General features: G+C 41.8%; 3 protein-coding genes and 1 long non-coding RNA gene across 9 annotated transcripts in view; 1 reads left to right on the forward strand and 3 right to left on the reverse strand.

The window, feature by feature from the left end:
• Positions 1-16,237: 16,237 nt before the first annotated feature.
• On the reverse strand, positions 16,238-45,183 carry LOC306924845 (uncharacterized protein). 6 transcript variants are annotated; one of them, XM_079503512.1, is made up of 7 exons: positions 44,941-45,183; positions 42,786-42,977; positions 26,309-26,500; positions 19,568-21,634; positions 18,633-18,702; positions 18,177-18,472; positions 16,238-17,384 (listed from the first exon to the last, which is right to left on the reverse strand). In XM_079503512.1, exons 1-7 carry the CDS (start codon positions 45,131-45,133, stop codon positions 17,314-17,316), a joined length of 3,081 nt encoding a protein of 1,026 aa, XP_079359638.1. In that variant the 5' UTR covers positions 45,134-45,183; the 3' UTR covers positions 16,238-17,313. The 6 variants fall into 6 exon arrangements, 5 of the variants coding, with proteins under 5 accessions (XP_079359638.1, XP_079359639.1, XP_079359640.1 ...); XR_013790217.1 differs by lacking the exons at positions 16,238-17,384; positions 18,177-18,472; positions 18,633-18,702; positions 19,568-21,634 and adding exons at positions 32,844-33,027; positions 33,849-34,102; positions 34,263-34,332; positions 35,616-37,451 and having other exon boundaries at positions 26,410-26,500; XM_079503513.1 differs by lacking the exons at positions 42,786-42,977; positions 44,941-45,183 and adding an exon at positions 28,480-28,719.
• On the forward strand, positions 32,007-50,104 carry LOC306924847. Its single transcript, XR_013790218.1, has 3 exons — positions 32,007-32,258; positions 48,296-49,206; positions 50,028-50,104. It is a non-coding gene; the product is annotated as an uncharacterized lncRNA (long non-coding RNA).
• Positions 49,055-57,162, reverse strand: LOC306924846 (uncharacterized protein). The gene is made up of 6 exons (XM_079503517.1): positions 56,923-57,162; positions 53,962-54,153; positions 51,591-53,552; positions 50,465-50,534; positions 50,007-50,302; positions 49,055-49,186 (listed from the first exon to the last, which is right to left on the reverse strand). The coding sequence occupies exons 1-6, from the start codon at positions 57,113-57,115 to the stop codon at positions 49,116-49,118; spliced, it is 2,784 nt and encodes a 927-aa protein (XP_079359643.1). The 5' UTR covers positions 57,116-57,162; the 3' UTR covers positions 49,055-49,115.
• An 8,004-nt stretch (positions 57,163-65,166) lies between these two features.
• Positions 65,167-72,089, reverse strand: part of tsnare1 (T-SNARE Domain Containing 1) — a 169,776-nt gene continuing 162,853 nt past the window's right edge. Inside the window, exon 12 of the mRNA XM_079504227.1 lies at positions 65,167-66,405. The gene's annotated coding sequence lies outside the window, so the exon portion shown is untranslated. The remainder of the gene's footprint in view (positions 66,406-72,089) is intronic.

Genomic DNA, 72,089 nt, shown 5'->3' on the forward strand with positions numbered 1-72,089 from the left:
CCCCTCCGAATTACTTACGCATGATCGCAGGGGTGATGTGACATTGTAATTGGCTGGCAATATTAGTGGGAGGGGCATATGTAAGCCACTGATTTGCACAAATTGATGTTTGACTCACTGTTTTGTTCCGAGCCCCTTGTTAGCACACAGCACTTTGATCATTTTTCAAAGGGATGGACCAACGGAGAAAAAATGGTGGAGGCACTCACAGTTTAAGGGCAATGACAGTAACTACCTACATGTGTGCTCCAACAATGCTGTAATCATAAGACAACAAAAGAAAAAGCCTATTCTCCAAGGAGGGGAGACTGTCAGAACCCCAACCTTTTGTGTAAACTCAACTTTTTGGAAGGAACTGTTAATACATCCACCAGATGATGAAACTTGTATTCAGTCAATTACGTCATCTACAGATCTGGATTATAGAAACATAAACATGCCATTGACCAGATAGTTGGCGTACATTTTCCAAAACAATATTTTCACTGTCGTATAACAAAGTAGGTAGGCCTACTACTTACTCCATGGAGATGAATACAAGGCTTCTGCCTGACAGCAGCACGTACGTAATAATGCACAGTATGGGTTTGAAGCACTGCATTTACAGCCAAAAAGTCAGACATTGATTTCTGTCTTCAGCAGCCAGACGCTTTCTTGTACCATGAAATATTGTTGTTATGATTTTCGTTTCCAGGAATCCAAACTGGCAGGCGAGAGAGGTAGTTGTTTGAGGGAGTATGTTCATAAATGTACAATAATAATGTCAGCAGTCAGGTACGGTGGAACCACGCCATCCTGATAAAATTATGTTGTGCCATGTCGGAAGAGCAATGCTGCATGCCACAAATCCAGAGAAACGTCACAATAGGTGGGGAGCCAGTCACCCAATATTTGAGAGGACCTAGTGATGTCATGACATACTTTTTATTTGTGTTTTATCTATTCATTTGGTCAATAAGGTCCACAGAAAAACACTCCTTGGCCTACAAATGTGATGAGGTGGCTATGGCCGAATTTAGGCCAAGGTGTGTTTTTTGTGCAAAACTAATGCTTGGAATGGATTCAGAATCATGAAAACCCACTAGTTTGACATGTCAGCTGCTACTTAAAGCATGATGAAATTTGGAAATATTTGCCTATTACCATATATTGGTTGTCTATGCCTATGGTGTGGTTTACAAAAATGGCCATAACATTTTTCCGCGATGTTTCCGGCAGAGCAGACCTCTCATTCTGTGTACCTTAATGATCAAGTCAATAGATAAAACACAAATAAAAAGTATGTCATGACATCACAGGTTAATGTCTATTCCTTGAGCTTTTGGGCCTGTGGCTCCCCGGCTACAACAAGGAACGGAAGTGCAGCATTCACTCACCCAAGAACTAAAAACTTTGGATTAACGAGGAACATAATTCATGAAGCTTAAAAGAACAAAGTTCTCGGTGTTTACACATACACATACCGTCGCTGTTGGGTGGAAATGTCCTAAACGGTTTACTTTCAGGATTCAAATTCAAAAGTATAGCAAAAGTAGCAGATCTACATCCTCAAAATGCATCACAATGATCTTATAATGAATATAAACATAAGTGTGGATCAATCATTATATGAAGATATGTTGAAAATGTGTGAAGTGATCCTTCAAGCACCATTTTATAGCTACTTCAATCATTGTGTATAGATCGGCTATTTCAGCTGTTTTTGCAGTGTTTAAAAAAATGTTGAAGTAAATAGTTGAAAGTAAGGGTTGTATAGTTTTAGTTTTCACAGAAAGAACATCCGTGGCAGACACTTTCCAACACACTTCCACTCGCTGGCATTTCAGAGACAGACTGCTAATGGACCATTAAGCCCTACAACAATAGAGGTAACGATGAAAATCCTGATTGTTTCACTTTAAGCCATTCAGGCCTGACGTCGACAATTTTCTGAAAGATTTGAGGCACATTTTAACGATTTTTCAAAAATAGCAGACCTACAAGTTCATAGCGCGCCACTCGGTGGCGCACTATGAGCTTGTAGATCTGCTATTTTTCAATAGCTAAAGTATAACATAATGCTTGAAACACCAAATGGGGTTCCCACCCAGAATGGGCTAAGAGTAGTGCCAATGAAAATAAACACCTAATCTCTTTTCCATCACAGAATACAATGCTTTCTCTAATAATGACTATCGACTGCAGCGCTCAGAACATGATCTCAAGGGGCTCATTTCCTCACCCTGCACAGCACGTCCACTCCCTGATGACCTGCTGTATAACTTCAACCCCTGATATTCATGAAGCGCCCTGTGCACCGCTCCCATAGTCACATCCCTGGGCCTGACAGCCCATCACATGACAATAGGCGGCGGTATTATGCCGGAAATAACCTTGACTTCTCTTTTGGAATGGTGATTAGACTTTGGAGTGGAACTTTAGCTGGTGTTTCTCGAGAAGAACGGTCAAAATGCTCATGGCAAAAAAAAAAATAATCCCGGCTCTTTTTATGTGCGGGTAAGAAAGGCTCAATCTCTCTCTCTCAATCCGCAATCACACCTCCGCACTCTGCGGGGGCAAAGAGCAAGGAGGAGGGGGCAGCGGAGGTATAGGCGCTAGCCCCCCAAAAAAGGGATTTACAGTTCAGAAAAGACAGGCGGCTCAAAAGCAGAGCGGAGCCATTGTCAGAGAGTAATTCCATTTCATGAATAAGCGCTTGACTGCTTACAGTGACAGCCTGGTCCTTGTGCTGCTGTCTCCTCGGCTGGCACCGCGCCCTGACACCAGCCAATGACAGAATGTCATTTCCACCGGCCAGGAGGACAGAGCGTATGTGCACACGGTGAAAAGCAGCGAGTTTTAATTTAACCCAGAGAGTGGTAGGAATTGGAACCCCAGAGTTAAATGAAAACGGAGGATTTCTACTGTGCAACAAGCAGAATCTGTGCCGACCCTGACGGGCATCCAAAAGGGAATGTAATGGGATTGGATCGCGTGAGGTCAAATTCTCCATTGTGGCGGGGACTGGGAGCCATTTTGGGACACGCTCAGGGTGGGAGACAAATGTTGAGGTTAGATTTCTAGGGCAAACCGATGGGTAGAATTTGTGATTCCCACGGCCGTCGCTATCAGAGAGTATCAGCGGCTATTCTTTGCAGCAGCTATAGCTCAGGGCCCACACAAAATAAGAATAAAGCAATAACACAGTCTAGTGGTTCTCAGCCAAGTTCCAAGTTCATAATGTCAAGTTTATGTTTACCAACATTTTCATTTTCCTCCAAATGGCTGACAAGTAAAGTGTTGAATGGACTGAGGTGTTAACACACTGGTGCAACTATCTGCTCTGTGTCCCGACTTTCTCAGCTGGCATAGAGCGCACTCGCGCACGCGCGCACACACACACACACACACACACACACACACACACACACACACACACACACACACACACACACACACACACACACACACACACACACACACACACACACACACACACACTGTACATTAATTCACACATATAATTTACACACAAACACACAACAATCAGTGACAAACAAATACTGTATTTATTGCATATACTGTAGCTAAAGCTATAATTGTCATGGTCGGGCAGAAACCTTATAAATCCAAAAAAGATTAACCACCATCCTGTGCTGGAAATCTTTTCAATAAATAAAATCAGTGTTCCAATGGATCCAATGAACCGATTATTTAGTCACAAGCTTTTGTTATATTTTATAATTACCGTACTCACTCACAAATGCTGCGGTATAAAGACAGACTGAAAATATATACCGGTAGCCTAAGTAGGAAATACAATCTCACATGCGGTAGCCCCTCCCCAAACTGCTTTGGTCCAATCACAGATAAGCATAACATGGGTTAAACAAACCTCTCCACCAATAGTATTCCTATATGATGAAACATTGTTTTAAAAAATAAATGCCACGCACATATTTTTCTAGTACAATTACAATTTACAATTTAGGCATTTAGCAGACGCTCTTAATCCAGAGCGACTTACAATAAGCAAGAACAAAAGCATGGGAATACATCACATATGTAAAAAGCATTTATCGCGAAACATGCGTAAGCTAAGAACGTGACTAGAACATATCTATATAATGACACTATACATATAAACTATAACTAGAACATATCTATATAATGACACTATACATATAAACTACACATATATGCTATACTATGCTGTACATATATACTATGAAGTGCTATGACTACTATACACTATATACTATGAAGTGCTATGACTACATACAATGCACTTATTGTGCTGTCTACATGACATGCTATAAGTCTGTTTCAAATGCTATATAAGTCTAAGAAGTGCTGTCTAAGGGGGGTAGGGTAAGTGCTATGGGCCATGATGGAGTCTGAAAAGGTGGGTTTTCAGACTACGGCGGAAGATCGGGAGTGATGCTGCAGTTCTGATTGCAACGGGAAGTGCATTCCACAGTTTTGGGGCCAGAAGGGAGAAGAGTTTGGGACGTGTGGAGCGTTGTCCCGGCGTTTTTAGTGAGGGTACTTCCAGCTTCCCTGCGTTGGCTGATCTGAGTGCGCGGGAGGGTTTGTAGGGTTCAATCATGCTGGCAAGATATGGGGGAGCCATACCTTTGGTTGCTTTAAATGCCAACATCAGAGTTTTGTATTCTGTGCGGGCAGCGACCGGGAGCCAGTGCAGGGAGCGGAGCAGGGGGGAGACATGTGAGAATTTTGGCTGGTTGAAGACCAAGCGAGCTGCGGCATTTTGGATCAGTTGGAGAGGCTTCAGTGCACATGCCGGTAGGCCAGTAAGGAGAGAGTTACAATAGTCAAGTTTTGACAGGACTGTTGTCTGGATTAGGAGCTGGGATGATTCCTGGGTGAGGAACGGTCTAATTCGTCGTATGTTATAGAGTGTGAACCTACAGGATCGAGTGACAGCTGTGATGTGAGTTTTGAACGAGAGCTGACTGTCCAGGACAACACCAAGGTTCCTGGCTGTTGGGACAGACGTTACCAGGGCGTTGTCTACGGAAATAGTTAGCTCCCGCATCGGGCAGGACTTAGCTGGGAAGAAGAGAAGCTCAGTCTTGTCTGGGTTCAGCTTGAGGTGGTTGGAGGACATCCACTGTGAGATGTCAGCCAGGCAAGCAGTGATGCGCTCTTCCACCTGGGTGGCAGAGGGGGGGAAGGATAGAAACAGTTGTGTGTCATCGGCATAACAGTGATAGGATATATTGTGAGCAGAGATGATAGTGCCAAGGGATTTTGTGTACAGTGAGAAAAGGAGGGGACCAAGTACAGATCCCTGTGGGACCCCAGTTTGGAGGGTTCGGGGGGATGATAACAGACCTTTCCAGGAGACCTGGTAGGTCCGGTCGGTGAGGTAAGAGGAGAACCACTTTAGTGCCGTCCCGCCGATGCCTAGATCCGCTAGGGTGTCTAGGAGCAGCTGGTGGTTCACTGTGTCAAATGCTGCTGATAGGTCTAGGAGAATCAGGACTGCGGAGTGGGAAGCAGCCTGGGCAGCATGTAGTGCTTCTGTGACTGCCAGCAGGGCAGTTTCTGTGGAGTGGGCCTTTTTGAATCCGGACTGGTTGGGATCCAGCAGGTTGTTATGTGAGAGATGGAGAGAGAGCTGGTTGGAGACAACACGTTCAATGCTTTTTGATAGAAATGAAAGGAGTGATACCGGTCTGTAGTTCTTGACATCTGAGGGGTCAAGGGTTGGTTTCTTGAGGAGTGGTGTTACTCTGGCTGACTTGAGGGCAGATGGGACGCAGCCTGAGGTTACTGAGGTGTTGATGATGGAGGTGATGAAGGGGAGCAGATCAGGTGCGATGGTCTGGAAGATTGGAGACGGGACAGGGTCGAGAGGACAGGTGGTAGGTCTAGTGGAAGTCACTAGTTGTAGGACCTCGTCTGGGGAAAGAGGAGAGAAGGAGGACATACATGGTGTGTTGGGGTTAGTGTTGGTTGAGTCAGATGCCACTTTATGGGGGAGAGGGGGGAAGGAGCTGCTGATATCGTCAACCTTCTTCTCGAAGTAGTTGACAAAAACATCAGCAGTGAGGGATGAAGGTTGGGTGGGGGGAGGGGGCTTAAGGAGGGAGGAGAAAGTGGAGAAGAGCTTCCTTGGGTTAGAAGTACAGGATTGGATTTTGGTGTGGTAGAAAGAGGTTTTAGCAGTGGTACATATGGCAGGCCTTGCTGACGGATTTGGAAGAGATTTTGAAGGTCTGTTTCCAGAGGAAAAATAAAGGGAAGCTCCGCACACTCAGATCTGCGCACAATCAATATATTTATTTAGCAAGCTTTCGGTCTACTGACCTTCTTCAGGCCTGGAAGGTCTGTTTCCAAAAAATGAACCAGTATTTAATGTGTAAAATCCATGATATTTACATTGGAATGAATGAGCCTGTCTGGAAAGTGTCCAAGTGGGAGAGGGCGGGGCTTAGCTAAAGTTTCATTTCACCAAAATGCTACGTCGTATGCTAGCTATGTGTGTTTGTTTTCACATCCTGAGCGGGTTGCATCGGTTGCATTTTACATAATCATTTCAGGTTACCAATGGTACACAGACAATAGGCATGCTTGAAACATGGATGTATATGATTTAACAGAAGCTCATTGCTCAACACACTTACTTTCTGTACTGGTCTGATCCTCCTAAAAGAGTCACACATGACTCCAGGTCTCCTTTTATAGGGAGGGGAAAAAGGTAGCTCAAGAATTAATAATGTTAATTCAAGCATGCTTGAATTAGGCATGCAAGTCTATTGTTTACCTTTTCCGTGAATTACCTTTTTTAATCTATTTACTCTATTTTTCCAAATGCATATTAATTATATTAAAATGATAACATTATAATCTGCAATTATAATGTGATACCATTTTTGTCTACTCTTTCTGCGTCTCAGAAGAGGGCTGTGGGCAGTTCAGAAACTCGCCTACTAGCTTCTACCTATTTTATTATTATGCAAGAACAATGGCGTCTATTTATAGCATGCTAACCTTTCAGGAACAGAAAGCCTGCAGTTTCTATTATCTTGGATTCCCCATTGATGATGTCACTGGTGGGCGGATTTCTGAATTGAAGTCTGAACTGGGTGAAGTCATGGGTGCAGTCGGGCTTTAATACTTTTCATTGGTTAAATATTTATTTTAAAAAACACACACACATTTGACCACTTTCAATTTAAAAAATAGCCAATCAATAAGTTCAATCAATGCGTCACATCATTGCTACTTTTGTGCGACACCCAACAAGTAAGGCCATTGATTTATGGAAAAAAGCAGAAATATAGAAATATGGAGATACAAGGCTGAACGGCGTGCCGCTGAAGATGCAAGCCAGGGGCCCGTGATGAGAATGGACGCCTTAATGTTTTGGAGCCGGCCGAGGCGAGGGGCCGAGTGAGCGGGAACGGAATGCAGGCGGGACGCGGCAGGCGGACGCGGGCCTAACCGGGAGAGACAGCTCCCTCTTTTTAAAAGAGACGGTAAGACTTCATGCATTAAGCATGAGCTGCCTGCCTGTGTTCCACCAGTCACGGTGCTGCGCTGCGCTGGCGCGACAACACCTTCACACACCGGGTGCATGTGTTTGGTCAGACGTACTAACAGTTCTACAGTCAGGATTCCGACACTCTACCCAAAACCCAACCCTAAACCTAACCTCACTGGAAGCCACGGGTTAGTTTTAACCTGCCACGGGTTAGCTGTAACCTGCCACACATGTCGGGAGCCACGGGTTAGTTTTAACCTTCCACGGGTTAGCTGTAACCTGCCACACATGTCGGGAGCCACGGGTTCGTTTTAACCTGCCACGGGTTAGCTGTAACCTGCCACACATGTCGGGAGCCACGGGTTAGTTTTAACCTTCCACGGGTTAGCTGTAACCTGCCACACATGTCGGGAGCCACGGGTTCGTTTTAACCTGCCACGGGTTAGCTGTAACCTGCCACACATGTCGGGAGCCACGGGTTAATTTTAACCCACCATGGGTTAGTTTTAACCTGCCACACATGTCGGGAGCCACGGGTTAGTTTTAACCCACCATGGGTTAGTTTTAACCTGCCGCACGTGTCGGGAGCCACGGTGAGTTTTAACCCGACCACGGATTAGTTGTAACCGGCCAATAATGCCTGTCGGAACGTTAGGCCTATGTCGAACATATGCACCCCCACACACTGGTGGAAGAAGTCGGCCTACTCAGATGTGTTACTTAAAGCAGCACTATGTAACTTTCCTCTTCTACTCCACTCCTATAGTGCTGACATTTTTTACCACTAAGCTAATAGAGCCAATACTGTACCTATAGCTTGTTCATAGGATAACTTGAATCGTGAGACATGACCTTTGACATGAAAATGCCCCAATAGAAGAGCAAGGAGACTAAATACAACCACCCCGATTGTATAAGTTATATTGTATTAATGCCCTACTTGATCATATTACAACAGGGGTGGGCAACTGGCGGCCCGGGGGCCACATGCGGCCCCCACCTTCACTTAATGTGGCCCTCAGGTTAATGTCAGAATACTGATATAGTGTTGGTCTCAGCTGTTACAATTCCACAACATGCAAACATGACCCACTGTAATTACTTACAGTCTAAATTTGTAGCTCAATGCTCAACACAAGTATAATTAAAGGCATTTGAAATTACATCAAAAATGTAAATTTTCAGGATTCCAATTCAAAAATAGCAAAAAATAATTCAAGATTTCAATTCGAATAATAGCAAAAATAGCCGATCTACAAGCTCAAAACGCATCGCGTTTTGGGCTTGTAGATCGGCTATTTTTTTTGCTACGACAGTAATATATGGCCCTAGGGAGTGAGTGTGGAAATATAGTGGCCCTCTCCATCGTCAAAGTTGCCCACCCCTGTATTACAATGTCACACAAAAGCATCAAAAGTATAGCAGATCCACAAGCCGGAAATGCAGCGCGAAGCCACTGCCCTGAGCTCATCATTGGCGGGAGAAGCACGGCCGGTGTGGAGCGGGTGACAACATGACATAGTGTGTGCGCTCCACAACGTGTCCTAGTGCCTGTTGGATAATGGGTTATTTTAAGGCACAGAGATGAATCTTTCACATCATTAAGTTGTGGGAGGGGGGGGGGGTGTCTTTCCAAGTGGCTAGCGGGCAAGGGGGAGGGCCCGCCCCCTCCCACATGCACAAATGAGGAACGTGACGGGTATAGCCCGAGAGGCGACATTTCAGTAACAGAGAGAGAGAGAGAGAGAGAGAGAGAGAGAGAGAGAGGGAGATTGAATGTGACCGCTGACTAATTGTAATGTAGGCTACTACATTACATACCATGCACTGTACATACCATGCAAAAAAAGAAAAAAAAGGTCTGGCTTTTTATAGGTACAGCTGGCTGACTGCACCACTGTGGGATGTTCTGGAGGCTTAAATATTACAACGTGCACGCAGTGGTATTATAATTATGTCGACTGTGTGTTTTGTGTCCTTGAGAAAGATGGGTGTATTAGATGGAGATGACTCCCCGTGGCTTTAATTAGAGTGTCATTGATTTCATTATGCATCTGTGAAGTGGCCCTGTGCCTTTTGGATCAGAGATTCATTCACATATATACTGTACTGTAGTATAGGCTATGTAGCCCATTCTGTTTTTCCCTGGAGACCCCCTTACATCTGACACAAGCTGATGACGGCCCCCTGGACCTTTTGTCAGGGTTCGGTGTGTGAGTGATTACCGCCTAACCAGTTTCCAACGCAGTGCTGGTTTGGAGGGTGGAGCCAGTGACAATCAGAGAAAGGGGAGACACCTGGTCATTGTCTCCTGAATCACTATAGACCATATTTACACGGCAGCCATCTTGCCATTATAGGAGAATTCCATGCTAGAAGGCTTTCTTACCTTTCTTTGTAATTGTTACGTTCCCACCAAAGAGGTCCAGGTGTTATTTTGTGCAAAAGCGCATTATTGGCTACCATAAGCCCTCAATGAATTGAATTGAATTGCATTGAATTGAATGGGGCATTGGGGTGTTGTGCTAATACGTTTTTTCCATCGCTCAAAAATCAATTTTTTTTGTATATATATATATCCTCTCTTCATAATGTAAATAGTATCCCAAGCGGCACACTTTACTTATTTCGATGGAAATAAGCGAATTAGCACAAAAACCCAACCCCATTGAGGGCTTATATTAGGGGAAATAGCCAATAATGCACTTTTGCACAAAATAACACCTGGACCTCTTTGGTGGGGACGTAACAACTACAAATAAAGGTAAGAAAGCCTTCTAACATGGAATTCTCCTTTAAGTTGAAAATGCCACCCTGCTTTTTCAATGCAAAATGCCAACATGGCTGCCATGTGAATAATGGACTATTGACGAATCCATGCCCTGTAGGCCAGGTGTATAGACAATCAATGCTGAGGTGTCAAGCTGTGATCAATGTGACACCTCAGCTATGGCTGCACCCAGGGCATCCCTCCTATAGACGAATCCACAGAGGCGTGCCGTGCCCTGGGCGCTGCCATTACTGAGGTGTAATCAACACTTTATAGCTACACCTGGTCAACAGGGCACATACTGCTCCATGGATGCAGGATCCTGTTGGTGCTGTGGTGTCACATTGAGAGCAGCTTGACACCACAGCACTGATTGCACTAGTGGCCACACAGGAGAGTACGTACTTCTGTTTGTTGAAACCCTCAGCAGCACATTTCCCTGCCAATATGAGTTGGAAACAATTTGCTTTGCTTTGGTTTATTGATTAAATAAAAAAAACACTTTTTGCATAACCTCTGTGTGGTTTCCCCTTTTTTGTCGTGGCAGCGGTGGCCGAACGGATTGCGGAGCGGTCTTGATACCGGAAGGTCGCCAGTTCGAATCCGCGGTCCGACACGTTAAAATTACCACCGCTGAAGTGCCCTTGAGCAAGGCATTGAACCACTACCATGAAATGTTCTATGAGCAGGGCCTGGCTGGAAACAAGTTCTTGAGCTTAGCCCAGATACCCTGGGTAAATATAGTAGCTTTGCTTTGGAGCCCGGCCATAACACCCGCACGCACGCACGTAGTTTGAAGATGTACGCAAGCGTAGTTTGAAGATTCACGCGATCGACGTTGAGCGTCACAGCTTGAAAGTAACGGGAAAGACCGACCTGGATGGCCAGGTCCATTGTGTTGACCTGCTAAGTAGCCTACTATACCGTATAGGTGTCATGTTCTGTCTGAGGTAGCATAGTCTAAAGAGTTGGATAACAGTGGCTGATGGATTCACGAAATAATTGAATTGCAGAGGTGACATGCATAATTATATGCCAACACTAAAGTTTGCCCATTATGCAAGTAAATAGAATACAATTTGATATAGGAGCAAAGCAAAGCAAAGTTACTATATTTACCCAGGGTAACTGGACTAAGCCTCAGATACTTGTTTACAGCCAGGCCCTACTCATAGAACATTTCATGGTAGTGGTTCAATGCCTTGCTCAAGGGCACTTCAGCGGTGGTAATTTTAACGTGCCGGTCCGGGGATACGAACTGGCGACCTTCCGGTATCAAGACCGCTCCGCAAACCGCTCGGCCACCGCTGCCACAAGTATATTGTGGGTTAATAAATAGGTCTACATTTAAGAGTTTATTTCAATCGGTGTTCGCACGTGCGTGCGACATAGCCCACTATAGTTACAAAATCCACAGCACATCGCTGCGTACCGCCCGAACCGCTGCACCACCCTGAGACGAGTCACTTCCATTCAGTGGGTCTATACATCAGTGTTTGTGGATTTGTATTATGTGACATTTTGATGATCTTTAAGAGGCGGGCGAGAGGGCTAAGAGGAATGAGCGCCGGGGAGGCGGGACGCGCCCCCGAGAGGAGCTTTGAATGCCCCGCGGAGCCATTCGTATTCCATATGTCAGTGATAAGAGGCGTCCTGTCACAGCACTTCATCCGCCACGTATAGTATTCACAACATCCCCGCTGACAGCGCTGGCTTCTTCACATGGGGTGATCAGTGCCGCGCTGCCAGAGCGTGCGGGCGATGATAACGGGAAGGAAGGCCCTTCTCATTCGGACTGTAGATTGTGTGTGTGTGTGTGTGTGTGTGTGTGTGTGTGTGTGCGTGTGTGTATTTTGAGTAAATATAATCAGACAGAGACAGACATTCAGATCACAGAAGACAGGTGTGTGAGGGGGAGTAAGAATGCCTGGTGTGGGTCATAAACATGGCCACGTGTCGATGTTTATAATGTCAGTGATTGAGATTGACAGTCCTATCATCGCGGTCGTTGTATGTCCGAAGCTGTACATTTTCATTAAATCAAACAAAGAAGAAAAACATCCCATGGCTCTAATTGAGTTTAATTATTTGTATTGGCTAACCATTTTCAATCTGACATCTCTATTTTGGAAATGTTTAAATGGAAAATGTAAAAAAAAATAGCAAGCATTTTAAATGTATAAGTTCACACAGTGTCACAACCCAACACGTTGTGACCTTGTGATTTTTGTTGTTTTTGAAAGGAAAACAGTATGGAATATCGAAACCTTGCTTGACAGCCAACTCACAGGACCATTTTGTAGGCTACTTAATTTGGCTACAAACAGTGACATTTGTAGCATTTGTGGTGTCCCCTATCAGGCCCTATGGGTGGAATCTTTTGGCTGTGCATCGTATAGAGGCGTCTCGATGCGTGATTCAAATTTGGGGCAGATCGGATGCTGCGTTCAGAACCTTTCACCATTGTTTGGTGCGGAAAGTAAAGTAGCTCTGTCAAATTTGTACGTGACTTAAAGTAATACGGTACTTGCTTTATAAGATACTTAAGTACTTAAGTAGTCAAAAGTACATGCTTAACAGACTTAAACAGAATTTTCAAAAAGATCAATGCTAGTGAACATAACAGATCTACAAGCTAACACCGCCTTGCATCGTGACGTGGTGTGATGTTTTAGATCTGCTATTTTCACTATAGGAAATACGGCTTAAGTTGATCGTGTACATTTTTCCTTCCTAGAAATGTACAGGAGTCAAAAGTACGATATATGCCGTTGAAATGTAATTCAGTGATAGTATCCAAAAATACAAATATTCAAGTATACAGACTCAAAAGATGAACCACATTACTCATGTAAATAAATGTCCGCCACTGTTCCTTTCTAATCAGGTGCAGTGGAATGCACGGTACTTTATATTGTCCAAATAAGTTGCAAAGATGCAGTATTTCTTCTCGATCCATCTTGATACCAGTATTAAAACATTGTAAGCTAAGTGGCAGCAACAGTACATCATTAGCTACTCTCTCTCTCTTCAGAGCCCGAGGAGAGGCAGATAAATCAACATGTTATAGCTCCCGGGGGGCTCATGGATCACACCGGGTTCTGCACTGAGAAATTGAAGGCTTTCTAATGGGCCACCCAGCAGAAACATATCGCTGGATCTGGTGGGAAGGTGTGTCCTAGTTTGGATTATATCTCTTGTCAGATGGCAGCTGATGGAACATGTACAGACTCACAAACGCAAGAGTACTACTGTGTACCAGCGGTTCTCAAACATTTTCATGTCAAGGACCCCCAAATTGGAACCCCATCTGCAAAGATTGTGTGCCACCTCCACAAAAGAAGATTTTGATTTTCAAGATTTTTCGAAAATGCTCACAAAACGCTCAGTTTATACACAAGCTTGTGTATAAACTGAGCATGACATAATATATTAACTCATTTTGCTGCATGGTTACCCCTGGGAACCCCCTCCAAGGACCACCATGGGGGCCCCCAGACCCCACTTTGAGAAACACTGACCTAAACCAACAAATACTCGACAAAATGACGACATTCAGATTTAAGAATACTAAATAAAAAGTGTTTGTTTGTGTGTGTGCGCATATGTGCTTGTCAGAATGTGACAGGGTTAAAAGCTATAGCAGGAATTCTGCACTTAGAGAGCCCCGATTTATCATTAGACACCCGTGGAGCATTTGTCAGCAACATGCTACATGCACTGGAAGAACAGGTGACGCTCTGTCACTTGAATTTTAACGAGGTACCCTCGCCACTTCTCTTTACTCTGAGCACTGTGTCCTTGATGTCAATGCTGTGCTTTGCATGGGGGAGAGAGAGGAAAAAAGGAAAACGCCTTTCGATTTACCATACCTGCATGTAACCTTTTAAACGGACATGTCCACATGTGTGACTGTGATGGATAGCCACATGGTTCTGTCACGCTGGGAGTGCACCTGTACCGATAGGACCTCCTGTTCATCAATCTGCTTTACAAATCGGGAGATGCATATCGGCGCTCTGAAGGGCGATGAGCCCCCATGGACAGGACTCTAAAGATCCCTGTGACACGTTGTTCAGCGCTAATGGGCTGTCCGGTTCTTTTCAACCAGCCAGGCACCCCCTGCCTATACCTCTCCTGCTATATCACGAGCTCTGTACGGCTTGGCTGCATGATTACTGTGCGGCTGCAACTCCTGAGTGCTGGGTGCTGAGTGCTGAGTGCCCCTAACAAAGACATCGCCATTTCTTGTGGTAACATCAAAGTCAAAGCCTTCCGGATCCACCAAGCACTTAAGGGAATGTGCTTTATCCTTGGCCAGAAAGAAAAAAAAATAGAATGAAGAGAAATTATTGCCATCTAGATGACGTTCAAACTTTAAATTGTGCCTCTGCCTTGTTGGTCGGATATGTCTTTCATCTATAATTCTTTTCATCTCGGGTATGGTCACGGTGCCCTTATTTCAGCCTTGGTGAGTCAATCTATAAATCCACCAGCCAAGAGGTCACCTACGGACGTACATTAAGTTATGCTCCAGCCTCAGTGTTTTGTATGAACGACTTCAATGGAGAGACGCAGCCAGAGGTCAACCTGTATTCACACTATGCACCCTTTCAGGTGTTTGCTATTACTCACAGTCCCGTCACACACCGTTGTAAATTTGTACGCTCAAATGAACTTGTACAGCATGTGCATGCTGTATGTGTATTGATTGTACCTACATGAATGACTTTCTGATGTTGTACATGTACTGTATAGTGTCTGTGATTGTGTGTGCTTGTGTGTACTGCGCGTGTACTGTACATCTACCTGATCTGCCGTCATTAGCTGCTGTGTAATCTGAGTTCCCAGGTGCTGTGTGCATGGGACCTGCCTAAGTGTGTCTGTATGTGTGTGCGTGCATACGTGCGTCAAGTGATCTAAAAAACACACACTGTATATCCATATCATCAAGACTATGAAAACTATGTTCTCACCACTGCGTCTGTCTGTTAAATTAATCTCAGGCACCGCTGGACCTATCGGTGCGTGCATATCTTTGGTCCGACGTACTAACAGTCCGACACACAATAGTCCTACACCCTACCCTAAACCCTATACCCCAAACCCTAACCGCACGCGGAAGCCACGGGTGAGTCTTAACCGGCCACGCATATGTCTTAACTGGCCACGCATGTCGGACTGTTAGTACGTCGGACCAATGTACCCCTTTTCCGTGTGAAACTTTACATGCACTCCCAGGAGGCCATGGAAGAATCCGCCCCAACTGTTTAAAATTGGCCTCAAGGTGCCATTATAGCAGCCTTATATGACCAGGTAGGAGCTGTAATCACTTTCTGGCATGAGAAAAACTGTTTTTTGTGGCAGTAATGGCAATTTACTGGTGTGATTTGGCTATGTTTGAAATATAACCGTCAATAATTAAATCATGTAATTTCTAGGCAGAAACAAGCTTTGAGTTACCAAATTAGTGACGTCTCTATTGGGGCCAGATTTCAACCAACATAAATTCTGCCCACTAAGACGTCCCTCGATGAATCAGAGAGTCAAATCGAGGCCAGATCAACTTAAGTGATATCATAACTAGTCAGATCTAGCCCAGAATAAGCTATATTATTTCAACTGGTGTAGATGTCCTGGAAATGACGTACAGATCATCCCCATATGGGCTGTGATCTGCCCTAGTCCTGAACATCACCGGGGGGACGTCATCATCATTTGGCTTGCTGCAGAGGAAAAAAGCTTTTTGGCATATATGGTATTTTACAGGAATAACCACTGGTACTCTAACAACCTAACCGCAGATCGTCAAATAAGGTCAACATACCAATGGTGTCCATCAAATCGGTCTCAAGATATTATTTCATCCTTTTCTATAAAGAGGGATTTTAGTCACATCTATAGAAGCCCATTTGATAGGCAATTGTGGGGAAGAACACGCACACACACACACACACAAATATGTCTTGGATTTTAATTAGCTCAACATTGGGAAATGCAGAAGTTTCAAACTACTTCAACTGAACATGACACAAAACTGATGAGTGGCATCCTACACATTAAATATTTGGCGGAGAACTATACGAACATCCTGGCTCTGGTGTAAAATGTCAAACTACAACTGTGCATTGTTAAGAGAAAACTGAGAACACGTTGATGTTCTAAAAGCAAACTTAAACAGGTACAGAAGGTGTGATTGATAGTGTTGCCAATATATATATGAAATCAAACAAACGACTAATTGGAGATACAAGGTTTTTGCCCAACAGCGACGATATACTGAACAAATATAGCATAGAACTGACATGCTTTCCATCTCTGACGGTATCTCTGTCCTGAATAAAACCTTCCCAAAATTTTCTGGATCAGGGCCCACTTGTAAATCCCTAAATTGTGCATGTGCATTTTCAGAGCACGGTTGTGTTTCGGCTTTGATCAATGAAACTAACATAGTATACTTTAACTTCCTATTATCTGTATCACAATGAACTCTCATTTTTATCTTCAAAACTCAAGGTTTTCAAGATAAAATACCATGACATCAATTTATTCTTTAGATTAATGTTATATTATCAATAACATATAGATTTATTTTTTGCCAATTTTTGCAATATCCTCACAGCCCAGAATCGGTGACATAGAATACAACTGTAGGCCTACTTCTACTTCCACAAACATTCACAGACACAAACAAACAAAAACAACCTCCCCAGTACAAAGGTTCTCAAGGCGGCGTGAGGGACAATTTCCATCAGTGTTCAAAATGTTCTGAATGAAATGTTAATGTTTTGCAAATCAATTAGAGGGCCCACTTGCAGTATCCTCACGGACCATGCCACCAGTTGAGAACCACTGTTCTACATCAACACTACTACACAATTTGAAACCCAACATGGTTGTCATGTCAGGTCCAAATCCAAAACACCCCCATTCTTCACCTTCCAATGAGAGCTGCAGGGAGGAGAGAACAAACTGGTCCTTAATTTGATTGTCTGTTTCAAGGAAGCTGGTTGGAGGAATTCTGTCATGGCCCTCCAATCCAAAGTTGCAGTCATGGCTGTGTGCAGTGTGTGGTGAGGACAGGTTTCATGACTCCAGCCAATGGCAGCAGGAGACACTCCGCTAAGGAAGTCAGAGGAGGGATGAGAGGTCAAAGTCAGGCATGGAAGGTGTCACCTGGCTCCCAATCCCATATGCTTCTGTTTATAAGAGTTAGGGGTGTGCAAAACAAAGTGAGAGAAAGATTTATGTAAGAGTTCTTTGAGACTAAAAGTGAACAATGACAATACTCAAATTGAGATGTGGCAACTAAGATAGCATTGGCTACAGCAAGATTACTTCAGATGTGATGATTCCTTTATTGGATCAGTCTGAATACTGTAGGAATTAATTATTCAAGATGCTTTATTGTAACAATCCATCATACAGTAAGTATAAGAGAGTGAAATTACTGGGTTCCAGCTCCTGGTCATTGAAGTAACGTGAGAATACAACAATAGAAACAACAGTAGAAGTAGAATTAAAATGGAATACTATAATAATTTCACAATGTAAAGCCCAAATCACACCAGTTGCAACTCAAAACAATTTGAAGGTCAACCACACCAATGAAACTCCTTTGCAAACTCCAGTTGCAAGGAGTTGCATTGGTGTGGTTGACCTTAAAACTGTTTGTGTATGTATGTCATTCATATTATACAGTGTAAATTAATATATTAAAATAATATTATTAATATAAAGCACCAAGTGGCTGTGCATGATGTGTTTAAATAATATAAATATGTATGTTTGTAAGGTGTGTGTGTGTGTGTGTGTGCGTCCATACATGTCTGTCTTAATAAAATGTGCATACTGTACGTCATAGTTGTTTGACTGTTGTGTGTGATTCCATCAAGTAAAGACGTGTACAACTACCTGTGTCACCACCTAAGACAGAAGAAGATGGGTGGTGTTGGGAGGTCTCTGTCACTTCCTGGGTGCATGTAGAGGTTGTGGATGTGGGGGGCAGCATGAGGTCAGAATTTAATTCATCAGTGGATGTGGGGGGCAGCATGATGTCAGAATTTAATTCATCAATGGATGTTGGGGGCAGCATGAGGTCAGAATTGGGATTGGAGGAACTATGTCCAATCACAGGCCTCCAGAAGACAGAGTTGTCCTCAGTTCGGGTCTTCTTCTCAGCAGGGCCTTCATCGGTTTTTAACTGTAGACTAGCAGAATATTGCACAATACAGCACATATTATCTTCTACACAACATGTAATCAATGTAACACTGGATATTGCCGCGTTAACAGCATTTGAGCAATTAGCAACGTGATGATTAGTGACTGAAAATAGGATGTTGTGTAATTATGTAAGAAATAAATTACCTACTGCAGGAAGCAACTCTGGGTTCAACAGTGGTTCCATCAACCTCCTTATCCTGCACTGCATCCTCACCTGAAGGACACATCAAGGTCATTATCAAGGTCACCTCTGTAGGCATTTTTAAAGCACAAGTTTTTAAAGCATCCGAACGTTTTGGGCCGATCAAATAATTAGAAAGAAGAAAAAAAGGGCAGGGTACAACACTTGTATTTGTTTTTCTTCTTTCGGCCCAAAACATTGTATTTATTGTCATGATTTGTCACAACAAGAGTTGTGTAAATTAAGATGAGAAACAATTATGTTTAACACAGAACATTGTCTTTTACATTGAACACATGACACAAATGTGTCTGTTTGTAAGCATCTGGTGACTTATGTGGCACAGAAAACATTGTTATAATTATTATTAATAATACTAGACCGGTGCCTGGCCTGTGGAGCACTAAGTTGGCAACGATGGAAGTTGGAGATCCATGCCCCACCCGGCTATGCAATACCCGTTCCACCCACCTGTCTGTGTCCCTTTTGTGCCCATATATGGAGATTTCTGTATCTGTCTCTCTGTGTCCCTTTATTCCTATATATGGAGTTCTGTGTCAGGCATGCCCAAATATGGAGTGTTGTGATGTCAGATGTCAGCTCCATATATAGAACCTGGGCAGGGGCACTGTCCAGAGCCCGGGCAGAGGCCTGTTTTGGCGGTTCTGGACAACCGTAGGCCCGACCGACTCGACACCGGGCACTGCACTCCATGTGGGGGTGTGGAACACGTGTGTTGAATTTGAAGTCGGTGGGGCGAACAGTTATCGAGTTATGTGCATTACAAAGATTTGCAAGATTGAAGGTTTTTCCCCTGTATGAGTCCTCATGTGTTTCTTCAGATGACCATTATCACAGAATCCTTTTTGACAAACTGTACAAGTGTAGGGTTTTTCACCTGTATGGATCATCATGTGTGTCTTCAGACTACCCTTTAGACTGAATCTGTGTTTACAAACTGTACAGGTATATGGTTTTTCCCCTGTATGAGTCCTCATGTGTTTCTTCAGAGAACCAATTTGACTGAATCTTTTTTGACAAACTGTACAGGTATATGTTTTTTCCCCTGTATGAGTCCTCATGTGTTTCTTCAGATGACCAGTTTCACAGAATCTTTGTTGACAAACTGTACAGGTATATGGTTTTTCCCCTGTATGAGTCCTCATGTGTTTCTTCAGATGACCATTATCACAGAATCCTTTTTGACAAACTGTACAAGTGTAGGGTTTTTCACCTGTATGGATCATCATGTGTGTCTTCAGACTACCCTTTAGACTGAATCTGTGTTTACAAACTGTACAGGTATATGGTTTTTCCCCTGTATGAGTCCTCATGTGTTTCTTCAGAGAACCAATTTGACTGAATCTTTTTTGACAAACTGTACAGGTATATGGTTTTTCCCCTGTATGAGTCCTCATGTGTTTCTTCAGATGACCATTATCACAGAATCCTTTTTGACAAACTGTACAAGTGTAGGGTTTTTCACCTGTATGGATCATCATGTGTGTCTTCAGACTACCATTTTGACTGAATCTTTGTTGACAAACTGTACAGGTATATGGTTTTTCCCCTGTATGAGTCCTCATGTGTTTCTTCAGAGAACCAATTTGACTGAATCTTTTTTGACAAACTGTACAAGTAAAGGGTTTTTCCTCTGTATGAGTCATCATGTGTGACTTCAGATGACCATTTTCACAGAATCTTTGTTGACAAACTGTACAGGTATATGGTTTTTCCCCTGTATGAATCCTCATATGTCTCTTCAGAGAACCAATTTGACTGAATCTTTTTTGACAGACTGTACAAGTAAAGGGTTTTTCCTCTGTATGAGTCATCATGTGTGACTTCAGATGACTCATGAAACCAAAGCCTTTGCCACAAACGGTACAACTAATTATATTGTTCTCTGTGTGACTCTTCATGGATGGAGTATGTTTTTCTGATTTCAAGTTCTGCGACAGCTTGTTGCTCAAAGACAATCTTTGTCTTTCATGTTGTGCCTTTAGTGATTTCAGTGTGTTTAAAGCTGAATGATGTTCCCTGGTCTCCTCCCACTCCTCACTGTCTTCAGTGATGTCAGATTCAGAACAGTGTGAAGAAAGGAGCCGTTTCTCACTAGTTGGCTGTGATACTGAACAGTCCTCTACATCAGTTTTAGATTTCATGTGTTCAGTTGAGATGCTGGCTAGAAGCTCTGTGTCTCTGTTTTCATCATCATTTTCACTTTTTACTGTTAGTAATGTCAACATTGACCCGGCAGCCTCCTCTGATATTGTAAGTAGCTCTGTGGGTTCTTCTTTAATCTGTGGAGGTTCTGGTTTCTCCAGGACCAGACTGGGGCTCCTCTCCTGCTGTTCCTCTTTAATCTGTGGAGGTTCTAGTTTCTCCAGGACCAGACTGGGGCTCCTCTCCAGCTGTTCATCTTTAATCTGTGGGGGTTCTAGTTTCTCCAGGACCAGACTGGGGCTCCTCTCCAGCTGTTCATCTTTAATCTGTGGAGGTTCTAGTTTCTCCAGGACCAGACTGGGGCTCCTCTCCAGCTGTTCATCTTTAATCTGTGGAGGTTCTAGTTTCTCCAGGACCAGACTGGGGCTCCTCTCCAGCTGTTCATCTTTAATCTGTGGGGGTTCTAGTTTCTCCAGGACCAGACTGGGGCTCCTCTCCAGCTGTTCATCTTTAATCTGTGGAGGTTCTAGTTTCTCCAGGACCAGACTGGGGCTCCTCTCCAGCTTTTCATCTTTAATCTGTGGAGGTTCTAGTTTCTCCAGGACCAGACTGGGGCTCCTCTCCAGCTCTTCATCTTTAATCTGTGGGGGTTCTAGTTTCTCCAGGACCAGACTGGGGCTCCTCTCCAGCTGTTCATCTTTAATCTGTGGAGGTTCTGGTTTCTCCAGGACCAGACTGGGGCTCCTCTCCAGCTGTTCAGGGGAAACCTCCTCTTTACACACAGGAAGTAGTCTGACATCTAGAAGGAGGAGAGAGGAGGTAACATCAGCAAAGCACAACTCAAATTGGTGGTTCTCTCAAATAGACTATGTATTGGAAACACTGGTTACTACTGTTTGGATTTGTAGTCTGTTCAGTTTTTGCATAGCACATTTCAACACTAAGACTCCTTTTACACGGCGACCATCTCCAGATAAAACGGCAAAGTCCCGTTGCGTTCTCATTTTGTATTGACCCTTTACACGAGAACGCACACTTTATGAAAACGCTATAATATCGCTAGGTGGCGGTAACGGGCTGCCAAATAGACCAGTCACCCACGTTTTGTACAAGAAGAAGAGACGGCTCCCCCTTCACGCAACCCTATCAGGGTTTTGCTATTCAACATTAATGTCTCATTATAGCTGAATATTGGATGTTAAAAAAATGAATTTTAATAATATTGATCTGTGTCTCTCTAGAAACTAAAGAGACACGACAGTAAACAATACCGTATATGTCTCCATTTCCATTGGGAAATGTGTTGGAGAATAGTTAGTATAGAAAATAATAGAACATTACAAATCTATAACAAATCAGAACACAACGTGGTTGTGGCCGTCGCTCGCTGCCTGCTTTCTATAACATCGAGGTGACAGACAGGCTGACAGACAGCCCAGAGCATGCAGGCAGAGCGCGCCACGGGATGGTTATATATTTTATAATACATTAGGCTACATAAACGCTGCTGCCGCGGCTGCCACCTATCACAATTAAGGCATTTTATTTACATCATGGTTTTACATTCACCATCGCTGATGAGCAGCGCTTTGTAGGCGAGGAGGGAGGCTTGTTCAGGAACTCCATTATATCATAATTATATGGCTCTGCATCAATGTAATAATATATGCGCTGCGAGCCAACGTGAGCCATGATGTCATGCGTTTTGCGGATTCACCGTTTTGCCTGTTTACACAGAGAAGGGATAAAACGACGTTCTCAAAGATTTCCACTCTGGGAGGTGGTTTCACTTTGTTGCGTTTTCACCTCCTGAAAACACCATTCTCGTCTAAACCCCAGCAAACGATACTTTATTTAGCCGTTTCTTATGAACACCGTTCTCGTCTAAAAACCACCTAAGTCATACAGTATAAAGAATCTTGCTTATACATATATACTCGTATAAAGAAAGGTCACACATGCTCATCCTGCTCATTCATTGCTAGCCTGTCATGCGGAAACCACCTAACTCTAACTTTTAGGTTTTTGATTATTATATTTGTTTTCATTTATTAACATTATTGAACACCCTTTATATCTGTGTTCACCGTGTTGGTTAAAAGACATATTGAACCAATGAAAAGGATTAAAGCGCTTCTGACAAAACCTTTTAACTCCATTGGACCACCAAACTGTAAATAAATCAGCTAACCCCCTCCCATGCAAGTAATTGACAATTGACAAAGTCACAATGTCAACTTTGATGAGGCAGTATTGCTTTGTTTTAAAAAATATATATAAGGTTTGATTCATTTCCTGAAAACTTTATATTTTTCATATCCTGAAAAATATACATTTTGGAGTTAGGTGGTTTGTGCCTGATAGAAGAAATATAGTGTATAATGGATGATATACTGTTTTATTGTATCAAGGCTACTGTATGTGATTAGAATCCTGCTTACCGGTATATCGTTGTTGGAAACCTTGTATGTTCAAAACATTTTCACTTTAACTTGAAAAATAGCAAAAAAGAACAGAGTTCTACAAGTTCAACGCGCCAAATTGTGAGCTTGTAGATCGCCTGTTTTTGTCGTTTCTGTGACGAAGTAGGACATTAATTTACGAAAAACATATGTTTCTGTTAGAGACCAGCGGATGAGCTATTGTGTCGCCCGAATCCACGTGTGCATAATTATAATCCACCCGTTATCCGACCGCATTATTAATTCATCCAATGTATTAATCTGCACCACCCGCAATCCGCTGTGCAGGGAAGCGTATACAGTATAGCCAATCTACAAGCTCACAACGTGTCGCTGCGAGGTGTTGTGATCTTGTAGATCAGCTATTTATACTTACTTGTACAAACAATGTCACTCACCACTCTCTCGACAGTTCACCAATGTTACGTAGTGGTTGTATATATCCATTTCCATGGTAACAAGCCGTCCACGTTCTCACATTGCAACGCATTTTCATACAGCATATCCAGCCGTCATCAGCAGGGTTAAGAACTTAATCACTCCCAGTCCCACGCCAAACGTATATTCCTCCCTTCTGTTTTACTTAGTTTTAAGTTTCTCTCAGACTCACTAGCTGCCTGTTAGCAGCTTTAGTGTAGCTGCCTGTAGGGGACTACTGTGTTGTTGTTTTGCAAGGAGGACCCAACTAATTTGTGCCAGATCATGGAAAATGATGTAATATTAAAATGCTACTAACGCACACACGCCGAGATTGTGTGTGCCATTAATTTATTTCCCGCATTATTTCACCCGCAGTTTATCCAATATTAATTTATAATATATTAGCTGCGGTTACAGCTAAATCCGCCACCAGCTGCCACTGGTCTCTAGCTTCTGTCCAACAGCAATGATACGGTTTTACTTTATAAAATATACAGTTTATTTATACTATAGAATACTGTTTATATACAGATGTACCTCATGAAAACCTGCATCTCCCGTCCGTCCGTTAGTCACCCCACGCCTCCATATAATGGTCACGCCTCGTGACATCACACTTCCATATGGTCAAACCTCATGATATCACGCCCCGACATCACGCCTCCATATATGATCACGCCTCGTGACATCACGCCTCGTGAAACGTCACGCCACCATATATGGCCATCTCCATATGTGAAGATGACGACACTGACCTGATCTAACCCTGGATAACCATACATGGATAAGACTGGATCATCACCCAGATCTGCATATATGGAGCCGTCCAGGAACTCTACATGTGAACTCAAACCTCAAACCCTTAGATCTCCATATATGGATCTGACCTGTTCTGACATTCCAATTGTTGATCCTTCCCCACCCGTCCTTCCTGTTCTGACATTCCATTATGTTATTCTTTCCTCTATCTTTCATCTAACCCTGTACATTCAAGACACGCTCCATATATGGCCAGTACAGAATTCATGTTCATGTTGATCTGACTCCCCCATGCGGCAGCACTTGCCCAGCAGTCTGCCGTCACCCAGGCGGATGCGTGCACACAATCTCACTTTTTGGGGAGAGGTCGCTTCTCGCCCTCAGGGCATCTTACTGGTACAGTATTCATACTGTATGAAGAATACATATTAAGTTATGTAAATGGTGCATTTATATAAATGGTGCATTTATATAGCGCCTTTATCCAAGGCGCTTTACAGATATTGTGCATTACATTCACCCATTCACACACACATTCATACACCGATGGCAGCGGAAACCATGCAAGGCACAAACTAGCACATCGGGGGCAATTTGGGGTTCAGTGTCTTGCTCAAGGACACTTCGACAGTAACTCTGGGGGAGCCCGGGTTCGAACTGGCAACCTCACGGTTCCCATCCAGCCACTCTACCCCTGAACCACCGCCACCCACATACATGTATGTAAATGATATACAGGAAAATACAGTATGTGTGCAGTCTATCTACTGTTTCCATATTTTATCTGCCTTGATAATGCTCTGATTTTACTGATTTACTTTGTGTAGTGTAAACAGTTCATTGGGTGTTGTATGTGGGAACGTTGTTGACAATGGGCTGAAAACTAGTCTCACAGACAGCATTACAAAACCAAAGACTTTAGGGTGGTCCCTCATATTGGAACAGTATCATGATTGGTTTTCAAAGCAGTGAGTGTAGGTTTGTTACTGCTGGTTTTCTTCACTGTTCAATAACATTCAATGCATTTAGATTTCCACAGACGTATCAGTCGGAGGACATCTCTGATGATCTGACTATGTTAGACTGGTTGAAAACAGTCTGATGTGTTAAAACATTGTTTAGTTTCACACTCAATATGGTCAATATAATTATTGCAGTGTGTTCCATAAGCGCTGGACTCTGGCTGGACAGAGGTACATTAAAAACATTTCCACTAAACTGCTTGTATGTGTTAGTGTAGCATTACGTGGAAGCGGGAATTGAACCCGGGCTTCCCACTCACCAGACCAACTCGCAACCTGTCGTGCCAATAGGGCTGAGCCTGATTGGCAGGGCTGTTGCGGGCTGGGTCTTGGCTGGGGGCTACATTAGCAATAGTAGTCCACTGCATATATAGGGGGTGGCGGTGGCTCAGGGGTAGAGTGCCTGGATGGGAACCGCAAGGTTGCCAGTTCGAACCCGGGCTCCCCAGAGTTACTGTCGAAGTGTCCTTGAGCAAGACACTGAACCCCTAATTGCTCCCGATGTGCTAGTTGGTGCCTTGCATGGTTTCCGCTGCCATCGGTGTATGAATGGGTGAATGTAATGCACAATCTATGTAAAGCGCCTTGGATAAAGGCGCTATATAAATGCACCATTTACCATTTAGGGAGTATTGTTCGAAATCTTACCCTACACAGGGTTCCAAATTATCATTATCCCTACCTACTGTGTTTTGTGTATAAGCCTATACTGTAGCAACCTATTACATGTATTGTTTATCTGATGAAGCTCAATCTATCAAAACCTCACCAATGTTAGTAATAAAGCCCAGTAAAGTGATTGTTTTTTACCTGAGACAGTGTCTCCCCTGGTCCTCCTGTCTAGTAATGTCACCGTTGACCCATCAGCCTCCTCTGGTCTCTGAACCGACTCCTGTTCATCGTTAATCTCTGGAGGTTCTGTTTTCTCCTGGACCAGACTGGGGTTTCTCTCCTGCTGTTCAGGGGAAACCTCCTCTTTACACGTAGGGAGGAGTGTGACATCTAGAAGGAGGAAAGAGGCAGTAATGTAGTGACAGCATTCTAAAACCCTTGGACGCAATTTATCACAGTGCACTCCGCTTTATTACAGGAGCAGGTTTCAGAACACATCACTGTGCACTATATACCTCAGTAGAATGGTCTTATCTGGCTCTTAGAAGGAAACAACATGCTACCCTGTTCACGTATAAAGCACTAATTGGTAAACTACCTCTGTATTTAACAAAACTGCTAGATCTCAATACATCAGCTTATGGTACCAGATCAGATGCTTTTGTTGAAGGTACCAACAACTACTACTAAATTGGGAGATACTGCCTTCAGGGTGTATGCTCCACATTAATGGAATAATTGTCAAAATAAACTGAAGTTGAATGTCCTCGTTTCATTTACTACTTTTAAAAGACTCTTAACTGACCTCACACTAGAGGAAGGCATATGCACCTGCTTTTTGTAATATTTGGTTATAAGGTTTTGTTTCTGTGTGTATGTGCATGTGTATTATATTTGTTGTACTGTGTGTCCATGTCATGTATGTAAAATCATTGCTGTAAATGTTCTTGTTTGTATACAGGGCGCCATTGAAAAAGAGACCCTGGTCTCAATTGGATTCCCCTGAAATAAAGGTTTCAATAACATCAGCAGAGAGAGATAAACCCAATTTGTATTTTTTTTATTGGATATTGATTATTCTACTTGTCGATGATTTGTTTTGTAATAATCAAGAATGCGTCATCTTTTCAAGCGACACATCTAAATGATCATGAACCAAGTAGGAATTAGTGTTTACATTTACAATAAAAGAATTCGGAAGGCTCGTATATACTAATCCAAGTCATACCTGTGTTTCCAATAGTCTACTTAATTGAGATAATCACCAACTATATTTCAATCTCTAAAGTCAAAGAACTTGATTTAATAAAATAATGTCCATTAATCTGAATAAAAACATTGGTCCAATTTAAAGTGTCTCCAATAGTTCTGTAACTAAATAAAAATGTTATGCAACTAACTACTAAGTACTGTAGCCTATGCACTGGATTAGAAGAATAATAGAATTATAAAAGCCCATACTGTATTACTGAATAAAGCATATTGTATATATATATTATATGCGTTGTATATAAAATAATGCCGATATATCCTATTTCACTGCAAAAGAGCAGTTTATACTGCATCTAAAATCCTGCTTATAAATGCACGGTTTACTTATATAGAATACTGTTATAATGGAATGATACCGTTACTGTTTCTGTATCCTGTTCCCATCCATTGAATCTGCATTGATATAATATTCAGTTCAATGGGTGTTCTGGGAATATTGGCTGAAAACAAGGTGGATTAAAATAATGTTTAGTTTCACAATTCATACAATTATTTAGATTTAATACAAATGTGATGTGTGTGTCATGTCAGTCAGATTTTGAATGACCACAGTAGAATTTCAAAGACACATTCATACAGTTTGAAATAATGAATTGTTCTGTGATTATTTCTGGTTAACTTATTTGGTGTTTACTACAACAGAACAATGACAACCACAATGGTGGTTTTCTATTTAAACCAAGGCCTTTCATCTGAGCTACTAAAGAACCTAGCCTACTTTGTATATATCTGCTAAACAACTTGAGTTGCTTAAAAAAAGATAAAAGTTTACTATAACTGTTGAAAATGGGGAGTGTAGGGGTATAATTGCAATGCTGTGGAACATGTCTTACTGTTTAAAAATAATAATTAAATGCTGTGTGTATCTGATAATATGGAGCTTGGTGGAGACTGGAGTTTAGCTAGGTGAGCTGCACATAATACTATGTGAAGTGGCTAACGTTAGCAGCTAATGATAGTGATGTGATCTCTCAAGACAGATTTAAATTAAAATTACGTGTTGTTTTCACTGCAGTGTTTGTTCCCCGTGCACTGGAATTAAACCAGGAGGACAGAGAGAGCTGCTGGCGTTTAAACAGTGTAGTGATGATACCAACCTGCTCTGTGTAGTTTGATGACTGGTTGTAAAAGCAGCTCCAGTGTTCTGCGTTTTTGTCTTATTTGTTGTTTGAGGCAGACAACTTCTTCCTCATAATCTCTAATAGTTCTTTCAACCTCACAAAAAATCTCTTCAGCAACCACAGATAGTCTGTGGTTGATAAATGACTTCACTGTTTGTAGTAAAGCCATAGTTGAAGACTAGAAGAGACTACAGAAGCTACTGCTGCGTGTGTGGTGCTGCGTGCTAGTGGCCACGTTTCTGTCACGTCAGGTCAAAGTAATATTACAATTCATGGAGGTGCTTTGATGCTTACTGCCACCTGCTGGTGAAGATCTGCTCCTCCAAAAATCAACAGTTTTAAATGACCAGTGGTGACTCGACTTAAGTCAAAGTATCAGTAATAGTTCAATGTAAAAGTGCTTGCAGCTGTTACGAGTAAAAGTCTGGAATTAAAATTGTACTTGAGTAAAAGTACAAAAGTATTTCCATCAAAATGTGCATAATGTCCCATTTCATTGATTTCAAGTTTACAAATAAAAAAAATCATTTGAAAATAGCAGATGCCTGCGACGCATTGTGAGCTTGTAGATTGACTATTTTCCAATGGCGGCCCATAATGCATAGGGATGAACTGAGTATAATGTAGCCTTTTGTAATAATAGCCTAATTCAAATCTACTTAAGTATAAAGTTTTAAGTAATTTGCCTCTGAGTTACGGGCGTGTTTGGAAATACCACACTGCACCGGAGTGGGGTGCAGTACATTGGTTAGACATAAGGTTCGTGAGGGGTGCGTTAAAACGACCGGATTAAGGCTGAGCTCACACCTTTCATGCAATTCTCTGTGCTCGTTGGGTGTTGTGTCATGGCCGCCCAGCGGCCCAATGCATTTCCAATGGAGGTCACATGGTTTGACCCAACATTGTGTTGTGTGAGGGGGAGGGGCGCAGTCGTCCGCCCCTCCCCCTCACACAACACAATGTTGGGTCAAACCATGTGACCTCCATTGGAAATGCATTGGGCCGCTGGGCGGCCATGACCCAACACCCAACGAGCACAGAGAATTGCATGAAAGGTGTGAGCTCAGCCTAAGGCTGAGCTCACACCTTTCATGCAATTCTGTGCTCGTTGGATGCTCGTTGGGTGCTCGTTGGGTAGTGTCATGGCCGCCCAATGTATTTCCAATGGAGGTCACATGGTTTGACCCAACATTGTGTTGTGTGAGGGGGAGGGGCGCACGACTGCGCCCCTCCCCCTCACACAACACAATGTTGGGTCAAACCATGTGACCTCCATTGGAAATGCATTGGGCCGCTGGGCGGCCATGACACAACACCCAACGAGCACAGAGAATTGCATGAACCGTGTGAGTGCACCCTTAGGTTGGTGAGGGGTGCGTTAAAACGACCGGATTAAGGTTGGTGAGGGGTGCATTAAGGGTTTTGGGAGAGGGTTAAGGTTAGGTTTCGGTGTGCAGCCTCGTGAGAGGTTAGGGTTAGGGTGAGGGTTTGAGATAGGTTGTAACTTGTAGGACTAATCAAGTGGAATTAGTTACTAATTACTGGTCTAACCAATGACTAGTCTATAAGTAGGCCTACTGTACCCAGTGCACTCGCCTATTAGTTTGCATTGCACAGTGCGTTCAGTAGGCTACACTATTTCCAAACGCGCCGTAGTAGTAGAAGTAAAAGGTATTTTAAAGTAAATTAAAATACCTTAAAATCATACTACAGTACTTGAGTAAATGTACTTAGTTACTTTACACCACTGTGAATGACATTCAAAACTCCATAGAACTCGAAAAACAAAGACTAGCCAAACAAAAACAAAAAGAAGGAGGTGCTTTTCGGTAGAGGCATATGCATATTTCTTATTGGAATGTTTGAAACCGCCACTTCAGTGTGTCGTGTGTGCATGCGTTGTGCATGTGTGCATCTTCTCTAGTTACACATACTGTATTACTTTCTGTTTTGAGAGATTTAATAGGTCAAGGTTCACACTAGTTAGTTTTACTTAATGTCTTCCTCTTTCTTTACCCCACAGAACAATGGCACCTCCTTTATCTTCCATTTTTATCACCAAATCTTCACTTTGTAATTATTGTTTCTTGTTTGTATTTTTTCCTGAAAATTCCTGAAAAACCAATAGGGATGCTAGGGTTCATGTGGTTATTGGTTCTGATTGTTTATTTTAAGCGTGTAAGTCCCGGTCCATATCTATTTGACAGTATTAGTTACACCAATAACCAAAGAGAAAACTTCTTGTTATAAATAATATTATTTGGGTTTATTCCATGAGAAGAGATTGTACAAGTGTCGGAAAAGCATGGTTGTAGATACCGGTATGTTCTTCTGACGTGTGAGTTAAACAGTGCTACAGAGTTATATACACATTATGGTGTTACGCCTGTTACGTCTGGCGTCGTCACGTCAGCCATCACGACTTGCTTAGTTCCCTGGGCAACCATGTTGTTGTGACATGTTAAGCTGCGTCCAAGGTTAACCTGATATCTGATATTGTTGACATACCAGGAGGAGCCCATCAGACGAAAACAAGACCAACAGTGTTTGTGAGTTGCAAACACTTACAAATAACCATGCATACATACACGTAGCCTACAAAAGAAAAATTGATAGTCAGTCCAAGATGATGTCATAACAAGATTATCCATAACTAATCAATATATTGATTAGATCACGATCTAGCAGCGTCCATCCTGATCACGACCAGCTCTTGGTAGTGTCACTCTCTTACATCATTGTTCTGTTGCACCACTTTATGGATGCTTTCCTTTTAAGTAATAATTGTTGATTCATTGTGAACTGCGGTGAACACAATTTCTAGGCAGAAACAAGCTTTGAGTTACCAAATTAGTGACGACTCTATTGGGGCCAGATCAAGTCAAACCAAGACTAGTCAGATCTGGCCCAAAATATCACGTGATTTCAACCAACATAAATTCTGCCCACTAAAACGTCCCTGAATCAGAGAGTCAAATCGAGGCCAGATCAACTTAAGTGATATCATAACTAGTCAGATCTAGCCCAGAATAAGCTATATTATTTCAACTGGTGTAGATGTCCTGGAAATGACGTACAGATCATCCCCATATGGGCTGTGATCTGGCCTAGTCCTGAACATCACCCGGGGGACGTCATCATCACGTCATTTGGCTTGCTGCAGAGGAAAACAGCTTTTTATGGCATATATGGTATTTTACAGGAATAACCACTGGTACTCTAACAACTTAACCGCAGTTCGTAGTATCAAATAAGGTCAACATACGATCCGTTCAGTACTATATTACTAAAACATTTAAATAAACAATACTTATAATGATGCCAATGTTGTCCATCAAATCGGTCTCAAGATATTATTTCACCCTTTTCTATAAAGAGGGATTTTAGTCACATCTATAGAAGCCCATTTGATAGGCAATTGTGGGGAAGAACGCAAACACACACACACACACACACACACACACACACACACACGCACACACACAAATATGTCTTGGATTTTAATTAGCTCAACATTGAGAAATGCAGAAGTTTCAAACTACTTCAACTGAACATGACACAAGAACTATACGAACATCCTGGCTCTGGTGCAAAATGTCAAACTACAACTGTGCAAAAAAAACTGTGCAAAAAAAAAAAAAGAATTAAGTGATTAATTAAAATAAAAATGTTACCGAGAAGCATCGTTGGGTCTTACAGGGTTAATTAAGAGAAAACTGAGAACACGTTGATGTTCTAAAAGCAAACTTAAACAGGTACAGAAGGTGTTTGATAGTGTTGCCAATATATATCTGAAATCAAACAAACAAAAGACTAATTGGAGATACAAGGTTTTTGCCCAACAGCGACGATATACTGAACAAATATAGCATAGAACTGACATGCTTTCCATCTCTGAAGGTATCTCTGTCCTGAATAAAACCTTCCCAAACTTTCTGGATCAGCGCCCACTTGTAAATCCCTAAATTGTTTGCGGCCCACCAATCGGACCACTTAACATGCCGGTGGTCAGATGGGGGGGGCCATGTGCATTTTCAGAGCACGGTTGTGTTTCGGCTTTGATCAATAAAACTAACATAGTATACTTTAACTTCCTATTATCTGTATCACAATGAAAACTCAAGGTTTTCAAGATAAAATATCACCAACAATTTCCATCAGTGTTCAACATTTTCATAATATTAATGTTATGAAATGTTAATGTTTTGCAAATCAATTAGAGGGCCCACTTGCAGTATCCTCACGGACCATGCCATGCCACCAATCAACACTACTACACAATTTGAAACCCAACATGGTTGTCATGCAAGGTCCAAATCCAAAACACCCCCATTCTTCACCTTCCAATGAGAGCTGCAGGGAGGAGAGAACAAACTGGTCCTTAATTTGATTGTCTGTTTCAAGGAAGCTGGTTGGAGGAATTCTGTCATGGCCCTCCAATCCAAAGTTGCAGTCATGGCTGTGTGCAGTGTGTGGTGAGGACAGGTTTCATGACTCCAGCCAATGGCAGCAGGAGACACTCCGCTAAGGAAGTCATAGGAGGGGTGAGAGGTCAAAGTCAGGCATGGAAGGTGTCACCTGGCTCCCAATCCCATATGCTTCTGTTTATAAGAGTTAGGGGTGTGCAAAAGAAAGTGAGAGAAAGATTTATGTAAGAGTTCTTTGAGACTAAAATGATTTCAGTGAACAATGACAATACTCAACTTGAGATGTGGCAACTAAGATAGCATTGGTTACAGCAAGATTACTTCAAATGTGATGATTCCTTTATTGAATCATTCTGAATACTGTAGGAATGAATTATTCAAGATTTATTGTAACAATCCATCTATCAAGTATAAGAGAGTGAAATGACTGGGTTCCAGCTCCTGGTCATTGAAGTAACGTGAGAATATAACAATAGAAACAACAGTAGAAGTAGAATTAAAATGGAATACTATAATAATTTCACAATGTAAAGCCCAAATCACACCAGTTGCAACTCAAAACAATTTGAAGGTCAACCACACCAATGAAACTCCTTTGCAAACTCCAGTTGCAAGGAGTTGCATTGGTGTGGTTGACCTTAAAACTGTTTGTGTATGTATGTCATTCATATTATACAGTGTAAATTAATATATTAAAATAAATAATAATAAAATAATATTATTAATATAAAGCATAAGGCTGTGCATGGGATGTGTTTAAATAATATAAATATGTATGTTTGTAAGGTGTGTGTGCGTGCGTGCGTGCGTGCGTGCGTGCGTGCGTGCGTGCGTGCGTGCGTCCATACGTGCATACTGTAAGTCATAGTTGTTTGCCTGTTGTTTGTGATTCCATCAAGTAAAGACGTGTACAACTACCTGTGTCACCACCTAAGACAGAAGAAGATGGGTGGTGTTGGGAGGTCTCTGTCACTTCCTGGGTGCATGTAGAGGTTGTGGATGTGGGGGGCAGCATGAGGTCAGAATTTAATTCATCAGTGGATGTGGGGGGCAGCATGATGTCAGAATTTAATTCATCAGTGGATGTTGGGGGCAGCATGAGGTCAGAATTGGGATTGGAGGAACTATGTCCAATCACTGGCCTCCAGAAGACTCCAGTTTTTAACTGTAGACTAGCAGAATATTGCACAATACAGCACATATTATCTTCTACACAACATGTAATCAATGTAACACTGGATATTGCCGCGTTAACAGCATTTGAGCAATTAGCAACGTGATGATTAGTGACTGAAACTAGGATGTTGTGTAATTATGTAAGAAATAAATTACCTGCTGCAGGAAGCAACTCTGGGTTCAACAGTGGTTCCATCAACCTCCTTATCCTGCACTGCATCCTCACCTGAAGGACACATCAAGGTCATTATCAAGGTCACCTCTGTAGGCATTTTTAAAGCACAAGTTTTTAAAGCACCCGAACGTTTTGGGCCGATCAAATAATTAGAAAGAAGAAAAAAAAGACAGGGTACAACACTTATTAGTTTTTCTTCTTTCTAATTACTTGATCGACCCAAAACATTGTGTTTATTGTCATGATTTGTCACAACAAGAGTTGTCTTTGTCCGCAGGTTAAATGTCTTTAAATAAATACTTTTTGATGGTGGAAATGAATGAGGAATTCTCTTCCGGGCCTGTCGTCGTCATGAAAGAGGGCGGGACAATGACGCTCTATAGTAAATTAAAACTAAAACAGGAGAAGAACAGTATAATTTGTAAATTAAGATGAGATTTCTAAATTAAGATGAGAAACAATTATGTTTAACACAGAACATTTTGTCTTTTACATTGAACACAATGCCTTCCAATGTGTCTCAGTTTGTAAGCATCTGGTGACTTATGTGACACAGAAAACATTGTTATAATTATTATTAATAATACTAGACCGGTGCCTGGCCTGTAGAGCACTAAGTTGGCAACGATGGAAGTTGGAGATCCATGCCCCACCCGGCTATGCAATACCCGTTCCACCCACCTGTCTGTGTCCCTTTTGTGCCCATATATGGAGATTTCTGTATCTGTCTCTTTGTGTCCCTTTATTCCTATATATGGAGTTCTGTGTCAGGCATGCCCAAATATGGAGTGTTGTGATGTCAGATGTCAGATCCATATATGGAACCTGGGCAGGGGCACTGTCCAGAGCCCGGGCAGAGGCCTGTTTTGGCGGTTCCGGACAACCGTAGGCCCGATCGACTCGACACCGGGGACTGCACTCCCTGTGGGGGTGTGGAATGCGTGTGTTGAATTTGAAGTCGGTGGGGCGAACAGTTATCGAGTTATGTGCATTACAAAGATATGTAAGATTGAAGTATGCACAAGATCAAGGAAAATTTAGAATGGAATTTGGGAAGAGCTGAAGTTACAATCATTTTGATTTAATTTGGTCATGTTAAGATCATCAGATTGTGTGATTCCTCTGATTTATCATGTAGGACTCTTCAATGTCGTATTAGATTCACTGAATGATAAGTTTGTTCTAACATCTGTATGTGATATATCATGTATCTGCTAGATTGTTTCTATGTAAAATAAATATATATAATAACATTTGCTGTTCACAGATTTCTCTCTGTATGAAAACAAAAAGCATTTGCCACAAACTACAACAGATGTTTGTTTTTTCCTCACCTGTATGAATCATCATGTGTGTCTTCAGATGATCCTTTCGACCGAATCTGTGTTCACAAACTGTACAAGTGTAGGGTTTTTCCCCTGTATGAGTCCTTGCGTGTTTCTTCAGATTATGCTTTCGACTGAATCTTTTTTCACAAAGAGTACAAGCAAAGGGTTTTTCCCCTGTATGAGTCCTTGCGTGTTTATTCAGATCATGGTTTCGACTGAATCTTTTTTCACAAAGAGTACAAGCAAAGGGTTTTTCCCCTGTATGAGTTCTCATGTGTGGCTTCAGATAACTATCATGACTGAATGTTTGTTTACAAACTGTACAGGTATATGGCTTTTCCCCTGTATGAGTCCTCATGTGGTACTTCAGAGAACCATTTGAACTGAATCTTTGTTGACAAACTGTACAGGTATATGGTTTTTCCCCTGTATGAGTCCTCATGTGTTTCTTCAGATGACCAGTTTCACAGAATCTTTGTTGACAAACTGTACAGGTATATGGTTTTTCCCCTGTATGAGTCCTCATGTGTTTCTTCAGAGAACCATTATGACTGAATCTTTGTTGACAAACTGTACAGGTATATGGTTTTTCCCCTGTATGAGTCCTCATGTGTTTCTTCAGATGACCATTTTCACAGAATCTTTGTTGACAAACTGTACAGGTATATGGTTTTTCCCCTGTATGAATCCTCATATGTCTCTTCAGAGAACCAATTAACCTGAATCTTTTTTGACAAACTGTACAAGTAAAGGGTTTTTCCTCTGTATGAGTCATCATGTGTGACTTCAGATGACTCATGAAACCAAAGCCTTTGCCACAAACGGTACAACTAATTATATTGTTCTCTGTGTGACTCTTCATGGATGGAGTATGTTTTTCTGATTTCAAGTTCTGCGACAGCTTGTTGCTCAAAGACAATCTTTGTCCTTCATGTTGTGCCTTTAGTGATTTCAGTGTGTTTAAAGCTGAATGATGTTCCCTGGTCTCCTCCCACTCCTCACTGTCTTCAGTGATGTCAGATTCAGAACAGTGTGAAGAAAGGAGCCGTTTCTCACTAGTTGGCTGTGATACTGAACAGTCCTCTACATCAGTTTTAGATTTCATGTGTTCAGTTGAGATGCTGGCTAGAAGCTCTGTGTCTCTGTTTTCATCATCATTTTCACTTTTTACTGTTAGTAATGTCAACATTGACCCGGCAGCCTCCTCTGATATTGTAAGTAGCTCTGTGGGTTCTTCTTTAATCTGTGGAGGTTCTGGTTTCTCCAGGACCAGACTGGGGCTCCTCTCCTGCTGTTCCTCTTTAATCTGTGGAGGTTCTAGTTTCTCCAGGACCAGACTGGGGCTCCTCTCCAGCTGTTCATCTTTAATCTGTGGGGGTTCTAGTTTCTCCAGGACCAGACTGGGGCTCCTCTCCAGCTGTTCATCTTTAATCTGTGGAGGTTCTAGTTTATCCAGGACCAGACTGGGGCTCCTCTCCAGCTGTTCATCTTTAATCTGTGGAGGTTCTAGTTTCTCCAGGACCAGACTGGGGCTCCTCTCCAGCTGTTCATCTTTAATCTGTGGAGGTTCTAGTTTCTCCAGGACCAGACTGGGGCTCCTCTCCAGCTTTTCATCTTTAATCTGTGGAGGTTCTAGTTTCTCCAGGACCAGACTGGGGCTCCTCTCCAGCTCTTCATCTTGAATCTGTGGGGGTTCTAGTTTCTCCAGGACCAGACTGGGGCTCCTCTCCAGCTGTTCATCTTTAATCTGTGGAGGTTCTGGTTTCTCCAGGACCAGACTGGGGCTCCTCTCCAGCTGTTCAGGGGAAACCTCCTCTTTACACACAGGAAGTAGTCTGACATCTAGAAGGAGGAGAGAGGAGGTAACATCAGCAAAGCACAACTCAAATTGGTGGTTCTCTCAAATAGACTATGTATTGGAAACACTGGTTACTACTGTTTGGATTTGTAGTCTGTTCAGTTTTTGCATAGCACATGTCAACACTAAGACTCCTTTTACACGGCGACCATCTCCAGATAAAACGGCAAAGTCCCGTTGCGTTCTCATTTTGTATTGACCCTTTACACGAGAACGCACACTTTATGAAAACGCTATAATATCGCTAGGTGGCGGTAACGGGCTGCCAAATAGACCAGTCACCCACGTTTTGTACAAGAAGAAGAGACGGCTCCCCCTTCACGCAACCCTATCAGGGTTTTGCTATTCAACATTAATGTCACAGTATAGCTGAATATTGGATGTTAAAAAAAATTATTTTAATAATATTGATCTGTGTCTCTCTAGAAACTAAAGAGACACGACAGTAAACAATACCGTATATGTCTCCATTTCCATTGGGAAATGTGTTGGAGAATAGTTAGTATAGAAAATAATAGAACATTACAAATCTATAACAAATCAGAACACAACGTGGTTGTGGCCGTCGCTCGCTGCCTGCTTTCTATAACATCGAGGTGACAGACAGGCTGACAGACAGCCCAGAGCATGCAGGCAGAGCGCGCCACGGGATGGTTATATATTTTATAATACATTAGGCTACATAAACGCTGCTGCCGCGGCTGCCACCTATCACAATTAAGGCATTTTATTTACATCATGGTTTTACATTCACCATCGCTGATGAGCAGCGCTTTGTAGGCGAGGAGGGAGGCTTGTTCAGGAACTCCATTATATCATAATTATATGGCTCTGCATCAATGTAATAATATATGCGCTGCGAGCCAACGTGAGCCATGATGTCATGCGTTTTGCGGATTCACCGTTTTGCCTGTTTACACGGAGAAGGGATAAAACGGCGTTCTCAAAGATTTCCACTCTGGGAGGTGGTTTCACTTTGTTGCGTTTTCACCTCCTGAAAACACCATTCTCGTCTAAACCCCAGCAAACGGGGGCTCGTCTAAAAACCAAGTCATACAGTATAAAGAATCTTGCTTATACATATATACTCGTATAAAGAAAGGTCACACATGCTCATCCTGCTCATTCATTGCTAGCCTGTCATGCGGAAACCACCTAACTCTAACTTTTAGGTTTTTGATTATTATATTTGTTTTCATTTATTAACGTTATTGAACACCCTTTATATCTGTGTTCACCGTGTTGGTTAAAAGACATATTGAACCAATGAAAAGGATTAAAGCGCTTCTGACAAAACCTTTTAACTCCATTGGACCACTAAACTGTCTGATAAATCAGCTAACCCCCTGACAATACAAAGTCACAATGTCAACTTTGATGAGGCAGTATTGCTTTGTTTTAAAAAATATATATAAGGTTTGATTCATTTCCTGAAAACTTTATATTTTTCATATCCTGAAAAATATACATTTTGGAGTTAGGTGGTTTGTGCCTGATAGAAGAAATATAGTGTATAATGGATGCAATCCTGCTTCATATACTGTTTTATTGTATCAAGGCTACTGTATGTGATTAGAATCCTGCTTACCGGTATATCGTTGTTGGAAACCTTGTATGTTCAAAACATTTTCACTTTAACTTGAAAAATAGCAAAAAAGAACAGAGTTCTACAAGTTCAACGTGCCAAATTGTGAGCTTGTAGATCGCCTGTTTTTGTCGTTTCTGTGACGAAGTAGGACATTAATTTACGAAAAACATATGTTTCTGTTAGAGACCAGCGGATGAGCTATTGTGTCGCCCGAATCCACGTGTGCATAATTATAATCCACCCGTTATCCGACCGCATTATTAATTAATCCAATGTATTAATCTGCACCACCCACAATCCGCTGTGCAGGGAAGCGTATACAGTATAGCCAATCTACAAGCTCACAACGTGTCGCTGCGAGGTGTTGTGATCTTGTAGATCAGCTATGTATACTTACTTGTACAAACAATGTCACTCACCACTCTCTCGACAGTTCACCAATGTTACGTAGTGGTTGTATATATCCATTTCCATGGTAACAAGCCGTCCACGTTCTCACATTGCAACGCATTTTCATACAGCATATCCAGCCGTCATCAGCAGGGTTAAGAAGTTAATCACTCCCAGTCCCACGCCAAACGTATATTCCTCCCTTCTGTTTTACTTAGTTTTAAGTTTCTCTCAGACTCACTAGCTGCCTGTTAGCAGCTTTAGTGTAGCTGCCTGTAGGGGACTACTGTGTTGTTGTCTCCACCAGGCCGAAGGCATGGGGAGAGAGTATGTTTTGCACTCCGTCCGTGTGTGTGTGTGTCCTTCCTTCCGTCCGTCCGTCCGTCCTTCCGTCCGTCCGTTACCAGCTAATCTCCGGTACCGTTGGCCCGATCCATGCCAAACTGTGCACACACACTCCATAGATACCAACGATGAACCTCTGCCCCAAATATTCCTCAACGGCCTGTTATAGCGCCACCATGAGGCCGATTTAGGCAAAACACATTTCTGTAGATTACCCGTACACATTTTATCCATACATCACACAATTCGGTATACACTATCTACATAGTCATGTGATCAACACGGATTTGCACCATTTCCCATCTTCCATCCTGATTGGCTAATATTGGCTTCCAAAGCTCACATGAATGGTCCGTTTCGAACAAAATGCCACAAATCACAAAAACAGTGTGCAATTTCCGTGAAATTATACACGCACATTTCCACTAGGCCGAGGATGACATGCCACTCATTATTTTCCAAATCAGCCTCATGGTGGCGCTATAACAGGCCAATTCCTGTTTTTAGCTATAACTGCATCAATCTGTATACAACTTATGTATGCGCACTCCCTAGAGGCCATGGAAAAACATTTTCCCTGCATCCCTCCACATCTGCCGGTTATAGCGCCACCATGAGGCCGATTTCTGCTAAACACATTGCTTATGTTAGTCGCACAGATTTCATCCAAATCTCACGCAAATCGGTACACACGATCTCTGTAGTGATCAAGACGAGTCTGTTGGATTTCTCAAAGTTTTCAGGAGTGGCCTGTTTCGTTCAAAATGCTGCACATAAACAAACAAACATGTTTATATTACTCCTAAACATTTTGCCAAACATCACACACCGTCCTATCCTCCTGGTGGAGACCTGTGCCCAGAAGGGCACTTTTTCTAGTTGTTGTTGTTTTGCAAGGAGGACCCAATTTGTCGGCTAATTTGTGCCAGATCATGGAAAATGATGTAATATTAAAATGCTACTAACGCACACACGCCGAGATTGTGTGTGCCATTCATTTATTTCCCGCATTATTTCACCCGCGGTTTATCCAATATTAATTTATAATATATTTGAATGACCCAAATCCACCCTAAACTGCGGTTACCTGCGGCAACCGCAGCTAAGTCCGCCACCCGCTGCCACTGGTCTCTAGCTTCTGTCCAACAGCAACGATACGGTTTTACTTTATAAAATATACAGTTTATTTATACTATAGAATACTGTTTATATACAGATGTACCTCATGAAAACCTGCATCTCCCGTCCGTCCGTTAGTCACCCCACGCCTCCATATAATGGTCACGCCTCGTGACATCACACTTCCATATATGGTCAAACCTCATGATATCACGCCCCGACATCACGCCTCCATATATGATCACGCCTCGTGACATCACGCCTCGTGACACGTCACGCCACCATATATGGCCATCTCCATATGTGAAGATGACGACACTGACCTCATCTAACCCTGGATAACCATACATGGATAAGACTGGATCATCACCCAGATCTGCATATATGGAGCCGTCCAGGAACTCTACATTTGAACTCAAACCTCAAACCCTTAGATCTCCATATATGGAGCTGACCTGTTCTGACATTCCAATTGTTGATCCCTCCCCATCCGTCCTTCCTGTTCTGACATTCCATTATGTTATTCTTTCCTCTATCTTTCATCTAACCCTGTACATTCAAGACACGCTCCATATATGGCCAGTACAGAATTAATTCCATATGTTGATCTGACTCCCCCATGCGGCAGCACTTGCCCAGCAGTCTGACGTCACCCAGGCGGATGCGTGCACACAATCTCACTTTTTGGGGCGAGGTCGCTTCTCGCCCTCAGGGCATCTTAATGGTACAGTATTCATACTGTATGAAGAATACATATTTTTGTATGTAAATGATATACAGGAAAATACAGTATGTGTGCAGTCTATCTACTGTTTCCATATATTTAACTGCCTTGATAATGCTCTGATTTTTATACTTTACTTTGTGTAGTGTAAACAGTTCATTGGGTGTTGTATGTGGGAACGTTGTTGACAATGGGCTGAAAACTAGTCTCACAGACAGCATTACAAAACCAAAGACTTTAGGGTGGTCCCTCATATTGGAACAGTATCATGATTGGTTTTCAAAGCAGTGAGTGTAGGTTTGTTACTGCTGGTTTTCTTCACTGTTCAATAACATTCAATGCATTTAGATTTCCACAGACGTATCAGTCGGAGGACATCTCTGATGATCTGACTATGTTAGACTGGTTGAAAACAGTCTGATGTGTTAAAACATTGTTTAGTTTCACACTCAATATGGTCAATATAATTATTGCAGTGTGTTCCATAAGCGCTGGACTCTGGCTGGACAGAGGTACATTTAAAACATTTCCACTAAACTGCTTGTATGTGTTAGTGTAGCATTACGTGGAAGCGGGAATTGAACCCGGGCCTCCCACTCACCAGACCAACTCGCAACCTGTCGTGCCAATAGGGCTGAGCCTGATTGGCAGGGCTGTTGCGGGCTGGGTCTTGGCTGGGGGCTACATTAGCAATAGTAGTCCACTGCATATATAGGGGGCGGCGGTGGCTCAGGGGTAGAGTGCCTGGATGGGAACCGCAAGGTTGCCAGTTCGAACCCGGGCTCCCCCAGAGCTACTGTCGAAGTGTCCTTGAGCAAGACACTGAACCCCTAATTGCTCCCGATGTGCTAGTTGGTGCCTTGCATGGTTTCCGCTGCCATCGGTGTATGAATGGGTGAATGTAATGCACAATCTATGTAAAGCGCCTTGGATAAAGGTGCTATATAAATGCACCATTTACCATTTAGGGAGTATTGTTCGAAATCTTACCCTACACAGGGTTCCAAATTATCATTATCCCTACCTACTGTGTTTTGTGTATAAGCCTATACTGTAGCAACCCATTACATGTATTGTTTATCTGATGAAGCTCAATCTATCAAAACCTCACCAATGTTAGTAATAAAGCCCAGTAAAGTGATTGTTTTTTACCTGAGACAGTGTCTCCCCTGGTCCTCCTGTCTAGTAATGTCACCGTTGACCCATCAGCCTCCTCTGGTCTCTGAACCGACTCCTGTTCATCGTTAATCTCTGGAGGTTCTGTTTTCTCCTGGACCAGACTGGGGTTTCTCTCCTGCTGTTCAGGGGAAACCTCCTCTTTACACGTAGGGAGGAGTGTGACATCTAGAAGGAGGAAAGAGGCAGTAATGTAGTGACAGCATTCTAAAACCTTTGGACGCAATTTATCACAGTGCACTCCGCTTTATTACAGGAGCAGGTTTCAGAACACATCACTGTGCACTATATACCTCAGTAAAATGGTCTTATCTGGCTCTTAGAAGGAAACAACATGCTACCCTGTTCACGTATAAAGCACTAATTGGTAAACTACCTCTGTATTTAACAAAACTGCTAGATCTCAATACATCAGCTTATGGTACCAGATCAGATGCTTTTGTTGAAGGTACCAAAAACTACTACTAAATTGGGAGATACTGCCTTCAGGGTGTATGCTCCACATTAATGGAATAATTGTCAAAATAAACTGAAGTTGAATGTCCTCGTTTCATTTACTACTTTTAAAAGACTCTTAACTGACCTCACACTAGAGGAAGGCATATGCACCTGCTTTTTGTAATATTTGGTTATAAGGTTTTGTTTCTGTGTGTATGTGCTTGTGTATTATATTTGTTGTACTGTGTGTCCATGTCATGTATGTAAAATCATTGCTGTAAATGTTCTTGTTTGTATACAGGGCGCCATTGAAAAAGAGACCCTGGTCTCAATTGGATTCCCCTGAAATAAAGGTTTCAATAACATCAGCAGAGAGAGATAAACCCAATTTGTATTTTTTTTATTGGATATTGATTATTCTACTTGTCGATGATTTGTTTTGTAATAATCAAGAATGAGTCATCTTTTCAAGCGACACATCTAAATGATCATGAACCAAGTAGGAATTAGTGTTTACATTTACAATAAAAGAATTCGGAAGGCACGTATATACTAATCCAAGTCATACCTGTGTTTCCAATAGTCTACTTAATTGAGATAATCACCAACTATATTTCAATCTCTAAAGTCAAAGAACTTGATTTAATAAGATAATCTCCATTAATCTGAATAAAAACATTGGTCCAATTTAAAGTGTCTCCAATAGTTCTGTAACTAAATAAAAATGTTATGCAAATAACTACTAAGTTCTGTAGCCTATGCACTGGATTAGAAGAAGAATAGAATTATAAAAGCCCATACTGTATTACTGAATAAAGCATATTATATGTATGTGCGTTGTATATAAAATAATGCCGATATATCCTATTTCACTGCAAAAGAGCAGTTTATACTGCATCTAAAATCCTGCTTATAAATGCACGGTTTACTTATATAGAATACTGTTATAATGGAAAGATACCGTTACTGTATCTACTGTTCCCATCCATTGAATCGGCATTGATATAATATTCAGTTCAATGGGTGTTCTGGGAATATTGGCTGAAAACAAGGTGGATTAAAATAATGTTTAGTTTCACAATTCATACAATTATTTAGATTTAATACAAATGTGATGTGTGTGTCATGTCAGTCATATTTTGGATGACCACAGTAGAATTCCAAAGACACATTCATACAGTTTGAAATAATGAATTGTTCTGTGATTATTTCTGGTTAACTTATTTGGTGTTTACTACAAAAGAACAATGACAACCACAATGGTGGTTTTCTATTTAAACCAAGGCCTTTCATCTGAGCTACTAAAGAACCTAGCCTACTTTGTATATATCTTCTAAACAACTTGAGTTGCTTAAAAAAAAGATACAAGTTTACTATAACTGTTGAAAATGGGGAGTGTAGGGGTATAATTGCAATGCTGTGGAACATGTCTTACTGTTTAAAAATAATAATTAAATGCTGTGTGTATCTGATAATATGGAGCTTGGTGGAGACTGGAGTTTAGCTAGGTGAGCTGCACATAATACTATGTGAAGTGGCTAACGTTAGCAGCTAATGATAGTGATGTGATCTCTCAAGACAGATGTAAATGAAAATTACGTGTTGTTTTCACTGCAGTTCCCCGTGCACTGGAATTAAACCAGGAGGACAGAGAGAGCTGCTGGTGTTTAAACAGTGTAGTGATGATACCAACCTGCTCTGTGTAGTTTGATGACTGGTTGTAAAAGCAGCTCCAGTGTTCTGCGTTTTTGTCTTATTTGTTGTTTGAGGCAGACAACTTCTTCCTCATAATCTCTAATAGTTCTTTCAACCTCACAAAAAATCTCTTCAGCAACCACAGATAGTCTGTGGTTGATAAATGACTTTACTGTTTGTAGTAAAGCCATAGTTGAAGACTAGAAGAGACAGAAGCTACTTCTGCGTGTGTGGTGCTGCGTGCTAGTGGCCACGTTTCTGTCACGTCAGGTCAAAGTAATATTACAATTCATGGAGGTGCTTTGATGCTTACTGCCACCTGCTGGTGAAGATCTGCTCCTCCAAAAATCAACAGTTTTAAATGACCAGTGGTGACTCGACTTAAGTCAAAGTATCAGTAATAGTTCAATGTAAAAGTGCTTGCAGCTGTTACGAGTAAAAGTCTGGAATTAAAATTGTACTTGAGTAAAAGTACAAAAGTATTTCCATCAAAATGTGCATAATGTCCCATTTCATTGATTTCAAGTTTACAAATGTATAAAAAAATCATTTGAAAATAGCAGATGCCTGCGACGCATTGTGAGCTTGTAGATTGACTATTTTCCAATGGCGGCCCATAATGCATAGGGCTGAAGTGAATATAATGTAGCCTTTTGTAATAATAGCCTAATTCAAATCTACTTAAGTATAAAGTTTTAAGTAATTTGCCTCTGAGTTACGGGCGTGTTTGGAAATACCACACTGCACCGGAGTGGGGTGCAGTACATTGGTTAGACATAAGGTTCGTGAGGGGTGCGTTAAAACGACCGGATTAAGGTTGGTGAGGGGTGCGTTAAAACGACCGGATTAAGGTTGGTGAGGGGTGCATTAAGGGTTTTGGGAGAAGGTTAAGGTTAGGTTTCGGTGTGCAGCCTCGTGAGAGGTTAGGGTTAGGGTGAGGGTTTGAGATAGGTTGTAACTTGTAGGACTAATCATCAAGTGGAATTAGTCACTAATGACTGGTCTAACCAATGACTAGTCTATAAGTAGGCCTACTGTACCCAGTGCACTCGCCTATTAGTTTGCATTGCACAGTGCGTTCAGTAGGCTACACTATTTCCAAACGCGCCGTAGTAGTAGAAGTAAAATGTATTTTAAAGTAAATAAAAATACCTTAAAAGTATACTACAGTACTTGAGTAAATGTACTTAGTTACTTTACACCACTGTGAATGACATTCAAAACTCCATAGAACTCGACAAACAAAGACTAGCCAAACAAAAACAAAAAGAAGGAGGTGCTTTTCGGTAGAGGCATATGCATATTTCTTATTGGAATGTTTGAAACCCCCACTTCAGTGTGTCTGTGCGCGTGCGTTGTGCGCATGTGTGCATCTTCTCTAGTTACACATACTGTATTACTTTTAGTTCTGTTTTGATAGATTTAATAGGTCAAGGTTCATATAGGCCTACATAGGCCTTTAAGAACACTAGTTACTTTTACTTATTGTCTTCCTCTTTCTTTACCCCACACAACAATGGCACCTCCTTTATCTTCCATTTTTATCACCAAATCTTCACTTTGTAATTATTGTTTCTTGTTTGTATTTTTTCCTGAATATTCCTGAAAAACAAATAGGGATGCTAGGGTTCATGTGGTTATTGGTTCTGATTTTTTATTCTAAGCTTGTAAGTCCCGGTTTTTGATTGATTGAAAATTGTATGAACAGTTTGCAGAATTACAGTACATTTCAAGCACAAACTCAATACAAAGGCTGTTAACTGTGAGTGGACGACCCAATTAAGCATTACACTTGTTTACAACAGGGTCCACCATGTTCAATTCATCAAAACATTTAGAGACGTACAAATAGACACTTCTATATAGACAAAGAACAGAACAGGAATGACAGTATTAGTTACACCAATAACCAAAGAGAAAACTTCTTGTTATAAATAATATTATTTGGGTTTACTCCATGAGAAGAGATTTTACAAGTGTCAGAAAAGCATGGTTCTAGATATGTTCTTCTGACGTGTGAGTTAAACAGTGATACAGAGTTATATGCACATTATGGTGTTACGCCTGTTACGTCTGGCGTCGTCACGTCAGCCATCACGACTTGCTTAGTTCCCTGGGCAACCATGTTGTTGTGACATTTTAAGCTGCGTCCAAGGTTAACATGCTATCTAATATTGTTGACATACCAGGAGGAGCCCATCAGACGAAAACAAGACCAACAGTGTTTGTGAGTTGAAAACACTTACAAATAACCATGCATACACGTAGCCTACAAAAGAAAAATGGATAGTCAGTCCAAGATGACATGGCCGAGGATGTCATAACAATATTATCCATAACTAATCAATATATTGATTAGATCACGATCTAGCAGCTTCCATCCTGATCACGACCAGCTCTTGGTAGTGTCACTCTCTTACATCATTGTTCTGTTGCACCACTTTATGGATGCTTTCCTTTTAAGTAATAATTGTTGATTCATTGTGAACTGCGTTGAACAAAATTTCTAGGCAGAAACAAGCTTTGAGTTACCAAATTAGTGATGTCTCTATTGGGGCCAGATCAAGTCAAACCAAGACTAGTCAGATCTGGCCCAAAATATCACGTGATTTCAACCAACATAAATTCTGCCCACTAAGACGTCCCTCGATGAATCAGAGAGTCAAATCGAGGCCAGATCAACTTAAGTGATATCATAACTAGTCAGATCTAGCCCAGAATAAGCTATATTATTTCAACTGGTGTAGATGTCCTGGAAATGACGTACAGATCATCCCCATATGGGCTGTGATCTGCCCTAGTCCTGAACATCACCGGGGGGACGTCATCATCACGTCATTTGGCTTGCTGCAGAGGAAAACAGCTTTTTATGGCATATATGGTATTTTACAGGAATAACCACTGATACTGTAACAACTTAACCGCAGATCGTAGTATCAAATAAGGTCAACATACGATCCATTCAGTACTATACTAAAACATTTAAATAAACAATACTTATAATGATGCCAATGGTGTCCATCAAATCGGTCTCAAGATATTATTTCACCCTTTTCTATAAAGAGGGATTTTAGTCACATCTATATAAGCCCATTCTATAGGCAATTGTGGGGAAGAACGCGCACACACAAATATGTCTTGGATTTTAATTAGCTCAACATTGAGAAATGCAGAAGTTTCAAACTACTTCAACTGAACATGACACAAAACTGATGAGTGGCATCCTACACATTAAATATTTGGCGGAGAACTATACGAACATCCTGGCTCTGGTGCAAAATGTCAAACTACAACTGTGCATTGTTAAGAGAAAACTGAGAACACGTTGATGTTCTAAAAGCAAACTTAAACAGGTACAGAAGGTGTGATTGATAGTGTTGCCAATATATATATGAAATTAAACAAACAAAAGACTAATTGGAGATACAAGGTTTTTGCCCAACAGCGACGATATACTGAACAAATATAGCATAGAACTGACATGCTTTCCATCTCTGAAGGTAACTCTGTCCTGAATAAAACCTTCCCAAACTTTTCTGGATCAGGGCCCACTTGTAAATCCCTAAATTGTTTGCGGCCCACCCATCGGACCACTTAACATGCCGGTGGTCAGATGGGGGCCATGTGCATTTTCAGATCACGGTTGTGTTTCGGCTTTGATCAATGAAACTAACATAGTATACTTTAACTTCCTATTATCTGTATCACAATGAAAACTCAAGGTTTTCAAGATAAAATACCATGACATCAATTTATTCTTTAGATTAATGTTATATTATCAATAACATATAGATTTATTTTTTGCCAATTTTTGCAATATCCTCACAGCCCAGAATCGGTGAACCTCCCCAGTACAAAGGTTCTCAAGGCGGCGTGAGGGACAATATCCAGTGTTCAAAATTTTCATTTTAATATTAATGTTATGAAATGTTAATGATTTGCAAATCAATTAGGGGCCCACCAGTTGAGAACCACTGTTCTACATCAACACTACTACACAATTTGAAACCCAACATTGTTGTCATGTCAGGTCCAACTCCAAAACACCCCCATTCTTCACCTTCCAATGAGAGCTGCAGGGAGGAGAGAACAAACTGGTCCTTCATTTGATTGTCTGTTTCAAGGAAGCTGGTTGGAGGAATTCTGTCATGGTCCTCCAATCCAAAGTTGCAGTCATGGCTGTGTGCAGTGTGTGGTGAGGACAGGTTTCATGACTCCAGCCAATGGCAGCAGGAGACACTCCGCTAAGGAAGTCAGAGGAGGGGTGAGAGATCAAAGTCAGGCATGGAAGGTGTCACCTGGCTCCCAATCCCATATGCTTCTGTTTATAAGAGTTAGGGGTGTGCAAAAGAAAGTGAGAGAAAGATTTATGTAAGAGTTATTTGAGACTAAAATGATTTCAGTGAACAATGACAATACTCAACTTGAGATTTGGCAACTAAGATAGCATTGGTTACAGCAAGATTACTTCAAATGTGATGATTCCTTTATTCATTCTGAATACTGTAGGAATTAATTATTCAAGATGCTTTATTGTAACAATCCATATATAAGAGTGAAATTACTGGGTTCCAGCTCCTGTCATTGAAGTAACGTGAGAATATAACAATAGAAACAACAGTAGAAGTAGAATTAAAATAGAATACTATAATAATTTCACAATGTAAAGCCCAAATCACACCAGTTGCAACTCCTTGGGACAAAACAATTTGAAGGTCAACCACACCAATGAAACTCCTTGAGTTGCAAGGAGTTGCATTGGTGTGGTTGACCTTAAAACTGTTTGTGTATGTATGTCATTCATATTATACAGTGTAAATTAGTATATTAAAATAATACATAATTAATACAATAATATTATTAATATAAAGCACCAAGTGGCTGTGCATGGGATGTGTTTAAATAATATAAATATGTATGTTTGTAAGGTGTGTGTGTGTGTGTGTGTGTGTGTGTGCGTGCGTGCGTGCGTGCGTGCGTGCGTGCGTCCATACGTGCATACTGTAAGTCATAGTTGTTTGCCTGTTGTTTGTGTTTCCATCAAGTAAAGACGTGTACAACTACCTGTGTCACCACCTAAGACAGAAGAAGATGGGTGGTGTTGGGAGGTCTCTGTCACTTCCTGGGTGCATGTAGAGGTTGTGGATGTGGGGGGCAGCATGAGGTCAGAATTTAATTCATCAGTGGATGTGGGGGGCAGCATGATGTCAGAATTTAATTCATCAGTGGATGTTGGGGGCAGCATGAGGTCAGAATTGGGATTGGAGGAACTATGTCCAATCACAGGCCTCCAGAAGACAGAGTTGTCCTCAGTTCGGGTCTTCTTCTCAGCAGGGCCTTCATCGGTTTTTAACTGTAGACTAGCAGAATATTGCACAATACAGCACATCATTTATCTTCTACACAACATGTAATCAATGTAACACTGGATATTGCCGCGTTAACAGTATTTGAGCAATTAGCAACGTGATGATTAGTGACTGAAACTAGGATGTTGTGTAATTGTGTAAGAAATAAATTACCTGCTGCAGGAAGCAACTCTGGGTTCAACAGTGGTTCCATCAACCTCCTTATCCTGCACTGCATCCTCACCTGAAGGACACATCAAGGTCATTATCAAGGTCACCTCTGTAGACATTGTTAAAGCACAAGTTTTTAAAGCACCCGAACGTTTTGGGCCGATCAAATAATTAGAAAGAAGAAAAAAAGGGCAGGGTACAACACTTTTATTTGTTTTTCTTCTTTCTAATTACTTGATCGGCCCAAAACATTGTGTTTATTGTCACGATTTGTCACAACAAGAGTTGGCTTTGTCCGCAGGTTAAATGTCTTTAAATAAATACTTTTTGAAATGTCTATGGGGAAAATCAATGAGAAATTCTCTCCCGGGCCTGTCGTCGTCATGAAAGGGGGCGGGACAGTGACACTCTATAGTGAATGAAAACTAAAACAGGAGAAGAACAGTATAATTTGTTAATTAAGATTTCTAAATTAAGATGAGAAACAATTATGTTTAACACAGAACATTTTGTCTTTTACATTGAACACAATGCCTTCAAATGTGTCTCAGTTTGTAAGCATCTGGTGACTTATGTCACAGAAAACATTGTTATAATTATTATTAATAATACTAGACCGGTGCCTGGCCTGTATAGCACTAAGTTGGCAACGATGGAAGTTGGAGATCCATGCCCCACCCGGCTATGCAATACCCGTTCCACCCACCTGTCTGTGTCCCTTTTGTGCCCATATATGGAGATTTCTGTATCTGTCTCTCTGTGTCCCTTTATTCCTATCGAGTTCTGTGTCAGGCATGCCCAAATATGGAGTGTTGTGATGTCAGAACAGGCCAGCTCCATATATGGAACCCGGGCAGAGGCCTGTTTTGGCGGTTCTGGACAACCGTAGGTCTGATCGACTCGACACCGGGCACTGCACTCCCTGTGGGGGTGTGGAACGCGTGTGTTGAAATTTGAAGTCGGTGGGGCAAACGGTTATCGAGTTATGTGCATTACAAAGATATGTAAGATTGAAGTGTGCACAAGATCAAGGGACATTTAGAATGGACTTTAAAATGGACTTTTTCTCTCTGTATGAAAACAAAAAGAATTTGCCACAAACTACAACAGACGTTTGTTTTTTCCTCACCTGTATGAATCATCATGTGTGTCTTCAGAGTACGCTTTCGACCGAATCTGTGTTCACAAACTGTACAAGTGTAGGGTTTTTCCCCTGTATGAGTCCTTGCGTGTTTCTTCAGATCATGCTTATGACTGAATCTGTGTTCACAAACTGTACAAGTAAATGGTTTTTCCCCTGTATGAGTCCTCATGTGTTTCTTCAGATCACGATTTTGACTGAATCTGTGTTCACAAACTGTACAAGTAAATGGTTTTTCCCCTGTATGAGTCATCATGTGTTCCTTCAGACTACCCTTTTGACTGAATCTTTTTTCACAAAGAGTACAAGCAAAGGGTTTTTCCCCTGTATGAGTTATCATGTGTTTCTTCAGAGAACCATTTTGACTGAATCTTTGTTGACAAACTGTACAGGTATATGGTTTTTCCCCTGTATGAGTCCTCATGTGGTTCTTCAGAGAACCATTTTGACTGAATCTTTGTTGACAAACTGTACAAGCAAAGGGTTTTTCCCCTGTATGAGTCCTCATGTGTTTCTTCAGATGACCATTTTCACAGAATCTTTTTTGACAAACTGTACAGGTATATGGTTTTTCCCCTGTATGAGTCCTCATGTGTTTCTTCAGATGACCATTTTGACTGAATCTTTGTTGACAAACTGTACAAGCAAAGGGTTTTTCCCCTGTATGAGTCCTCATGTGTTTCTTCAGATTACTCTTTTCATTGAATCTTTGTTCACAAACTGTACAAGTAAAGGGTTTTTCCCCTGTATGAGTCATCATGTGTGACTTCAGATGACTCATGAAACCAAAGCCTTTGCCACAAACCGTACAACTAATTATATTGTTCTCTGTGTGACTCTTCATGGATGGAGTATGTTTTTCTGATTTCAAGTCCTGCGACAGCTTGTTGCTCAAAGACAATCTTTGTCCTTCATGTTGTGCCTTTAGTGATTTCAGTGTGTTTAAAGATGACTGATGTTCCCTGGTCTCCTCCAACTCCTCACTGTCTTCAGTGATGTCAGATTCAGTACAGTGTGAAGAAAGGAGCCGTTTCTCACTAGTTGGCTGTGATACTGAACAGTCCTCTACATCAGTTTTAGATTTCATGTGTTCAGTTGAGATGCTGGCTGGAAGCTCTGTGTCTCTGTTTTCATCATCATTTTCACTTTTTACTGTTAGCAATGTCAACATTGACCCGGCAGCCTCCTCTGGTATTGTAAGTAGCTCTGTGGGTTCTTCTTTAATCTGTGGAGGTTCTGGTTTCTCCAGGACCAGACTGGGGCTCCTCTCCAGCTGTTCCTCTTTAATCTGTGGGGGATCTGGTTTCTCCAGGACCAGACTGGGGCTCCTCTCCAGCTGTTCCCCTTTAATCTGTGGAGGTTCTGGTTTCTCCAGGACCAGACTGGGGCACCTCTCCAGCTGTTCCTCTTTAATCTGTGGGGGTTCTGGTTTCTCCAGGACCAGACTGGGGCTCCTCTCCAGCTGTTCCTCTTTAATCTGTGGGGGTTCTGGTTTCTCCAGGACCAGACTGGGGCTCCTCTCCAGCTGTTCCTCTTTAATCTGTGGAGGTTCTGGTTTCTCCAGGACCAGACTGGGGCTCCTCTCCAGCTGTTCCTCTTTAATCTGTGGGGGATCTGGTTTCTCCAGGACCAGACTGGGGCTCCTCTCCAGCTGTTCCCCTTTAATCTGTGGAGGTTCTGGTTTCTCCAGGACCAGACTGGGGCTCCTCTCCAGCTGTTCCTCTTTAATCTGTGGAGGTTCTGGTTTCTCCAGGACCAGACTGGGGCTCCTCTCCAGCTGTTCCTCTTTAATCTGTGGAGGTTCTGGTTTCTCCAGGACCAGACTGGGGCTCCTCTCCAGCTGTTCCTCTTTAATCTGTGGAGGTTCTGGTTTCTCCAGGACCAGACTGAGGCTCCTCTCCAGCTGTTCAGGGGAAACCTCCTCTTTACACACAGGAAGTAGTCTGACATCTAGAAGGAGAGAGGAGGTAACATCAGCAAAGCACAACTCAAATTGGTGGTTCTCTCAAATAGACTATGTATTGGAAACACTGGTTTCCAACAACGATATACCGGTAAGCAGGATTCTAATCACATACAGTAGCCTTGATACAATAAAACAGTATTGTAGAATGCACAATCTATGTAAAGCGCCTTGGATAAAGGCGCTATACAAATGCACCATTTACCATTTAGGGAGTATTGTTCGAAATCTTACCCTACACAGGGTTCCAAATTATCATTATCCCTACCTACTGTGTTTTGTGTATAAGCCTATACTGTAGCAACCTATTACATGTATTGTTTATCTGATGAAGCTCAATCTATCAAAACCTCACCAATGTTAGTAATAAAGCCCAGTAAAGTGATTGTTTTTTACCTGAGACAGTGTCTCCCCTGGTCCTCCTGTCTAGTAATGTCACCGTTGACCCATCAGCCTCCTCTGGTCTCTGAACCGACTCCTGTTCATCTTTAATCTCTGGAGGTTCTGTTTTCTCCTGGACCAGACTGGGGTTTCTCTCCTGCTGTTCAGGGGAAACCTCCTCTGTACACGTAGGAAGGAGTGTGACATCTAGAAGGAGGAAAGAGGCAGTAATGTAGTGACAGCCTTCTAAAACCCTTGGACGCAATTTATCACAGTGCACTCCGCTTTATTACAGGAGCAGGTTTCAGAACACATCACTGTGCACTATATACCTCAGTAGAATGGTCTTATCTGCCTCTTAGAAGGAAACAACATGCTACCCTGTTCACGTATAAAGCACTAATTGGTAAACTACCTCTGTATTTAACAAAACTGCTAGATCTCAATACATCAGCTTATGGTACCAGATCAGATGCTTTTGTTGAAGGTACCAAAAACTACTACTAAATTGGGAGATACTGCCTTCAGGGTGTATGCTCCACATTAATGGAATAATTGTCAAAACAAACTGAAGTTGAATGTCCTCGTTTCATTTACTACTTTTAAAAGACTCTTAACTGACCTCACACTAGAGGAAGGCATATGCACCTGCTTTTTGTAATATTTGGTTATAAGGTTTTGTTTCTGTGTGTATGTGCTTGTGTATTATATTTGTTGTACTGTGTGTCCATGTCATGTATGTAAAATCATTGCTGTAAATGTTCTTGTTTGTATACAGGGCACCATTGAAAAAGAGACCCTGGTCTCAATTGGATTCCCCTGAAATAAAGGTTTCAATAACATCAGCAGAGAGAGATAAACCCAATTTGTATTTTCTTTATTGGATATTGATTATTCTACTTGTCGATGATTTGTTTTGTAATAATCAAGAATGCGTCATCTTTTCAAGCGACACATCTAAATGATCATGAACCAAGTAGGAATTAGTGTTTACATTTACAATAAAAAAATTCGGAAGGCACGTATATACTAATCCAAGTCATACCTGTGTTTCCAATAGTCTACTTAATTGAGATAATCACCAACTATATTTCAATCTCTAAAGTCAAAGAACTTGATTTAATAAGATAATCTCCATTAATCTGAATAAAAACATTGGTCCAATTTAAAGTGTCTCCAATAGTTCTGTAACTAAATAAAAATGTTATGCAACTAACTACTAAGTACTGTAGCCTATGCACTGGATTAGAAGAAGAATAGAATTATAAAAGCCCATACTGTATTACTGAATAAAGCATATTATCTTAGTCTTAGTCTTAGTCTTAGTCTACGCATGATTCATGATAACTACTTTTTATATATGTGATGTATGCCATGCTTTTGTTATTGCTTAATGTAAGTCGCTCTGGATTAAGAGCGTCTGCTAAATGCCTAAATTGTAAATTGTAAATTGTATTATATGTATGTGCGTTGTATATAAAATAATGCCAATATATCCTATTGCACTGCATAAAGAGCAGTTTATACTGCATCTAAAATCCTGCTTATAAATGCACGGTTTACTTATATAGAATACTGTTATAATGGAATGATACTGTTTCTGTATCTACTGTTCCCATCCATTGAATCTGCATTGATATAATATTCAGTTCAATGGGTGTTCTGGGAATATTGGCTGAAAACAAGGTGGATTAAAATAATGTTTAGTTTCACAATTCATACAATTATTTAGATTTAATACAAATGTGATGTGTGTGTCATGTCAGTCATATTTTGAATGACCACAGTAGAATTTCAAAGACAATTATATATTATTATTCATACAGTTTGAAATAATTAATTGTTCTGTGATTATTTCTGGTTAACTTATTTGGTGTTTACTACAACAGAACAATGACAACCACAATGTAGCCGCAATTTGCAACTCTAGATTTTTTTATAATGGGATGAATCTAGAGTTGCAATACCCTCCATTGACTCCCCACTCTTCATTTTGCGTTTGCGATCTGCTTGTCTTAAACGACGTTAAACTCACCAACATTGCAGCTGTAGTCCAAGCTTGAATTATTCTCTTTCAATCTGCCAAGATTGTTTTTCATAAAAATCCCTGTAGACATGTTATGAGCTACTTTCTGTCAAGAAGAAGAAATGTTGGAGTTTGGAAGCGCTCGTTTGTATTAAGGGGTCGCGCTGCTGCCTCCTGCATTATGTGCAAATGCGAAACAGATGCATGCAGGGACGTTCAGTGACTTACGACGAGCGCTTCCAAACTCCAGCACTTAGAAAAAGAATCACTTGCACAGAATTTCTTGACAGAAAGTAGCTCATAACATGTCTACGGGGGATTTTTATGAAAAACAAGCTCGGCAGATTGAAAGAGAATAATTCAAGCTTGGACTACAGCTGCAATGTTGGTGAGTTTAACGTCGTTTAAGACAAGCAGATCGCAAACGCAAAATGATGAGTGGGGAGTCAATGGAGGGTATTGCAACTCTAGATTCATCCCATTATAAAAAAATCGAGAGTTGCAAATTGCGGCTAACCACAATGGTGGTTTTCTATTTAAACCAAGGCCTTTCATCTGAGCTACTAAAGAACCTAGCCTACTTTGTATATATCTTCTAAACAACTTGAGTTGCTTAAAAAAAGATAAAAGTTTACTATAACTGTTGAAAATGGGGAGTGTAGGGGTATAATTGCAATGCTGTGGAACATGTCTTACTAATAATTAAATGCTGTGTGTATCTGATAATATGGAGCTTGGTGGAGACTGGAGTTTAGCTAGGTGAGCTGCACATAATACTATGTGAAGTGGCTAACGTTAGCAGCTAATGATAGTGATGTGATCTCTCAAGACAGATTTAAATTCAAATTACGTGTTGTTTTCACTGCAGTGTTTGTTCCCCGTGCACTGGAATTAAACCAGGAGGACAGAGAGAGCTGCTGGTGTTTAAACAGTGTAGTGATGATACCAACCTGCTCTGTGTAGTTTGATGACTGGTTGTAAAAGCAGCTCCAGTGTTCTGCGTTTTTGTCTTATTTGTTGTTTGAGGCAGACAACTTCTTCCTCATAATCTCTAATAGTTCTTTCAACCTCACAAAAAATCTCTTCAGCAACCACAGATAGTCTGTGGTTGATAAATGACTTCACTGTTTGTAGTAAAGCCATAGTTGAAGACTAGAAGAGACTACAGAAGCTACTTCTGCGTGTGTGGTGCTGCGTGCTAGTGGCCACGTTTCTGTCACGTCGGGTCAAAGTAATATTACAATTCATGGAGGTGCTTTGATGCTTACTGCCACCTGCTGGTGAAGATCTGCTCCTCCAAAAATCAACAGTTTTAAATGAACAGTGGTGACTCGACTTAAGTCAAAGTATCAGTAATAGTTCAATGTAAAAGTGCTTTCAGCTGTTACGAGTAAAAGTCTGGAATTAAAATTGTACTTGAGTAAAAGTACAAAAGTATTTCCATCAAAATGTGCATAATGTCCCATTTCATTGATTTCAAGTTTACAAATGTATAAAAAATCATTTGAAAATAGCAGATGCCTGTGACGCATTGTGAGCTTGTAGATTGACTATTTTCCAATGGCGGCCCATAATGCATAGGGATGAAGTGAGTATAATGTAGCCTTTTGTAATAATAGCCTAATTCAAATCTACTTAAGTATAAAGTTTTAAGTAATTTGCCTCTGAGTTACGGGCGTGTTTGGAAATACCACACTGCACCGGAGTGGGGTGCAGTACATTGGTTAGACATAAGGTTCGTGAGGGGTGCGTTAAAACGACCGGATTAAGGTTGGTGAGGGGTGCGTTAAAACGACCGGATTAAGGTTGGTGAGGGGTGCATTAAGGGTTTTGGGAGAGGGTTAAGGTTAGGTTTCGGTGTGCAGCCTCGTGAGAGGTTAGGGTTAGGGTGAGGGTTTGAGATAGGTTGTAACTTGTAGGACTAATCATCAAGTGGAATTAGTCACTAATGACTGGTCTAACCAATGACTAGTCTATAAGTAGGCCTACTGTACCCAGTGCACTCGCCTATTAGTTTGCATTGCACAGTGCGTTCAGTAGGCTACACTATTTCCAAACGCGCCGTAGTAGTAGAAGTAAAAGGTATTTTAAAGTAAATTAAAATACCTTAAAATTATACTACAGTACTTGAGTAAATGTACTTAGTTACTTTACACCACTGTGAATGACATTCAAAACTCCATAGAACTCGACAAACAAAGACTAGCCAAACAAAAACAAAAAGAAGGAGGTGCTTTTCGGTAGAGGCATATGCATATTTCTTATTGGAATGTTTGAAACCCCCACTTCAGTGTGTCTGTGCGCGTGCGTGCGTTGTGTGCGCATGTGTGCATCTTCTCTAGTTACACATACTGTATTACTTTTAGTTCTGTTTTGAGAGATTTAATAGGTCAAGGTTCATATAGGCCTACATAGGCCTTTAAGAACACTAGTTAGTTTTACTTAATGTCTTCCTCTTTCTTTACCCCACACAACAATGGCACCTCCTTTATCTTCCATTTGTATCACCAAATCTTCACTTTGTAATTATTGTTTCTTGTTTGTATTTTTTCCTGAATATTCCTGAAAAACAAATAGGGATGCTAGAGTTCATGTGGTTATTGGTTCTGATTCTTTATTTTAAGCTTGTAAGTCCCGGTCCATATCTATCTGACAGTATTAGTTACACCAATAACCAAAGAGAAAACTTCTTGTTATAAATAATATTATTTGGGTTTATTCCAATGAGAAGAGATTTTACAAGTGTCGGAAAAGCATGGTTCTAAATATGTTCTTCTGACGTGTGAGTTAAACAGTGATACAGAGTTATACACATTATGGTGTTACGCCTGTTACGTCTGGCGTCGTCACGTCAGCCATCACGACTTGCTTAGTTCCCTGGGCAACCATGTTGTTGTGACATTTTAAGCTGCGTTCAAGGTTAACCTGCTATCTAATATTGTTAATAATATGTCAATTGACATACCAGGAGAAGCCCATCAGACGAAAACAAGACCAACAGTGTTTGTGAGTTGCAAACACTTACAATTAACCATGCATACACGTAGCCTACAAAAGAAAAGTGGATAGTCAGTCCAAGATGACATAGCCGAGGATGTCATAACAAAATTATCCATAACTAATCAATATATTGATTAGATCACGATCTAGCAGCTTCCATCCTGATCACGACCAGCTCTTGGTAGTGTCACTCTCTTACATCATTGTTCTGTTGCACCACTTTATGGATGCTTTCCTTTTAAGTTTTAAGTAATAATTGTTGATTCATTGTGAACTGTGTTGAACAAAATCCATTTCACTCTCGGCCATACTCTATTTGTTTTGATGACACTGATGATAACAAAGAGCAATGTTAGCAGAATTACATTTTACTGTCTAGCGCTGATAACACTTTAGCCCTGTGGGATGAAATGAAGTGTGTGTATCGTCTTATATAAAACAGATAACTAAAATGTTGAAAAAATTAAATAACTTTCAAACTCACACAAAGCGAACCCAGAGGTTGAAAGTAACTAAATACGTACGTACTGTAAGTACAGTTTTTAGGTACTTTTACTTTACTGGAGCATTTGTATTGTTATACTTTTACAACCAAATATTGTCAAATATTGTATACTTATTTACTCCACTACTCAACTTTGTAGATTTGGATTATTATTACAAAACTATACATTACCCACTTCAGCCCTATATACATGTCCACCCTTTGAAAATAGACAATCTACAACCTCACAATGTGTCGCATTGTGAGCTTGTAGATCGGCTATTTGCAAAAGTAAACCAGACAGGATCCACTGTAATGACGTACAGTGCTGCAAAAGCAATACTGACCCAGTTGATGTTGTTTACTGTCATAGATGAAGTATGGCAAGTGATGCTTCATTGTACTTTACTACTTTACTGTGCGCCGTGCTTGCGGTTATGGTTAGGGTAAGGGTTTGGTTTAGTGTCCTGCCGCGTGAAACACTACCGCCTGCCACGGGTGTTCCGTGGCTCATGCCGTTGCCGGAAAATGCACTCGCTGTCTCTCGTGCAGAGTCATCTGCGAACAGGAACAAGTTGCAGTCACGAGCTGATGTCATGTTGTTTACATATAGGAACAGTATAGGCCCTAGTATGCTTCCTTGTGGAACACCACAGCTCACTGGGAGGGGGGGGGGGGGGGGTAGTGTTCCGTTCACCTCCACCATCTGTTCTTCTCTCCCATCCAGGTAGGATTGCATCCAGCTCACTGATGTGCTATCAAAACCAATTGCTTTTAGCTTGTTAACCAGTATGGAGTGGTTCACAGTGTCAAAAGCCTTTTGGAGGTCCAGCATGAGCATGCCACAGTATTTGGTTACATAATAGGTCGCCCGTCCCTGGATTTGACCCTGTGCGAACAAGTTGTGAGTCGAGCATTCTTGTAATCTGTGAAATCAGTCATGTGACTCATGTCTCTAAATGCATGGAATCTTCGTGAGTGTGTCTGGATGCCACAGAGGATCAGAGGAAGTTATATGCAGAGTGGGAAGTCGGTCGGCTGGGCATATTATTTGTAAAAAATGTTCACCTATTACGACATGCCCAGAATAGGGACACATGGGTGTGGAATTTGTGGGCACATTCTTTCTAAAGATTTGGCACAAAACCGGAACCTTCTATGGACTCTATCAATCACTATAAAACCACAGTTTGCTGATGATGTTACACACGTTTGCTTGGAGGACACTTAGTAAAAGTGGGCTATTATACCCTGTTGATTTATAATACGCTTCAAAACTGTGTATTGGTGTCTTTAGAATTCTTGGCATGGCTTCATAATTTTGTTCAGAAAATCCTGTATTAGAAGCACGATCATCCACGCAGGCAGGCAGGCAGGCACGCACACACGCATGCAAGCACATACAACGCAAGCAAGCAAGCCATTTGTATGCCATTCCCAATAATTTGAGAATACAGTGAGCATTGCCTCTTAAATTGACAAATCTACGCACAGAGAATATCACAGAAATATTGCGAACCAGAAAAACACTTTAAAGGCCATAATGTGGAGACCTTTCTCTAAATGCAATCCTTTTAAAAAGGTACAGTATCTAATACTGGTGGGGCCTGCATGGGCTCTTTCTCTCTCTGGCTTTGCAACAGGACAAGCTAATCGTACCCAAGTGCAGCCTTCACATGATTAAGATTCATGAGGTTGAAACAGGGAGAGCAAATTATCAGAGCCATTGTTCCATTGTTCAAAAAGCAATACATTACTCTGGGTCTTGATTGTTAGAGAGAGAGGGAGAAATAAAAAGACTCTTCACTTTTCCTCTCCTTATTCTCCCATTAGGTCTGAAAGAATGCGTTGAAAGAGACTTCGTGACACGCTGAGTTATTTGACTGTTAATTTGTTGAGTTAATTAAAAATAAATACTTTGTTGTGTGTTTGTGCGTTGTGCGTTTCTGTCCCGTGGGTCCCTTCCTAGAAATGCAATGGAGTCAATAGTACAATATTTATCTTTAAAATGTAGTGGAGAGAAAATCATGATAAGCTTTCAAAAACAACACAAAACAAATAGGCCTACTCAAGTAATGTACAAAAATGCTGTTACTTTAATTACAGTATAGGCTACTATAAGTAAATGTGCCACTACTTTCAAGCTAAGGCTGAACTACATCAGTTTATTGGGTTTACCACCACGTGTCAAGACATACAATCAATGGATACAGTATCCCATTAACAACCATCACTGGCCCAGTAATCTATGGAGTGATGTGTACTTAACCCCTGAAACCCCCGACATCCGTAATCTGAGAAAAACTTTAGCAGAAAATTGACAATCGAGGTACTCCGCTCAACAATGGGTTTAATGTCCTACATGTGTGTTCATTCAGTATGTGTGTTCATTCAGTTATTCGACTGTGGCTCAGGAGGTAGAGCAGGTCATCCAATGATCCATGGGTCGGCGGTTCGAATCCCGGCTCCTCCTGTCTACATGTCGAAGTGTCCTTGGGCAAGACACTGAACCCCAAATTGCTCCCGATGTGCTGGTTGGTACCTTGCATGGCTTCCGCCACAATCAGTTTATGAATGGGTGACTGTAATGCACAATCTATGTAAAGCGCCTTGGATAAAGGCGCTATATAAATGCACCATTTACCATTTACCAGTATGGCGACAGTGAACTAAAAATGCTGCAGATAAGTGCTTTCAGTGTATTTCAGACACATTCAAAGCTCAAACAGTGCTCCCAGCCCACATTGTCCACCAAACAGGGCTTGTGTTTCCTTTCAAAGAGACTTCATTAGGATTCCAGACGTTGACCAAGGCGTGATAACTGCTCCAATATATACCATTGAAATTCAGTGTCTGTTCTCTGGGGGGGGATTTATCAGCTTGTTCTTTGCTGTATTTACACAGACAGCTGTCTGTCTAAGAGCACACCGCTGTGGGCCACTGAGACCCTAAAGTCCAGGACAGGTATAGCTTGTTCAGTACCCCACCATGGGAGACCCCAAAGCATGGAAAAACAAACCTTCATTTCATCGCTGGTTCAAACCCACAACCAGTGGTGGGCAGACTCTTTACCACTGCGCCACCCAGTCCCTAGCGCTTGAAACATTGCTGTTTCAGTGTGTTCCAATGGATCCAATGTCATTATAAAAACAAAATAGCAGATCTACAAGATCAACAATGTGTTGCATCGTGACAGGTTGTGAGCTTGTATGGGCTACTTTTGTGTGACACTGTAGTATGACAAAGTAGAGCATTCATTTATGAAAAAACAAGCTTTCTGCCCGACAGTAATGATGATTCCATGATAAGAGCAATTTCTCTCCATCAAGCTCTTCTTCTTCTTCTTCTATTCCATGAAGTTGCCCCATCAGTGTTTTTTCGTTCTCTGTTGATACCGTTATATGTTGTGCTGCACTAAACGGAATTTCGTTGTATGTCTCATACAGTGACAATAAAGATCTTATCTCTTCTTCTTCTTCTTCTTCTTCTTCGGAGGAGGAGGAGGAGGAGGAATCAGAAAATGAGGATGGAATTACAATGGAAGTAGTGATTGTAGTACGACCGAGGAAGCGAGCACTGAAAAGGACCAAATAACACAAGCACTTTTTTGTGTGTTTTTTGTTTTCTTTGTTTCTTCCGCCTACTAATAACCACAAATGAGACATTTACGGTGCAGTGAGTCAGCATTAGAGGCATTTCTGATTTGAATGTAACCACAGACTGTGTAGGCGTCCGCAGCATTAGGGAGGGATGAGCTATGATGAAGTAGCACAAAGAGGAAAGTCTGAAACACATTTTCAAACACTCAGGGAAAAAGTGAAGGATGCAAAATAAATCGGTAAAACAATATATTAAGGTTTAATTAATGTTTAAGTTATGTGCTTATATAATGCATTATGACCAGCACTTATAATACTTCATGAACCTTGTGATAAGTTATACAGGATTATAACTATTTGAGTGTTATGAAGCCTTATAAGTGCATTATAATGCATTACAAATGGGCGTATAATGCATTATAGAGACAACCTTTAAACCTTTATCCTTTAAACACACACAAAGAAATCACCAAAGCAGTGCTGGGACACCGTGGCTGCACAGCAGGCCACCATACCATATGTCACTGGTTCTCAACGTGGGGCCCGGGGACACTGGTCGGTCCTTAGCTTGTTGCGTTACATTAACACCTTGCCCCTTATCCCAAACCTTTTTAGGGTTTGGGTCCCTTCTCTCTCTCTCTCTCTCTCTCTCTCTCTCTCTCTGTTCTCATTAGCAGGCAGCAGTGCAGCACTATCTCTCTCTCTCTGTTTCTGGCACAACAGCGCTAGCCTGGCTAATAAGCCAGACTAATATCACACAACACTGTCGCGGTATATCAGTCTGGGCTGGCTCCACTTGGATTTCATTTCCCGGGGGGCGGGTTCAAACATTCTCTCTTTGACGCAATTGGTCAGAGCTACTGTCAGTCAAAAGTCTCAAGCATTGAACGTCACTGTACCAAAGCCCGCCCATATTGCATACCGTGTCCCGATTGGTCCGACCTGTTCTCGATTGTAGGAAAGAGGCGTGCTACTGAGCCTCGCCAGACCGAAATCCGCTGGTAGGCAACTTTTTTTTGCCAACGGCTGATTCGGTCTGGTTTATTAACCAGGCTACAACAGCGCCACTTTTGGTCATTGGTACTCGTGCTCATAGTGACATAGTTAGTTAGGTGAACACATAGGTGGTCACATAGTCACGGACATTGCTGTTCGTTGGAGTGGTTGCACCACTAAAAAAAAAACAGCCGATCTACATCGGCACGTTGTGAGCTTGTAGATCGGCTATTTGAACCATTTTAAAAATGTTTTTCAAAAATAGTGAATATCACATAGTGTTGCTGTTGGGCAGAAACCTCCTACAGTATCTCCATATTCTAACTTTTTGATCATACTGCACCGTCACACAAAAGTGCAAACAATACAGATCTACAAGCTCAAAGCGCGGTGTGGGGCGACGTGTTTCAAGCTTATATAGATCTGCTACTTTTTACATTTTCGAATTAGAATCCTAAAAAATAACCGTTTTGGACATATGAGGTTTCCACCCGACAGAGACGATATGCATGTAGTAGCAGGTGGACTAGTACTGTTTGTCATGAGGTTAGACCAATATAGCACCGCATGCAGACGTGTAGCAGTCGTGCACATAATAAAGGTGCCGCCATGAGGCGAGATTAAAAGTCTAGCACGTATATACTTCTCTCTGTGCTGCCGCCGAGAGACAAGAAAACAGCCCGGGGAGAATGAACACATGCATGCACAACATAATCGCCGCTCTTAGAGATCAAATTAAGCCTATTACTATCTCTGCAAATAAGTCACCCTGCAGATGAATGTAAATGCGAGGGGCAATTCGGCAGGGTGGGAGAGTGGCTGCATGGCTGCTATTGATTAGCCCACGGATGAGTGCTCTGAGCCATCACAAACCTGCAATTGATGTGTCCGAGGCGCTCCACTTTGACGCTGTGTGTGTGTGTGTGTGTGTGTGTGTGTGTGTGTGTGTGTGTGTGTGTGTGTGTGTGTGTGTGTGTGTGTGTGTGTGTGTGTGTGTGTGCGCGTGCGTGCAAGCTGCATGCGTGTCCAGTCCTCATTGGCCATATGACAAAACACAGACACACACACACATCATTTTATGTTGTTGTTCAGTGTTGACTTTTATATTGTCCAACATTGCTTTTCCATTGCTAATTTCAACCAAAACTAAAATACAGAGATAAATACAGATAATAGATGCACAACTAACAGATAAATTATGTTATCAGTCGATAAAAATACACAAGAGGAAAACCCCAGAAGAGAATATAAGTACATGAATACACTAAAGCTCTGGCTGCCCGGCCTCACCCTGACGCTAATCTGCCGTCGTCCGTTTGTTCCGTCAACGTCGCCAACAGGTTACGAAAGTCAAGGGTGTCTTACACTTAGTCGTGCACCGCAAATAGCAGATCTACAAGCTCACAGCGTGTCGTGGGTGCTACGCATTGTGAGCTTGTAGATCGCTGGCTGTAGCTGAGAGGCGGTCTAAGTTAAATGTCCCTGAGCAAGACACTTAAAGGGGAATTGGGAATACCACTCATTTTCAACATTGACTACTACTCAAGTACTTCAGTTTTCCCCACTCGGAGGAGGCTCGCAGACCTCCATTGTAAGAAAAGGCTGTTAGCATTAGCTCACACTAGCTATCTTTCTCAAGAAACGTTTATATTTCAATCGCGATGCGATGAAATATACGTCAATCGCAGACAACAGATGACTATTAAAACACGGATATATATGTCAATAGCAGATAACGTGTTAATGGCATAGTTCAATGTTGAAAATGAGTGGTATTCCCCTTAAACCCCTAACAACTCCTCAAGCACTGTGTTAATAACACTGTGCTAATAGCACTCACTCACTGCTCCTCCTAATAGCGTTAAGATGGGTAAATGCAGAGGACAAATTTCACGTACATGTGCAAATACAGTATATGTACAGCGATACAAATACTCCAAAGGAGTATATCAAATGTATTAGGGCTATTTTCGGTGCGTGAGACGCATCACAGTGTCCACGAGGTAGCAGCGCGTCAATCAATCATTCATTGGGGAAAGAAATAACAACCAAAAACCAACAGAACCTACCCCACTGAGACTTCCGAATGCAGGCAGAAATGCATGCGCACACATACACACACACACATTGGCGAGCACGCACAACCCCATCGGATGCCAGAGAAATGACAGAAAGAAAGACCTCTCTTTTCCCGGGACGGATAAACATGTAAACACGAGGGCGGGACATGATGGAGTAGGGGTGTCGTCGCAGGGCAGCTCTCTCCTGTTGTAAGCCAGCTGCTGGGGGCCAAGGGTCAGATGGAGTATAGAAGCAGTGTGGTCACACCGGTGCCGGCACCACGACAGCTATACCTGTACAACACAAGAACCCCAGACAACACACATCAATCATCAGTCCAGCCGGCACTGCTGCCACAAATTGTGACCCCATTTATTTTTTTTACAACTGCACATTTTGAAATCATTGTTTTAAAACATTTTCACAAATACAAGAAAATCTAATCATTTTCAAAAATGAATGTCAAACATTTTTCAAAAATATACTTCAAAATGCAGAAAAAAAAGAATAGTGAAGATTGCCGATCTAAAAGTCTTCACACCACGGCATGTTGTGAGATTGTAGAGCAGCTATTGTCATTTTTTTTAAATGGGACATAAGTATATATCCCCACCAAGCACTATAACGATAACTATATTGTTCACCATTGTCTTTGTTATCAAATAAAAATATATTTTGTGTCACGAGTTGAAAAACTTTGGGAACCCCTCGTGTAAACCATCACCACGCACAGGGTGGTGACGCTCCAGGTTGAGTCATCACTCTGGTCTGGATGAATGAATCATGCCGTCTTTATTAATAGCAACCAAAGTGGGAGAGTTGGCACGAGCTAGTTCACAGCACGAGCTAGTTCACAGCACGAGCTAGTTCACAGTATGAGCTAGTTCACAGTACGAGCTAGTTCACAGCACGAGCTAGTTCACAGTACGAGCTAGTTCACAGCACGAGCTAGTTCACAGTACGAGCTAGTTCACAGCACGAGCTAGTTCACAGTACGAGCTAGTTCACAGCACGAGCTAGTTCACAGTACGAGCTAGTTCACAGTACGAGCTAGTTCACAGCACGAGCTAGTTCACAGTACGAGCTAGTTCGAGCTAGTTCACAGTACGAGCTAGTTCACAGTACGAGCTAGTTCGAGCTAGTTCACAGTACGAGCTAGTTCTCAGTACGAGCTAGTTCACAGTACGAGCTAGTTCACAGTACGAGCTAGTTCACAGCACGAGCTAGTTCACAGTACGAGCTAGTTCACAGCACGAGCTAGTTCACAGCACGAGCTAGTTCACAGTACGAGCTAGTTCACAGTATGAGCTAGTTCAGAGAGTAAATACATCTAGGTGTGCTGAGGTGACCGGTGAGACCCTCATCACCATGGCTCAGTGACGTCATTTTGTAGTATTCCCTATAACTATTAAGATTAAAGCCGATTCTACGGCTTCAAAACCAGTAGTTCTCAAACTTTGTGTTTAAAATAGCAGATGTGACCTGCTGCGAGCTTGTAGATCTCCTATTTTTAAATAGCCAACACTAAAATCTAAAATGACACTTAATGGGTTAAGCAGCTAGCCATCTCCAAAAAACACCTTGTACGTCAGGCTGCTTTCCTCCTTGGACCTGCGTTTGCTTTCCTTTTATGAATCTTTAATTGGTAAGGAACCAATTTGTACTTTTTATTCTCAAAGTGCCACAGGGTTTGTGGGAGGTATAATTTATGATTGGTGGTCAATGTCGGGGCTTTAATTAAGTCCGGGCCAGAGGTCAGCGAGCTGGAGAGATTGGAAGTGGTTCATTAATCACCAACAAGCCAACTAGGCCAGTCCCTGAAAGGCCAAAGAGCATCACTTTTATCTGGAATTAGACTTGCTTGTTGGCCACCAGTAAAGGTATAAGTAAATTAAACCAAGACATTAGGGATATGATTACACTAGGTGTGTTTGAAGGAGCATGGTTATTTTGTAACATGGACTGGTGTCCACTGTCAACTTTTGTTCAGGCATTTTGCTGCTAGGGTTTCAGTACTGGGCTACTTGGGTTTAATATGTATACACGTTTTAATCACTTAAACCCCAGCATCTGTATTGTGGGGAAAGCTTTTGCAGAAAATAGCATAGATCGGTTATTTTCAGCAGAACCTTTTCCCACAATAACAGAAAACAGAAAGGACACCTAGGTTCTGAGGTCAACCATGTAGGGTTTATTGTCGGTGGCCGACACCGACAATATGACACTTTCACAAATGTGAACTAAGATTGGCAGTTGTCACATCAGAGGAAGCTATTCGCTGTGTGAAACTTCAATCACCTTTTTTTCAGAGCGGCGCCTACTTTTGAATTTAACTTGAATTTAATTAAAATTCACTTGATAATTGTGCCAGCAGTTCTCAACCTGGCTGGCTGGCGACCACCGAATAAGACTTGTCCAGGACTAATGACCCTATGGTCCACATTATTGACGTGTGCATACATACCGACTGAGACTACTATACTAAATGAAATAACTATATTAGTTAATCGTAGTAGTACACGCAAGTCCAACCTTGCATCGACAAAGTGTAATAATAGAGTGGCAGACTAATCGATGCAAAAAATAATAATTTATCTTTTTGTTTGTGTCGATTCATTGATGTATAACAAATTACAAAAACTACATGTAAAACACGCTTCAAGATGATTTGAGCATTAGGGCTGATGCTCCTTATCAGCCCTAATCAGATGTTTTCTGGCCACGTGTAGGAGAGCTCTGCCAGTCATACCTGCATCTCCTTCCAGCCCCATGTCAACCAGATCACCAAAACTGCCTTTTTTCACCTCTGCAACATCACCCACCTTCGTCCCATGCTATACCACACTGCCGCTGAGACACTCATTCATTCCTTCATCACATCCAGACTCGACTACTGCAATAGCCTCCTGTACGGCGTCACCACCAAGGTTCTCAAAAAACTACAGTATGTGCAAAACTCTGCCGCCCGCCTGCTCACCAGAACCCGATCTAGGGACCACATCACACCTGTCCTCCGTGAACTGCATTGGCTCCCAGTCAAATTCAGAATCGACTTCAAAATACTCACCACCACATACAAAGCCCTCAACAACCAGGCCCCCCTCTACCTCTCTGAACTCATACAACGCCATGCCCCCACCCGCTCCCTCAGGTCAAGCACTGCCAACCTACTGGAACCCCACAAGTCCAACAAGAGAACCTGGGGTGACAGGGCCTTCGCAGTGGCCGCCCCCTCATTGTGGAACTCACTCCCAGCCCACATCAGAGCTGCCCCCACCTTTGACATGTTCAAAAGCACACTCAAAACCCACCTTTTCAGACTGGCTTTCCATACTTAACCCCCCCCCCCCCCCCCCCCCCACACACACACACACACCCTTCTTCTTTGTCCATTTTGATTTTGTTTTCTAGTTTTTAACCCTTTAAACTTTTAACTAGTTCTCTAGTTAAAAGGTTTCGCGTGTGGTTAGGGTTAGGGACAGGGTTAGTAGTGGGACGAGTCGGACCAACGCACCGTCCGAAAATAACGCATGAAGTGAGCACAGGCATCTCCCAAAAATCAACAGAGGAAGTGTTACGATCCATAAAGCTGCTCTTATGAAGAAAAAAACACACACATTTGAGGGAAACTTCCATGATCAAAATAACTCCAAATTAAATAGTGACGCACCACAGAGATCTCTTTGTTGCAATGATACTACTACTGTACAGCAGTACTTTGTCTGACCAAAATGTGTCTGGGAGATTTAGAGGTCTCAATCCGCGAGCGCGATCGATTTGTAGGTGGTGGGCTGGGGTACTTTCCTGGCATCCGTCGCGCTCCACTTCCAGAGCACAGCATCCAGATGCAGGTGGGTGATAGCTCATATCAATCATGGGCAAAACTGTCTCGGAAGCAGGGCCATCGATTGTCAGTCAGCGGTTGGATGAATGGCACCTCTGTGCCGTCACGGGGACTTGAGCCAAGAAGCCAGGTGGGAGAGAGAAGGCGCTGGAGAAGACTTTAATAGGGGCCTATCTCTAACACCCGGCACAAAACGGTGCAGAGCAATGACAGCTAGTTTACAAGTGACGCAGTTATCATTTTCACGCCCGGCGCCCACATTGTGTACAGTAAGTGCCAGATGTACTTGTGCCCATGGGTGTGCTCATCTTAACCACCTAAAACCATATATACTCGACCGGGGTCCCCCAGGGATCTACTGTATACTTGGCCTCCTCCTTTTTCCCCTCAACGCAAGGTGTGGGCAGGGAAATCTGTTGGCGCAGATTTGACCTGTTCAGTGCAGTCCCTCGGCACAATATTTCCCCGCTTAGTAGATTGATTGACAATACTGTTTAGGCAGGTTCCATCAGAATTCAACATGGTAGATGACATTGCTGAAAGACTGACACTGAGGTAAAAAAAACAAATTAATGTTGGCCAGATTATCTATATTGAATCGTGCGAGTGCCCAGTGGCTTCAATTTGCTGTGCTGGGGGGCACCAAAAACATAAATCAATAAACCATTTTCAAAGCACTTGATTTAGCTTTTATTTATCATCATTCTCATTAATGAGAATATAGCTAATAAGAAATAAGAGAAGTGAGGAGAGCGATTATCTCCTCACAATAAGTGCAGTGAGGAGAGATAATGACAGAGATAGGGAGAGAAAAGGATATGCAATTTATTTCAATTACGTTTAGAATATGTTCAAAGACCTTCTGTGTTTTTCTTCCTCTTTGTGCAGTAACAGGTCATCAATATCAATTTCTTGGCTCCGGCACATTTAACAGGTGGATTATGAAGAACCTGACTAAGAGGATGGGCATGTGATTATTAAGATCACATCTTGGACAACAAGGAGGAGACAGTACAGGAGCAAAATATGCCATCTGCAGGAGGGCCACAGAGTATATGTATAAACACATACCAGTATACAATACATATATCACATTTCTACTTTGATATTTCTGTTTGATTGGCAGGCTTTGTTTTGCCCGTCATCATTATATTGCACCCCTTTCTTCAACAGAAATCGTTTTTTATTCCTCCAACTCCAACCCTCTATAATAAATCACACCCGTGTGAAGTGAGGGGCGCTCTTATCATCGTACATCATCCGTTCATTGTCAATGGGAATTTAATCTTTGTGTATAGGACAAAAATAGCCGTTTTGCTCGTCCACATATGGCATACATTCTCCATTCATTGTCAAGGGGAATTGAATGTTTGTGTAGGACGAGAATCTACACTATAGCTGAATAAGAAGAATTATAGGAATGCGCAAGGTACAGGCACACCTGACTTTAAAAGGGAATGGAAGAAATCAAACTGGCTTAATTCAGGTTAAGCCCATGGGTAATCCAGAGACTGAATACAACTATGTGCCTTACATTGTGGCCAGAGTATCCACGGTGTAACCAGCAATATTGGAGTTAGACACGCCACCAGGAGGCACTTGTGCCATGCACTTTAGACCTTGGTCTTCGTTGCACCATAGATCATCTAAATGGGGCCCTAAAATCCGGGAATACCTGTCCTTGACTGTGCTCGGTTTAGAGTGCCAAAGTACTATTATGACAGAGTGAACACAGTTGGTACGTACAGTACGCCTGATGGCAGTCTGTCAGGAGTGATCCACCGTACCGTGTCTAATGTAAAACACTATTGCATTTATGAATTCCCAGCACTGGCTGATACGCAGGTCTGATTGAAGTGAGACTGGCTTGATCAGACTGGGTGAGATGACAGCTGTAAGCCAACCCAAAGGAAGACGCTATGAATCTCACCAAATAAAAGGGCCACCAATCAGCTTTAAGTAATCCCAGATCTCCCTGAAAACCACTGGCAGCTAGTGCCTGCTGGGAGGTGAGGAGACAGCCAGTCAAGCGTGTGTCTGTGTGTTCAATTTGTGTGTGTGTGTGTGTGTGTGTGTGTGTGTGTGTGTGTGTGTGTGTGTGTGTGTGTGTGTGTGTGTGTGTGTGTGTGTGTG

This window comes from Electrona antarctica, assembly GCF_951216825.1.
Source record: "Electrona antarctica genome assembly, chromosome: 6".
NCBI classification, from domain to species: domain Eukaryota; kingdom Metazoa; phylum Chordata; class Actinopteri; order Myctophiformes; family Myctophidae; genus Electrona; species Electrona antarctica.

Bases quoted from the DNA above. Each gene is read 5' to 3' on its own strand.
- LOC306924846 (XM_079503517.1), bottom strand. From the start codon at position 57,115: ATGGCTTTACTACAAACAGTGAAGTCATTTATCAACCACAGACTATCT. The intron at 53,553-53,961 runs GTAAAAAACAAT...CTCTCCTTCTAG, and splicing joins CAGGGGAGACACTGTCTCAG to ATGTCAGACTACTTCCTGTG. The intron at 50,535-51,590 runs GTGAGGAAAAAA...TGTGTCCTTCAG, and splicing joins ACACATGATGATTCATACAG to GTGAGGATGCAGTGCAGGAT.
- LOC306924845 (XM_079503512.1), bottom strand. From the start codon at position 45,133: ATGGCTTTACTACAAACAGTAAAGTCATTTATCAACCACAGACTATCT. The intron at 42,978-44,940 runs GTTGGTATCATC...TCCTCCTTCTAG, and splicing joins CATCAAACTACACAGAGCAG to ATGTCACACTCCTCCCTACG. The intron at 21,635-26,308 runs GTAAAAAACAAT...TCCTCCTTCTAG, and splicing joins CAGGGGAGACACTGTCTCAG to ATGTCAGACTACTTCCTGTG.